At 53.5% G+C, this 67,564-nt stretch overlaps 5 protein-coding genes and 1 long non-coding RNA gene across 31 annotated transcripts in view; 2 read left to right on the top strand and 4 right to left on the bottom strand.

Annotated features, from left to right (window-relative positions):
- Positions 1-3,456: 3,456 nt before the first annotated feature.
- ZNF205 (zinc finger protein 205) lies at positions 3,457-14,631 on the bottom strand. Of its 12 annotated transcripts, none has more exons than XM_027117615.1 (8): positions 14,504-14,631; positions 13,955-14,046; positions 10,252-10,390; positions 7,485-7,698; positions 7,130-7,221; positions 6,654-6,774; positions 4,989-5,093; positions 3,457-4,728 (listed from the first exon to the last, which is right to left on the bottom strand). In XM_027117615.1, exons 3-8 carry the CDS (start codon positions 10,306-10,308, stop codon positions 3,662-3,664), a joined length of 1,656 nt encoding a protein of 551 aa, XP_026973416.1. In that variant the 5' UTR covers positions 10,309-10,390; positions 13,955-14,046; positions 14,504-14,631; the 3' UTR covers positions 3,457-3,661. The 12 variants fall into 12 exon arrangements, with proteins under 12 accessions (XP_026973416.1, XP_026973411.1, XP_026973409.1 ...); XM_027117610.1 differs by lacking the exons at positions 13,955-14,046; positions 14,504-14,631 and adding exons at positions 10,524-10,684; positions 10,901-11,162; XM_027117608.1 differs by lacking the exons at positions 13,955-14,046; positions 14,504-14,631 and adding exons at positions 10,524-10,684; positions 10,786-11,162.
- An 11,127-nt stretch (positions 14,632-25,758) lies between these two features.
- Positions 25,759-30,087, top strand: ZSCAN10 (zinc finger and SCAN domain containing 10). Its single transcript, XM_027117595.1, has 5 exons — positions 25,759-26,154; positions 26,516-26,783; positions 27,010-27,074; positions 27,228-27,285; positions 28,309-30,087. The coding sequence occupies exons 1-5, from the start codon at positions 25,759-25,761 to the stop codon at positions 29,874-29,876; spliced, it is 2,355 nt and encodes a 784-aa protein (XP_026973396.1). The 3' UTR covers positions 29,877-30,087.
- Positions 30,088-31,653: 1,566 nt separating this feature from the next.
- On the bottom strand, positions 31,654-34,979 carry IL32 (interleukin 32). Its single transcript, XM_027118361.1, is given in 4 exon segments — positions 31,654-32,234; positions 32,718-32,915; positions 33,332-33,403; positions 34,885-34,979. Coding segments are annotated over 4 exon segments (618 nt in total). The 5' UTR covers positions 34,900-34,979; the 3' UTR covers positions 31,654-31,901.
- Positions 34,980-38,769: 3,790 nt separating this feature from the next.
- On the bottom strand, positions 38,770-50,758 carry MMP25 (matrix metallopeptidase 25). 4 transcript variants are annotated; one of them, XM_027117636.1, is made up of 10 exons: positions 49,774-50,703; positions 49,228-49,360; positions 47,388-47,523; positions 46,989-47,281; positions 42,310-42,486; positions 42,142-42,226; positions 41,893-41,975; positions 41,434-41,586; positions 41,100-41,357; positions 38,770-40,449 (listed from the first exon to the last, which is right to left on the bottom strand). In XM_027117636.1, the coding sequence occupies exons 1-10, from the start codon at positions 49,861-49,863 to the stop codon at positions 40,298-40,300; spliced, it is 1,560 nt and encodes a 519-aa protein (XP_026973437.1). In that variant the 5' UTR covers positions 49,864-50,703; the 3' UTR covers positions 38,770-40,297. The 4 variants fall into 4 exon arrangements, with proteins under 4 accessions (XP_026973437.1, XP_026973438.1, XP_026973436.1 ...); XM_027117637.1 differs by having other exon boundaries at positions 40,293-40,522; positions 49,774-50,720; XM_027117635.1 differs by lacking the exon at positions 38,770-40,449 and adding an exon at positions 40,561-40,954 and having other exon boundaries at positions 49,774-50,706.
- A 6,053-nt stretch (positions 50,759-56,811) lies between these two features.
- LOC113626285 (uncharacterized) lies at positions 56,812-61,325 on the bottom strand. The gene is made up of 3 exons (XR_003435111.1): positions 61,188-61,325; positions 60,903-61,073; positions 56,812-56,862 (listed from the first exon to the last, which is right to left on the bottom strand). It is a non-coding gene; the product is annotated as an uncharacterized LOC113626285 (long non-coding RNA).
- A 4,014-nt stretch (positions 61,326-65,339) lies between these two features.
- Positions 65,340-67,564, top strand: part of BICDL2 (BICD family like cargo adaptor 2) — a 7,648-nt gene continuing 5,423 nt past the window's right edge. The window contains exons 1-3 of one of the 12 annotated variants that reach the window (XM_027117642.1): positions 65,340-65,428; positions 66,572-66,711; positions 66,807-67,120. In XM_027117642.1, coding sequence (XP_026973443.1) covers positions 66,839-67,120 — 282 coding nt within the window. In that variant the 5' untranslated portion in view covers positions 65,340-65,428; positions 66,572-66,711; positions 66,807-66,838. Of the gene's footprint in view, positions 65,429-65,532; positions 66,712-66,806; positions 67,121-67,219 lie in introns of those variants that run through there. The other 11 variants (XM_027117643.1, XM_027117647.1, XM_027117640.1 and 8 more) reach the window with 11 other exon arrangements.

Consider the following 67,564-nt stretch of genomic DNA (forward strand, 5'->3'; position numbering starts at 1 on the left):
TGCTGGGCAGAGATGTCTCTGGGCCCAGCTACGAGTGGATCGCCTGTTCCGCCGCAAGGGATGCTCGGGCGTGGACTCTTCCTTCCGTCCCCTGCTCTTTCCGCTACACAGTGGGTCGAGAGGTGAGGGGGCCGTGGTCCAGGAGCCGGAACTCAGCCTTAGGAGACTCGTTTATAGCTTTTAGGGTCCCGCACCCACCCAAATAGTCTTTAGCTGCTTCTAGCAGGGCGCGGAGCTTGCTGGGAAATGCAGTCCAGTGAGGGGCCGGGAACCTCCTGCGCCGATCCTCTGTTCCCGAGGGTCGGCTAGGGTCTCTCAGCAGGATGCGGCCGTCAGGGACGCTGACCCCGACCAGCAGATTTGACTGAAGGACAGCGGGGCTCTCCAGGCTGGGGAGAATCTAAAGCAGGCGGGCCGCGTCGGGGAAGCTCTATGCATTTGGACCTGCTCCCACCCTCTTCTTACTCCCCTTGGAGATATGAGGCTCCAGATCTTTTTCTGAAATAGAAAATCCTTTCTTGTGGTGGTTGTTGTTTGATTATGCAAGTATTGCATCCTTAGTGTAGGAAAGAAAATAAAGTACGGAAAATTTTAAAGGCATCCATATCCACAAAGCTAACTTCCTCACTCAGCTCACATGGCACTCCCTCAAAGTGGTTTTTCCCTAACCCTATGTAAACAGCACCCGGCCCCCGCTGCCATGCCTCTGCCCTGCCTTATTTTTCTTCCTAACTTTTATCACTACCTGACATATTTGTATATTTGCCCCCCACTACTCGACTATAATTTTCATGATATCAGACTGTTTTCACTGCCCTACTTCCAGAACTTAAATACTGTGCCTGGCACAATATTTGTTGAAAAACTGATGGTTAAAATAACTGAAAGTTAAAAATATCCCTAATAAGGCCATTCAGAAATAAGCACTATTAATATTTCAGTCTTAAGTTCTACATCTATGATTATTTCTAAGGTAAATCTGGAATAATTCTATTTAATGAATTTTTGTTGGCTCAAGTCTATCAAAGAGGACTTCCCTGGTGGTGCAGTGGTTAAGAATCCGCCTGCCAATGCAGGGGACACGGGTTCGAGCCCTGGCCCGGGAAGATCCCACATGCTGTGAAGCAACTAAGCCGTTGCCCCACAACTACTGAGCCTGCGCTCTAGAGCCCGCAAGCCACAACTACTGACCCCGCGGGCCACAACTACTGAAGCCCGCGCACCTACAGTCCATGCTCCGCAACGAGAAGCCACCTCAGTGAGAAGCCTCGGCACCGCAATGAAGAGCAGCCTTTGCTCGACACAGCTAGAGGAAGCCCGCGCACAGCAACGAAGATCCAACGCAGCCAAAAATAAATAAATAAAAAAAAATTCATCTCAGATAACAGTAATGCCTTGTGGAGACAAAATATTAAAAAAAAAAAAGTCTATCAAAATCCATCTGTTGTGCAAGGTGCATAGTATTCCAAAACATGGAAGTTCCATATTCCATTTAAAGTCCCCTACTCTTGGATATTTAGATTGTTTCAATTTTTCCATTTGTAGATGTTTACTACGTACACCTTCCTGCATTTGCTTGAACTACTTGCTGGAAGGGATGAGCCCAGGCTGTTCTAAGAAGACCGCTGAAGTGGATGCTACTGGGCTCCCTCTCCTCCCCTTACTGGCCCCAGTGGAAAACTACACAAGGAAGAAGGAACTTGAAAGTCCCTTTTTCCAGTGTGCCCTTACATTGTTCTTCACCCTGTACTGACAAAGATTAACAACAAGTTGGCTTGCAAAGGAGAAACGTCCGTGGGATCTGGCTCCATTACCACAAAGCAGGACAAAAGGGTGTATTGGGGGTTTGAGGGACAATAAATTAATAACTAGCACACCTACCATATATTCTATTGGGCATTGCTGATGGATGATAATTTGTTTATAGTTATATTGAAATTGACCACCTTATTGTACTTTCCTTCTGATAGTTTTAGTTTATTTTTCTATGATGTAAAAAGGGAAAATTGTCTTTCCAGAAAATTTATATTCATTTCCAGAATTTATACTCATTATTTTCTTAGTCTTATAGCATTGTCTAGAACTCCCTAAATATCTTGGGACTTCCCTGGTGGCATAGTGGATAGGACTCCGTGCTCCCAATGCAGGGGCCCCAGGATCGATCCCTGGTCAGGGAACTAGATCCCACATGCATGCTGCAACTGGGAGTTCACATGCCACAACTAAGGAGCCAGTGAGCCACAACTGAGAAGCCCTGCAGCCACAACTAAGGAAACCATGTGCTGCAACTAAGGAGCCAGTGAGCCACAACTAAGACCCGGTGCAACCAAGTAAATAAATAAACAAACAAATAAAAACCCTGGACCTGAGCCCCAGCTTCCAGCTCTCTGGTTCAATGACTTTGGACAAGTTATTGGACTTCTTGGCCTGTTTCCTCCTCTATAAAACTGAGATGAAACCCACTGCTCAGACTTGTAGAGCGTTGAGGAAACGTATTTATGGTGCTTGGTCCCACGCCTGACAGGGCAGCTGCCACTGGCAGCTATTATTACCATTCTCAGTCTGCTGTCCTGTTCAAGACATTTCATCCCTTATTGGCTGGGAGCTAACCGGGGCTGCGACTGCCCTGCTAGCCCTGTGATCTGCAGAGACAGGTGGGGTCCCAACAGCCTCCCTGATGCAGACGTCCTCAAGGTCATTTGGTGTCAGACTGAATGTAATTGTGAGAGCTGAGCTGCAAACCTAGGACAATAAGCAAGCTGAGCCCACCCCTCCCCAGCGGGGGAAAAAAAAACGTAGAGAATGGGAAGCTTCAGAGCTAAAAAACCAGAAGGCCAGGAGTAAAACAGCCAGGCAGGGGCGGTTAGGGCAAATTATAAAGGACATGTGCAAAGAGACCAAGGAGGTGAGAAATAGGAGAGGAAGCTGGCAGCAGCCTCAGAAAGGACCAGGAGGGGCAGGGTCCCTGGTAAGTGAGAAATCCTCACTGGATTACAGCTGGGTCCTCAGGGACGCAGGTGAAAACGTCCAGTCACAAAATGCAGGCCCCAGTGCCTGAGACAGGAGACAGGGAAGGCAGGAGACACTGAGCATGAATTCCCATGCTGGCTTGGCCCTCCTCCCGGCTCCCAAAGAGAAGAGCCCAGGGAGGGTCCAGAGCTCAGTGGGCAATGCCTGGGACAAGTGACCACAGCAGCAGACCACCCCACCGGGTCCACAATTTCAGAAGTGGCCAGCTGACTTCAGGTTTGGAAACCTCTGTGCTCAGAAGCCTTTGCTATAGGCTCTGGAATGGGTCCAAGCCAGGTGAAGGCTGGGGAGGAAGGTGCCCAAGCCCCCAGAGGGATGACATAGGGATGGCTGAGTGAGGAGACACTGGGTTGACTCCGGAGCCCCCACTTCCCCCCGCCAAGTCCAGGGTCAGCCTCCAGGGCCCCACGAGACAGAGCTATAGGCTGTCGCTCGAATTCCAAGGCCTTTAATTTGCAGTGAGCATGCCTCCTCCTCACCCGAGCTCCTCCCATGTTGCCGCGCCCCATCCCCATGCCAGCACCTCCCCAACTCCCTTCCTGGGCCTCCCAGGTCACACCCCCGCAGCAGCTGCCCCTGCTCCAATCCCCCTCCTTCCCTGTCTCCAGGCCAGCCCCTGCCTCTCAGCCTCCTAGGTGGGGGCCGGAGGGGGTGCCGCCAGAGCCCCGGCTGCCCCCAGCATCAGCATGGCCAGGGCCTTGGGCCCCGCCGTGTGGATCTTCTCGTGCCGGTGCAGGTTGGAGCGCCGGCTGAAGCTCTTGCCGCACAGGGGGCAGGGGTAGGGCCGGACACCACGGTGGGTGCGCTGGTGGGCAGTGAGGTGCGAGCTGTGGCTGAAGCTCTTGCCGCAGTCGAGGCAGTGGTAGGGCTTCTCGCCGGTGTGTGTGCGGTTGTGGGCGATGAGGTTGGAGCGCTGGCTGAAGCACTTGCCGCACTCGGGGCACGGGTAGGGTTTGACCCCGGTGTGGGTGCGCTGGTGGGTGACCAGGGCTGAGCTCTGCGTGAAGCACTTGCCGCAGATGGGGCATTTGTGCGGCTTGGCGCCCGTGTGGGTGCCCTGGTGGGTGACCAAGTCCGAGCGGCGGGTGAAGCGCTTGGCGCAGCGGTCGCACACGTAGGGCTTCTCACCCGTGTGGATGCGCTGGTGCTGGATCAGCGTCGAGTGGTGGCTAAAGCTTTTCCAGCAGGACGGGCAGGTGTAGGGCTTCTCGCCGGTGTGGATGATCTGGTGCTGGATGAGGTGTGAGCTGCGGCCGAAGCGCTTGCCGCAGTCCGTGCACGCGTAGGGCTTCTCACCCGTGTGCGTGCGCCGGTGCGTCACCAAGTGCGAGTGCCAGCTGAAGGCCTTGCCGCACTGCTCGCACTTGTAGGTCTTCTTGCCGGCGTCGCCGTCAGAGGCCAGGCCCTCCTCGCTGCTCTCAGGGGCGGTCGTCCCCCCCTCTCTGGGTTGCTCTGGGAAGCGGCCCTCCTGGGCTTTCGGGATGCCGATGTCAGGCGGGGCTGGTTCCGACTGTGCCTCCACCACGGGACCCGGCTGCACATCGTCCTTGGCTGGCCCTGAGCTCTGGCTGCCGGCTGCTCGCTGCCCACACCATGGGGCGTCCCCCTGGGCTCTCCCCACCCTGCTTTTGAAGGACTTCATATCCCCAAGGGCTCCCAGGGATGGGGCTAGCTCCTCCTTGCCCACCTCCATGGCTCCTGGATAAAGAGGGATTCCAGCAAGGCAGAGGCTTTCATGAGGGCCCCGGGGGAATTGTGGAGCTAGAAATTAGGGCAAGGACCTGCTGGGAACCCTGGAAGCAAGAGCCACCCTCCACACAGGAGGGAGGGCTGGCGGCCCTGCCCCAGGAGGGGCTGTGTGTCTGCACCCCACAGAAAACCACCCGCACTGACATGGGGCACCTGGGAGTGACAGCCACGACCCTACTGCCTCGCCCACCTGTCACCTCTGCACGCACCTCTCTTCTCCTCCTCCTCATCTCCCATCTGCTGGCAGGATCCCGAGGCCTCGCCCTTGCCCTGCACTTGAGAGGCCCAGAAAGGCCTGCTGAAGGGAAACCCTGCTTGGGAAGAGATGCTGTGCTCAGTCAGGGCCTTTCGGGCTGCACAGCAAGGAGAAACCACCCCCCACCTCCCCGGAGAGATGATGGAGCAAAAGAAGAGGGGATGCAGCTCTGCAAACATGGGGCAAAACCAAGTGAGCTCAACAGTCACTGGGGGCAGATGGCCATGCCCTCTCAGGATGCACACTCCGGGGCAACCTCCAGGCACACTCTTCTCAGGGCTGGGCCAGGTCAGCTGCTGGCCACCTCTATGTCACACTGTCCCCAGCAGTGAGTCCAGCAATGTCAGAAACCAGATGCAGTCTTTCTATCCTGCACCTGCACCTTCCCAGGATCACAGGCAAAAAGGGCTCCTGGGGGAGGGGCAGTGGGCAAAGAGAGGCCAAGTGGGAGGGCCTGCGATAAGAGGGCCAGGGACACTGACCACCCAGAAGTCAAGGACCAAAGGCCCATTTGCCAAGTACCCCAGGGTGAGGGCCTGGGAATTCTGGTCAAGTCAGGAAGAGAGCAGAAGGGCCCTGGCCTCCATGCCCTGATCCAAGCCCCATGGGGGGGAAGGAATGTTTGGACCAACTGGGTGGTTTAGGGCATTTGTGAGGTCTGCCATGGGGCTGTGGAGTGGATGCTGGTTCCCTCTGATCTCCCAAGACTTGCCTGGACCTGCTGGCCTGGGCCCCGGAGAGTGCTAACAATGGGTGGTGAGCAAACCAGAGATAATTAAAGGTGTGAGCACAGCAGCTGCTGTGATCCCGGGGTCCACCAGGGACAACAGGGGTCTTGGCCCGCCATCAAAGTCAGAGGGTGGAATTACCAAGACCCTGGCTCCACCTGGACTAGCAGGTGTGCAACAGATGTGCACTGACAAACAGACTGAATGACCGAATGAATGACAATGAATGAATGAATGCTGATTTTTCCATAAGCCCTCATAAAAGTCTGCCATGAAAACTAGAGCCTGAAACTGAGGAATCAAAGCCCTGGGACTTTACTGCTTACCATGAGAAAAACCAAGGGAGCCAAGGCCCCTCTGAGAAGAGGACACGGCCCTGGGGTGGATGTGACAGCTCAGAGTCAAAGGCCTGGAGGGATTAGCTGGCACTGTTCCCCATCCCCTGGGCTAGCAGCCCGGCCCAGAGCCAGGCTTTCTGGTCAGATACCTCTGAAGCTGGGCTTGGAAGTGGGGGAACTACTGGAATAAGCTAGGGAAGAACTGGAGAGAAGCACAGTCTCTAGGTCGGCACTGTCCAGCACAGCAGCCGCTAGCCACATGTGGTTATTTCAATTCAAATCTGAGCTGATTAAAATGAGATAAAACAAAAAACTCAGTTGCCCTAGCTGCATTTCTAGGGGTCAATAGCCACATATGGCTCATGGCTACCATATCAGCACCGACCAGAACACATCCATCACTAGGAAGCTTCTATAGTACAGTGAGGTCTGGATGAGCCACAAGAGGGGGTTCAAGCCCTGGAAAGGGAGGAGGAGGTGATGGCAGATAGGCCCCACCGCTGACTTCCCAGGGCCTCAGGAAGCAGCACTCCAGCACGAGTGAGCCCTTACCCAAGGACAGCCCGTTTCTCTTCTGCAGGATATCCCTGTAGAAGCTCTGCTGTGTGTGGTCCAGCCGCCCCCACTCCTCCCGGGAGAGGTACACAGCCACATCCTCAAAGGTCACTGGCATCTGAAACAACATGAGATGCCCACTCTCCAGGACACGCCAGGACGTGGTGGAGGGGCATGGTGGTGCCAGGACAAGGGCAAGACCCCGACTCCCATCCTGCTGACTCAAGTGAGGCTGGCCCTCGGGTGTGATGAAGCAGGACAGTTGCCCAAGGAAGGCTTTTGTGGGCAAGAACAAAGAGCTTGTGTACAGCAGAAGACAAGAGACAAAAACAAGGATCCTTCTTTTCGGCACCACTGCCAAAGCTCAGGATCTCCAGTCCCCACCCTCAGGTCCAGCGCTCAGATCCAGAGGATGATTCAGAGACGCTGTCCCTCCACATCCTTCGGCTCCAGCTGTGGATGGGGACACTCACCTGGGACCAGGCAGTGAGGAGCGCCGCGGCCATCCGCCGGTCTCTGGTCCTCCCCTCGTGAGAAAGCACAGAGATCTGGGGGGAGGGGAGGGCTGAGAGAGGAGAGAGGTCCTCAGCGCGGCCACCTCATCCCGCTTGGCCCTCCCACTCCCCGCAGTGAGCTCATGCCAGGCCCACCAGGGAAACCCACAGTGCCTCCAACTCCACCCCCGACCTGATCCAAGAAGAGGGTCAGTGGGCTCTGAGGGTGAGCGGGGGCAGCCTCCAAGGGGCAGGTGGGGCAGACATCAGGGTCTCCCCACCCGGGCTGAGCGTCCACCTGGGAAAGTGCCTCTCTCCACATCCCCCTCCTCACCTCCGCCAGGCAGGAAATGTGATTTCTCCTTAGAGCCCTGGCTTAGGGGCACCCAGCCCCGTACTCCTTGAGCTCTGGCCTCCTGTGATGCCCCCTCAGGGTGCGGCTCTTCCGGCTCCATCTTGATGTGGGGTGACTCCTGAGTGGCTCCCAACGGCACTGTCCCCTCCGACTCGGAAAGCATTTCTTGACAAGAATGCCCATGACCTGGAGTCTAGAAATAACAGCCCCATCAGCACTGGGACGGAGAATGGGAAACACAGCAGAACTCCACACTCGGGGACCTGCAGAGGCAGACACCGAGGCTGGCAGAACGCACACCCAGATGCAAGGCTGGCCCTGCTTCCGTCTCCGTCCCTGAGACCTGCATATCCGTGGTTCACCCTGTGAGGCAGGACAGTGAGGGAAGGAGGGGAGGCTCATCGAGGCCCTGCTGGGTGCCCACAGGGCAGATGCCTCTTCCCAATTTGAGCCTCCCACCTCCCACAGGAGTGTGGATTGTTATTCTTTTAATATATGAGGAAACCGAATGTAGTTGGCTGGGTTGAATAGTGTACCCTCAAAATTCATGTCTACTCGGAACCTCAGAATGTGACTTATTTGGAAAAAAGGTCTTTGCAGATGTAGTTATGGATCTTGAGATGAAATAATCCTGGATTCAGGTTGGGCCCTGAATCCAATGACTGGTGTCCATAGAAGAGGAGAGGACACAGGGGCTTCCCTGGCAGTCCAGTGGTTAGGACTCCCGCTTTCACTGCCGAGGGCCCAGGTTCTATCCCTGGTCAGGGAACTAGGATCCCACAAGCCATGCGGCAGCCAAAAAAAAAGAGGAGAAGACACAGAAACAGAGGAGAAGCCATGTGAAGATGGAAGCAGAGGCTGGAGTGATGCTGTCACAAACCAAGGGACACCTGGAGCCACCAAAAGCTGAGAGGCAGGAAGGATCCTCCCCTAGAGCCTTGGGAGGGGGCCCTGCTGACCCCTTGATTTTGGGGTTCTGGCCTCCAAAGTGTGAGAGAATAAAAGCCGGTTGTTTTAAGCCACCCAGTTTGTGGTCCTTTGTTACAGCAGACACAGAAAACTCACACCCCCAGGCTCTGAGAACAGACAATGGCCCAAGGTCACAGAGCTTGGAGTGACTCGGCCAGGACTTGAACTCAGTGTATCGGACTCACAAGTCACCCCCAGGGCCATAACTTCTTGAAAGTGACAGGAAGACATGTGGCCTTGGGCCATTTCAGTCCTAACTCAATTGGTCAGAGCTGTTGGCAGTTTCTGATTTGGAAAAAATAAGTCCAAGCATACCTCTAACTGTGCTGAGGCCTTGTACCCACCTAAGTCTGATGGAAGGGAAACTCCTCTCAGGCTCACCCCCTTTAGCACTGTCCCCCACAATGGGACTGCCAGGATCCTCCCTCCCCTCTTCATAGCAGCCTCTGCCCCAGCCCTCTGGGAGGTGAGGAGCAAGCTTTTGAGTCAGGCTACCGGGGCTGGAATCCAGAACCACCACTTACCAGCCTTTCAGTCCTGAGCAGAGCAGAGCACTGGGAAAGTCACTTCCCTTGCACTGGGAGGCCCTGGTGAGGCCTCATCATCACCACCCATAGCACTGGGCACCGGCCAGCCTTCTGCTGGGAACTCAAGCCTATCCCTCCACCTCCCCACCCACCTCAGTATATAAGACTCTCAGGCCAGGAGTCAAAGTTCCTGGGAGCCACACAGGCCAGGCGGCCTCCGAGACTCAGCTGCTCTGCCTCCACACAGATAACACGTGAGAAAGAGCTCTCCTCTCCACAAAGTTCTGGATAAACAAAGAGCAGTGCTGGTAATTATTATTATTACTCTACTGTGTGAGCTGACAGAATCCAACATCAGCACAGAACGTTGTGGACATATGAGGCCCACTGGGAGTTACAAAGGCATTATGGAAGGGAAACTGAACTGCAGTAAAAATTCTTTGTGCTTCTATGGTATGAAAACAGAACTGACACTTGATTTGTACTTGAACTTACAGCTACTGGAAACCGTAGCTGAGGATTTCCAGGTTTCTCTGACCTAGGTTCTAGTTGCTGTGGGTGGTGTTTTATATGTTACAATAATGAGCACCTACGGGCTGATGAGCTGCTTACAGAGGCCTCTCATGCCTATTATCTTCTCTGAGCCTCCCAACCACCTGGCAAGACAGGTGGGAATGGCAGGCACATGATCCGCATTTTATAGATGACACACCTGGTTCCCAGAGGCCAAGGGACCTGCCCAAGGTCGCACATCCCGCTGCAGCTGACTCATGTTCCCCCAGTCCCAAGCTTGGTGACCATGGTCTCCCCGCAAGTCGTAACTACGCACACACAGGCAACAGGTACAGGAAGGGCTATGTGCTCAGACCCAGAGAGAGAGGAGGTGCGGGCCCAGGCAGAGGGGAGTAGAGGGTAGACTGAGGCTTGCCCATATGCTCTGAGCACTGTTCAGAGAGCAAACCCCACCCACGGGACCCCTGTGCAGCCCCCTTACTATCTCGTGTAGCCTTTGGTCTGCTGACTACCGAATTCACGAGGCAAAGCAAAGCAGTCCCATAGAAGTCGATTCCCAGGTGGAAGGTATTTCCCATCATACCACCTTCTCTTCAACATCCCCCCACCGCATCTACCAGCCCTGCTCCCACGGTGAGTCTAACTCATCCATTGGTCCAAATGCCCTGCCTTGAAAATCCCCTTCCACTCCAGTTCCTTCCAGTGCATGCCTCCCTCACCCAGCACCCCATCCATACCTCTTGGGCTCCCTCCTTGTCCTGGGTAGCACGGATGCCTCCACCATCCGCAGACATTTTCTGTCTCAGAGCTACAAAGCTCAGCCGAGTTGTTTCTTGGTCTTGTTGGCCAAGTCCCCTCCAGCTTCTGGCCAGGAGCCTAGAGGAGCAGAAGGAAATCAGCCAGTGTCTCCTGGACATCCCTGAAGCCCCCCAAATTCCCACGCCGGACCAGATCCATCCCTGGTCCCAATCAGAAATAAAACCTCCGAGACGCCCTCCAACGGTCTCACCCTCTATGTTGTTTTTTGGTCCCTCTCTTTGACAGAATGCTATTTTGTATTATCCCGTTTATCGTTGAAGCAAGACTCTCACAGCAACTGGGTTAAGGAAAACCGGGGTGACTTGAAATCTGAATCTCCTGTCATCAGGAGCCGAAAGGTCTGCAGAGATCCTGCGAAACAGGTGCTGAGTGGGGCCCCGCCCACCACAGCCAGCTCCGCGGAGGAATACAGGCCCCGCCGTCTCCCGGGTCCAGGACACACACACACACACCCTGCGCTCGACCTGACTCGGTCCCGCCTGGGATCCAGAAATTGAGCTGCCCGCTCTCAGCAGCCCTCCCTGCGGCTGCAACCACCCGCCCGGGCCGGGTGTCCATCCTGCTCACGGTCCCGCACAGATGATGTCCTTCCTCTTTCCGAACCCGGGTCCAGGCCTCCTCTCCCTGCCAGCCCGTAGCCTTCCACCTTTGACCCCGTCCCCTCCTGCCAGCTGGCCACCCGCGCGGGTCTCGGGATCCAGGCGCCCTCCCAGCCCCCCTCTCACCGAGGTGGAGGCGGAGGGGTCACCTCGGGCGGCGGAGCCCCCTCCCCCGGGGAAGGGAGTCTCCGCAGCCTACACCGGGCGCGGGGAGCCGGGTGGAGACTGGGATTAGGGACAACAGGAAGTCCCTCCCAGATCCCGTTCCCCACACAGCTGCAGCCCTACAGCGTTCCCAGCTTGGAGGGTTCCGGGTCTGGGGTCCCGAGGCCGGCTGCACCTGCTCTCGGCCGGGAGGTGACTCCCAGATCCGCGTTGCCGGCTCACGATCGCTTTACCTGGCACGTGCTCGTGACACCAGCCAAGCAGGAGCGCCAAAGTGGGAAAATATATTTTGTGTAAGGATTTTGATATTTGACGTTTCAAATTGCAGCTGTCGTTACAGGACGAAGGACACTTTGCCGAGTGGACGGATATGGTGGTCCTTTTCAGTACACAGAGCTCCTGAAAGTCTTATGGGTGTCTCCGTGGAGACGTCCCTGGATTTCATTTAAGGCTCCCAGACCAGTCAGCAGCTCCTCTGGGTTCCCGCCAAGACTGGCATGGAGTTCTCTCTCCCTAAGAGCAAACTTAGGAAACGAAGAGACCTGGGAACTCCTCAGTACCCACCCCTACACCTATGTCTCACACTTTGGAAAGATGTGGCATCAATCTGATTTTTCCAGACGCTGCCCTCCCCCCGCCCCCGACCAGCTCCCTCTCAAGGCTAGGGATAGAGGTGACAAAGGGGTCTGACCCAGCCATGCATGGGGTCCCAAACCCTCAGACATCCCTGGTGGCTTCATAGTCCACCTCTCAGCTTCTGTCTTCCCTTCAGACTCTGAGAGCTAAGGCTCCCAAAACGGGAGAACAGAGACTGCGCTTCACTCCCTGGGGCAAGGCACTCATTTCTCCTTAACAGGGCACAGGGGATGAGTGTCAGGAAAGGGGTGAGGGCCAGCCCTGTAGTCAGATTCCAGGAAGATTCCTGCTGGAAACGTTCCCAGGCCCCCTGCCTTCGGCCTATCAGAGTCCTCTGAGATACATCCACTTCACCCAGGAAGACAGGCACCACTGGCCCTTGTACCACCCCATCGGTGTGCTGTGTGCACTCACAAGGGTTCAATTTTTTTAAAACTTAGTTCCCAACGCTTAAAAAATTAGGAGGGTTCCAGGACTTCCCTGGTGGCGCAGTGGTTAAGAATTCGCCTGCCAATGCAGGGGACATGGGTTCAGAGCCCTGGCCCGGGCAGATCCCACATGCCGCGGAGCAACTAAGCCCGTGCGCCACAACTACTGAGTCTGCGCTTTAGAGCCCATGAGCCACAACGACTGAGCCAGCGTACCACAACTACTGAAGCCCGCCCACCTACAGTCTGTGCTCCACAACAAAGAGAAGCCACTGCAGTGAGAAGTCAGAGCACCACAATGAAGGGTAGCCCCCACTCACCACAACTAGGGAAAGTCTGCACGCAGCAACGAAGCCCCAACGCAGCCATAAATAAATAAATTTATAAAAAAATAAAAGTGAGGGGAATTCCCATAAAATTGATTTTCTTGAGAAACCAGAACAACCAGAGCAAACTTGGACCCATATTCCTCCCATTCCGGGCCTGATCTCAGGGTGCTACCTTTGGTTCTCCACTTGGCCCTTGCAGCATTTTGAGTTTGCAACTCTGCTTTTGGAGTTCAACTTGTTTTAGGAGTCCTAGAATTCTTATTGATTCTACTATCACTTTGATGAAAGAAAAATTACCCCCAGGGTTTGGCTCTGGTCAGTATCTCCAGGTGTTTTAATCCTCAAAGTAAAGAGAGATGAACAAAATTGTATCAAAAGTCAATACTGGTTTTAAAACAGAATTATAAAATGAGAAAAAGCCACAGGGGGCCCTGGAAAAGATGAAATGCGCAGTCTGGGAGCCAGACTGTGTTAAGCCAGTGTCCAGAGTAAAGGAACTCAACCTGAGGTGGACCATCTCACACATGGCAGTCCCAGGAGTGCACCAAGTCCAGAAAGAACGGGTGTGTCCTGATTCCTGGGCAAACGTTTCTCTACCAGACAAAAGGGGCTACAGTTCAGGGATACTGAGGAAGCCCAGAGGTTTGGATCCCACCATGGGATCACCTAAGTTAGACCAAAAGAAGTCTCAACATTTATTTAACTGTTCAGAAAAAAAAATTATATATATATATATATATATATATATATATTTTTTTTTTTTTTTTGTATGCGGGCCTCTCACTGTTGTGGCCTCTCCTGTTGCGGAGCACAGGCTCCGGATGCGCAGGCCCAGCGGCCATGGCTCACGGGCCCAGCCGCTCCGCAGCATGTGGGATCTTCCCAGACCAGGTCACGAACCCATGTCCCCTGCATTGGCAGGCAGACTCTCAATCACTGCACCACCAGGGAAGCCCCAGAAAATATTTACTGAGCATCTGCTATGTGATAGATATTAGCTCCTTCTTGGAAATGAGAGGAAACCCTTCTAGGGCTGGCTCTAGGCCTGAGCAGGTCTAGGAGGAAGGATTATTGATATTTGCTTTGTGGGAATTGCAGTCTCCAAAAGACTTCAGACCAGGGCAGGGTGAATCAATAAGTAGAGATCAAAAACTTAAATGCCTTCAGCAACCACGCAGTACCATAAACCACCAGTGCCTTGGGTGTAAGACCGGAGTGGGAGAGACTTCAGGGGCCTCAAGAAACCATATTTTGTTTAAAGGGGGCGGTTGGGGGCTCAGTATTGCCCAAGCATGAGGTTTTTTCAAGAGAAGCCAAAAAGAATTCAATTTCTATGTGAAATATCCTGACTTTTGAATGTTGATGACTAAAAACAAAAACAAAACAAAATTAAGAACTCCATACAATTCCAGCAGAAAACATCTGTTGTCCCACTCACAGGCCACCAGGTTAGAGAGTACTTACCTCAGGAGCCTGTTTACAAGGCGCTTATCAGAGCTTCAGGCACGGGAAACACTCAACAAATGCCAACTCCACTATCCTGCGGCTTCAGTGAGCTTGAGTAAGAGAGAATACGCCACCTTTAGTAAATCGTGATCTACCCTCAGACTGGCCTGCGAGCTGATTCAGGTCTTAAAGAGGACCTTACAAAAAAGCAGCCAGACTAATAAAAACTAGAAAAAAGAATCATCTGATGTAAGAAAAATAAAAACAAACGTGTGTTAATGAACACCGTTAAGCCAGGCTGGAGACAGGGAAATGCAGAGATTTAGCCTTAGGAAGGAGAGACGATAGGGGCAAATAAAGGAATGTAAGAGAAGCCAAGAAAAATAGGAATAATCGAGTAAACAGCAGAGAAAATGTTAACCATTGAAAAAGAAGAAAAGGAAGCCAGTACAAGTGTTAGGTAGGTGGAACCCCGGAAATAAAACAAATTTTGAAGAAAAATAACAGAACTCCCAGGGCCGCTGGAGACCAGGTAGTGAGAGTTCAGGTGCCGGGCGGCCCGCTCACCGCTGGTGGCGTGGAGGCAACCCTGAGGCCCCGTCCCCTGATGCGAGACGGACGCAGGGGGAGGCGTTCGGAGCCACAGGAGGCCCAAGAGCCCCGCGCGCACAAGTCGTCGTTCCCCAGCTCTGCAGCCCGCAGGGCAACTATGCAGGGAGCGCGTCTCCCAAGCAACAACTGCCCCATCCCGCCCCCACGGGAGACGCGGTGATTGGCTGTCGCCTCCCTGGCCCCGCCCCCCACAGCACCGCCCTGCTGCCCTTACCTGCGCGCTGCTGTCCGCGCTCGCGAGGGGCAGTCCCGCCGAGGGCGAAGGGTCATCCTGGTGCTGCCGGACCCTGGCCGGTGTGCCCGCGTTTTCCGTCCGGCTGCCCCGTTCCAACTTCCGGTTTCCCCGGGTCTCTCGTGGAGCCCGCCTGTGGGCCAGGGGCACGGGGGCAACGGGGGCGGTGAGGACCGCGGGGCGGACACCCGGGAGCCCTCGAGTTTCCGGTGGGAAAACTGAGGCTGGCTGAGCGAGGGCCCTCAGCTTGAGAGCGCCGGCGCCGGGGTACCCGGGAGCACGAATTCCGGCCCAGCGCCCCATCCAGCCTCCCAGGTCAAGGGTTTCCGCCCCTCACACGTTTTGAGTTTTGTTTTGTTTTGTTTCAAAAATGGGAGTATATGCTGCTGACGTGCCCCCTCTGTGTGCGTGACACATATTTAGTATAAAAAACATATAGAGAAAACAAAACATGTAGCATGTCAAAGACATACACAGCCATACATTATGAAGTGGTGAAAGCAGATTTTATTCGGTAACTACGGACAGCAGGGCAAAGAGCTGCGCTCCATCCGATGTGCTGCAGAGGTGACTGGGTGTTTCAAAGGGAGAATGGGGGCTGCGGGGGGCGGGAGGTAGTGAAAAGTCACAATGAGCCAGTCAGTGAAGCTGCAATTAGGCCAGGTGTGTCTGCTATCTGGCAGGTGTGGGAGGCAGGAGGAGTCTATCCTCCCACAGAGAAGGGAGAAAGAGGCCCTGTCCCTCCTGATGAGTACATTTCAAGGGAATGGCTCTCAGGTCAGTGAAAGATTGTAAGAGTTATAATCTTCTTCTGGGTTATAAGAGACACATATTCACAATTATAAGCCCTTTTTAGTAAGTGCTCTAAGAAAGGGAGGCTAGGGGCCCATCATCAGGCATTAGCTAGAATGAACAGTAAATTTTCCTGGCAGCTTTGAGCTTTCTCAGGCAGGCATTTTAATGGGGGGCTGGGGTCATCATGGCCTTATGCTGCTAGAAGCTATGCTAGAGTTTGGTCAAGTCTTAGGGCAGGTTTGGACGGATGGTTATGTGTCAAGAGTTCTACTGTTCTCAAGCGGTGCCTTGCTGTTTTTCAACTGCGGCATATTCTGTTGTATGGCTACATCACAATGTCTAACCAGGAGCCTACTCATCACCCAATTCTTGATGCCCTTGCCTTGCAGCAACTGGAACTACCCAGCAGCTCTTATTGTGGAGGCTTTGCTCCTTTCCAGTGGGTGAACAAGACTATCATCTGATCTTGCAACAGGGCAGGCAGAGAGGCTGCCAACCCCAAACCTGGCTCCTGGATCTCAGCTGTGATGCTGGCCCAGAAGCCTGCCCATCACAGTCAGCAGAAATGGCTTTCTCCTGCCCTGGGCAAGCTCCAGGAGGAAAGGAGGCTCCTCCCTAGGCAGCAATTCCAAGTGCTTCTTACCATGATTGTCAAGGCTGGCAGCTTCAGCCTCAGCCACACAAGCTGTGAACACCAAGGCCAGAAAAGCCCCCAAACTTAGTAGGGTTGACTGGATATATTCCCCCAAACACCCACATACCACCTTCCAGAACATTTTCTCTACCTGGGAGCTAAAGACAGCTTACAGTACAGGCAGGGAGGGGATTCTCTGTTGAGACCAAGCTCAAGAGTCACTCCACTTGGCTCTTTGGAGGTAGACATTAGAGTAAATTAAGTTACTTTCCCTATAGAGGTTGCTGCATTTTTAGGAAACCAGGACACTATCATCATCCTAAAATACCCTTCACTGTTGCTGCAGTCACCTCCTGCTATCTGATACCTAAAGGGTGCCCCAGTCTTGGGTAGAGTTTAAGGTACATTCACTCACGAAAGCTAAAGACACTGAAGCAGGTGGGGATGGGAGTACTTAGGAGGCATTCTGATTGGCTCAGCTCTGAGGACCCCTCCTGGAAGCAGATGACAATGGCACTCAGGCACCCACCCTTGATGTCCTTTTCAGCCCTTCCTCCTGCTGCACTCTCTGGCACCTACCCTCAGCTCTCAGACTCCTTCCTCTACATGGCGTGTGGTCTTTCACTAGTGTCTCTTCTATTTTTTTTTTTTTTTACTCAGTTGGGTGTGAAAAAAAATGTAGAACTTCCATTAGTTTTACTTTCTCTCCTTTTAAAAATCCTATTTTTGTGAATGCTTTATAATGTGAAAAAAAATCAGGGTTCCATGGAGAAACAGCTGATCCTAGGACTGGGGCAAGAAATGCACAAGATGAGTCTGCAGACAGTGGGAGGGGAAATGGTACAAGCTCTCTGGACAAGTGTGGCAGAATCTTCTGAACCTGACCATCCACATACCCTATGACACAGCGATTCACTCCTGGGCACAAGTCCCGCAGTACGCACTTATATGGTTACCCGAGACCTACAAGAACTACTAAGCGTGGCCTCAAACTGAAAACCACCCCCGTGTAGACACAGTAGAATGAACAAATAACACAATGGGGGAATACTATTCAGGGAATAAGCAACGCGTGGATGACTCCCTCACTGTGGAGTAAGGTCAGATGAGAGTTCCTATTGTGTGACTTCACTTACACGGAGTTCAAAGACAGACCAAACAAATCTGCTGTGGTTGGAAGTCAGGATAGAGATTATGGGGGAAGGGAAGTGACCAGAAGGGGGCACCAGAGTAGGCCCGAGAGGGCTAGTAAATTCTAATTTGATTGGGATGCTGGCTAAAGGGCTGTTTTCGCTTGGTGGAGACTCATGACGCTCTTCGTTTTTGGTTTGCGCACAATTTCTGTACATTACACCTAAAAGTTTACTTTAAAAAAAAAAGGGAAATGAATGAAGAGAAACCATAAGACCATTGCTATGATCCAGGCAATAAATGATGGTGACCTGGACTTGGTAGCAGCAGTGGAGGTAGAGAAACACATATATGAAAAATATTTAGGCTATCAGACCTACAGAACTTGGGGACTGATGAGATGTGGGAATGAGTTAAAGCAAGGGGGTCAAGGATAAATCCCAGTACCTGGCTTGAGCAACTGAATGGATTGTTCTACACTTACCGAAATAGAGAATACCAGGAAAGACAAGGTCTGATGTGGAATATTCCTTCAATCCACATTTAGTGAGTGTTTACTATGTGCCGGGCACTGGAGATACAGCAATGAACAGCAGCAAAGCCAGTCTTGTGGAGCTTGCGTTTAAGTGGCTGGGTGAGGGACTTCCCTTAACCACTGGTGGTCCAGTGGTTAAGACTCCGTGCTCCCAATGCAGGCGATCCAGGTTTGAATCTGGGTTTGATCCCTGGTCAGGGAACTAGAACCCGTATATATGCTGTAACGAAGATCCCGCGTGCTGCAACTAAGACCTGGCACGGCCAAATAAATAAATAAATAATTTTTTTAAAGTCATACAGTGGTTCACCCTCTCTTCAGTGCTTCTCAGTCATTTCTACCTTAGCAGTGAGATTAGAGTAAACCTAGCCCAGAATCCTGCCAAAGTGTGTTCTTAAGTCTTTGTTCTGTCCTGAATTCTGTACCACCTGGAATTAAACCAACTCATTAAAAAAAAAAAAAGAATGAAGAGGAACTGGCAAAGTGGGGATGTGAGTGAAAGCATCCATTCCAGGCCAGGGCAGGATCAGACTGGCATGTTCAGGAATTGAAAGGCAAAGGAAAAGAAGCCAGAAGATGAGATCCATGGTGGGAAGGGGCTGTGGGATGAGCCCCAGGCTGAGCTGTCTGGATTTAGTTCTAAGTGCCATAGGAAGCCACAGAAGAGCTTTGAGCAGCAGAGTGAAGGGATGCAATTAAACCATCTGCCCAAGTCGCACAGCAGCAAATGGCAAAACTGAGACTGCAGCTCGGGCTTGCAGAGCCAATGGCTGGCTCCTACCAAAGAGACAGGATGAAACACCTGGGAGATAGCTAGTTTACAGACACTGAAGAAAGACCAGGACAGGTGCAATGCTCACTCCTGTTCTTATCAAAATCCCCAGTGCTTCTGTACCAGGGCTGGTCCTTAGTGAGGGATCTGGCTGTACCATAAACACTGCAGTTACTCCATCAAGATTGCAACCACCCAGAGGAAAATGCTGGGGTTACGGCTGCAGGAAAAGATGTTACTAATGCAGTTAAGAGACAGGCATTTAAGCCTCTGGATGAACCAAAGGCTATTCAAGGGATCACAGTGTTTTTAATAGTAATTCTTCCCAGAGCTGGAGAAGGATTTCTCCCCTTGCCCTGAATAATTCTAAATGGAGGAATCCTAAGGAAACTGAAAATACAAGGAAATTTGTTTTTCTTTTGCAATCTCTGAAGAGATAAGAGGAAAGAAGAAGACCCCATCACCCCATCACTATTTTCAGGTGCTTTTGCTGACCTGGATAATACTAAACTTAATTTTTTTTCATATTTAATAAATAAATGGTAAGTTGGGGTTTGTTTTTGTTTGTTTTTTAGACACCAGTTACTTCCCCCCAAAATCTAAGGTAACAACTAGAATAGTTTAAGTGTGCATTTTCAAGATAATTTTAGAAGATATTGATATATATCCTAAACAGGTAGATTTATATTAAAAGTCCTTTGAAGATGCGTTTATCATTTTTAGTAAATGGAGTAAAGTAACAATCCAGCAACTTCACAAGAATTTTCGTCTCTCAGTGGCTAACACTCTGGGAGAGGGGAGTGTATTGATATTTTCAAAGATAAGGACGAATGTGAAGGGACTTAAATGTTCAGCTCTTTTTTTTTTTTTTTCCCTCGCCACGCGGTTTGCAGCATCTTAGTTCCCGGACCAGGGATTTAACCCGGGCCAGACATCGAAAGCGCTGAGTCCTAACCACCGGACCTCTAGGGAATTCACTTAAGCCCTTTATTTCTGCAAAGTAATTTGAGTTAATAAACCTTGCCCCCGTGATCTGGTCCTGCCCGGTCTGTAAGCCTCAAGGGGGCAGCACTTGTCCCTTCTATTCAGCACTGGGTACCCGGGGTCAGGGACAATGCCCGGACATACTCGGGGAAGCAAATATTTCCCGAATGAATGGTGCGCGCGCGTGGTGGGCCAGGAGCGCGGGTATTAGCCAAAGCCCATACCTGGGCCGAGAGTTAGGATTGAAGGAGGCCAAAAGGTAGTGTTGGTCTTGTCTCACTCCAGGCACTTGCCTTTCTGCCTGGATGCTATTTCTGGGAGTTAGGTCAACTTGGTCTCTGCTTTTCTGACAGATTTCCAGGAAAGGTGTGCACCTGAGTCGAAGGTCTGGAAGACAGCGTCAACAGCAAACACCGAGCCTTCCCTCTGTGCTCCCAGCCAGCTCCCCCAGGCTCTCACCTGGACGCTCCAGGCCCGAGGCACCGAGACCACCTTACCCGAGGAGGCCACGCTCCTTCCTGCAGTTCTCCCCCATCATGTCTAGACAAGGCCCACAGCTCCCGGTCGAGTTGCCCCCACTCCCAGGGGTCAGACACGGCCTCGTCCTCGAAGGCGGCAGCCATAGGTGCGCGTGTCAGTCCTGGAGGCGGGGCAGGAGCGGTGGTGCCCGGGGGAGGGGGCGTGATGGTCCAGCCTAGGTATAGGGGTACAGGAGACGCCTCCGCCCCGCCTCCCAGGCCAGGCCCAGCGGCGGGGTTTCCTTTCCACATCCGGGGTGGGGTTTCATAGTCCCGCCCCGGGTGGGTTTCCTGGCCCGCCCCAGAGAAGGAGGGCTCAGTAGCCCCCGACTGCCCCCGAGGTAGCGGGAGTACGCGCTGTGGAGTGCCCGGTGCGGGGTGCCAGCAAACCTCGGAGGGCGGTGGACTCTCTGCTCGGCGGTTCCTCATCCATTTTGTCCGTCCTCACGTGTGCCAGGCGCTAGGCTAGGCGCGGAGGATGCAGAGCTGACAAGGGAAACGGACCACTGTCCGCAGGGAGCTTTGGTCCAATGAGATCCACGCTAGACAATTAAAATAAAGGAACAGGAGAAGCCCAGGTGCTGTTAAGTGCAGGAGACAAGACCCGGCCGAGGAGCCAGAGCAAGCGCAGGATCTGGCCGCCCGTCGGGGCAGCCTCTGAGCAGGTTGGAGCCCTGAACGCTCAGCGGGGCACCGTGGACTCCCCAGAGGAAGTGCCCATCTGGCTGGAGCCAAGGGCATGACGCAAAGAGGCCCTTTAGAGCAAAGGGAAAGGCTTGACTGGAGTTAGAGTTGGACTCAAGGCTGTTGGTGAGGTCACTTCGCCTCCTGGGAGCCCCTGCTTGGTCATTCGTAAAGCTGGGACAAAAGCCACCTCTAAAGATTCTTGGGAGGATTTTAGGTGCCAGTGTCGACCAGTGCCCTCTCTTCCCCATCACATGGTCCTGTTCCATTTTCTAATTAGCACCTGTGGTTTGCTCCTGTACCCTGGCGTGCAAGCTCAGGACTGTCCCTCACGTTTACCTCAGTATCCTCTTTGCCCGGCACATAGCAAGCTTTTTTTTTTTTGGCCACACCTAGCACCATGTGGAACTTCCTGGACCAGGGATGAACCCGCGCCTCCTGCAGTGGAAGCGCAGAGTCTTAACCACTGCACCACCAGGGAAGTCCCAGCAAGCATTTGTAAATGGCAACTCTTGTCCCCCAAAAAAGTACAGGGTGACAGACGGCCAAGGGGCACAGGGCCAGTCCTGCTTAGGAGGGGGGCAGCTGTTACTTGGAGGGGTAGTTAGACTCTCAAATACAGGCCTGGGTTGGAATCTGGATCCACTGCTTTGTCTTTATTTCTTTGGCCCCGCCCTCTCCCCACCCCACTCCCAAACTGGGAGGTTAAGGGTTAACTCTAGGAAGCCCCCCTCACCACCTGGATGGGATTGGGGAAGGGAACTTCCTGTTCCATTTTCCCGGAGTCCTTTCCCAGGTTGGCCGAGGCTGACTCTGGCCCTGGGGGCCCTCAGAGAACCCCTCAGCACCTACACCTCTGTAGTGGGAACCCCGAGTGGTGAGTTGCAGGGAGGCCTGGGGTACAGGCTTCCAGGACAGACTTAAAGGGTTCGTTGTAGCTTGGAGAGAGAAAGGGGGCTCCAGGCCTCTGTGGTGGGATGGGGGATTAGGGTGCTGGAAGAAAGCCTTGGGTGGATGTGGTTGGTCCATGCTGGGGAGTACTGGCGGGCCTGTGGCAATGGGGACATTCGGGAGGGTCGCTGGACTTCCTGTATCGTGGGCTTGCTGTACCCGCTGGGGAGTGGAAGGCAGGCTCCACGGTCCCCCAGGTGGACCGGACTCATCGACTCGGCCCAGCACTGGAGGGGAGCCCGGCCAACAAAGACAAGTGATCCAGGGAGAAAGGGAGAGCCCCTGGCCGAGGACCCCGGCTCTGGGTGCTCCCATTGTCTGGGTGGGTCCGGTGGCAGCACCTCCACCCCAGGCTGGTCTAGCCTAAGCCTCTCCGCCTCTCGAGGTTCCAAATTAAGCTGGTCAAATATCGGAGGATGGCTGAAAAGCTCCCCCAGCAACCCAGCCCACCCCCCACAGATGCGCATATTAACAAAGCTTTTGTCCTGGAGACTTGGGGGGAGGGAGAGACTCTCCAGGGCCTTCGTCCCTTGAATTCCACCTCTTTCAAACCTTTTGGAGAGACCTCCCCTGAAGGTTCCGGCGCCCCACTTGCCTAAGCCTGAGGGCTGGAAATCGGAATGGCCTTGTTTTTTCTGATTCATGCTGTAATATTCTGGTTAAGACTAGGCAAATCGCACAGGGTGGGAGGGGAATTGGGTCCTTTTCTGTTTCTGAGCTTTTGCACCATAAAATCAGCGTTCTCCCCTTAAAGCAAATCTTGGCTCTCCCTGGTGTGACCTTGAGCAAGTCACCCATCCTCTCAGAGCTTGGTCTTTGCACCTGTCAAATGGAGAAATTATAACTTACTGCGTGGACTGGAGTGGGATGAAGTGACCCTAAGCAGAGCCCATACAGATAAGCACTCAGTACATGCCAGCTGTTAATACAGGGTTCCTGATCACACGTGATTGGTTCTCTAATTATTTTGCTCACGCTACCAAAACACAATAAAACAAAAACCCATTTTCCTGAACATTTAGTAAAGACCTTTTCTGCACCAGACATTTTTTCATGCATTCCTCAATAATTAAAACTGCAAGGTAGCCAGGTGGGTGGTGTGTGTGCAGTCCCAGAAGAGAGGTGCCAGTGGGTGGAAGGAGCCCCATGTGCCAAAGTGCAGGAAGGAACGGACGTTGGACAAGGCTGTGGGGGAGAGAATGGAGGTAGGGGAAAGCTGGGGAGATTCTGGAGTGGTGGGGGGAGACTGCAGACTGGCCGGAGGGAGTGGGTAGGTGGGGGAGAGGGAGGGAAGCTGGGAAGATGCTGGAGGGAGGTGGAGGGAGGCTGGTCAGGTGGCCACACGTAGGCCTGGGTCTGTGTTTTAGCATCACAAACCTCTCCCCTGTGTGGGAAGCGCTAGGCCCAGACTTAAAACACACGGGTTTCATTCGTTCTTTTACCACATCATACCCCACTCACCCCACCTCTAAAGGAGGTTCAGAGATCCCTCAGCCCTGAATGAAGGGGACTTAAACTATCCAAAGCTCTTGACCAGGCTGACTTCTCCCTGGCTCCATTGTCAAGGCTGGGCTGTCTTGGGGAAATATCTGTACCTCTGAGCCTGGGTGTCCTGGGCTGTAAAATGGGTCAGTGATAGGACTAGCTGTTGGCTGTGGTTGTTTGTATTTTTACTCAGTAATGAGAACAGTAAGGTGTTCTCATTAGGCACACCCGACGTGTACTCTCTAGCAGGTCGGGCACCGCTCCACTCCCTTTATGTGGTGGGAAGTGATGCAAGAGGGTTTCTTCCCATTCCTATGCCTGGGATGTTCCTGGTGGGGGTGGGGGACAGGTTTGGGAGAAGCTCATTTGCAGTCCTGAAGCTGGAGAGCAGGGAGGGCAGAGACACGTTGGAAATTGGGTTTCCATATCCAAAGAATAAGCCTTCTGGGTTGTGCTGAATGACTGAACTGAGTCCCCTGTGGGTGCGGAACTTGGGTCAGCTCCCCCTAGGTAGGTCTTGGCTACCCCAAAAGGAAGGAATAGTCCTATGGAACCAGTGCCCCCTGTTGGTCAGTTAGAAACACTTTTTTTTTAATGCTAGCCAGACTCATAGGGTTGGGATGGATACCTCCCAGAGGGGTAGACCAAGGAAGAATCCAGAACTAAAAAAAAAAAAAAAAAAAATTAGGAAAGAAAGGGAAATGACTGCCTCTCCTGCCATCACCCAGCTCCCAAGGGTGCACCCACTAGAGGCCTCTGAAGTGAGTGAGACTGCTTTGGCCTGCCTTGGGAACACATCTGTCACAGACTTCTGCAAGCAGTAAGCTTAAGTCCCATGTGGAGACCCACCCACCCATCCCAGCTCCCCGGCTCATCCCAGCCTGTCTCTAGGGATGGAACCCAGGGAGGGAAGAAGATTGGAACACCAGGTGGGAGCTCAGCCCTGCACTGGTCAGCTGGGTGGCCTTGGCCTTGACTGCTGAGAACCACCTCCAGAGCCAGAAAGTGAGGGTCCGGAAGTCAGGTCAAAGAGCAATCACATGCATGAACTACTCCCCCCTCCTGCCAACATTTTATCTTTAAAATTCTCAAACTTCCAAAGAAGTTGAAAGAGCAATGCAATGAATGGGTGAATCCATACACCCATCTCCCAGATTCAACAATTGCTATAATTTTGCCACATTTGCCTTGTTGATCCATAAATGTGGCTGAATCCTCATGCTCCATCACTTCCAAACCCTTCAACATTTTCTAAGAATAAAGAAATTTCCTACATACCACAACACTGGAATCTCATCTCAGAAGTTGGTAGTCATCTCCATTATCACCCAGTGCTGCACCCATATTCAGATTTCCCCAACTGACCCCAGAATAGCTTTTAGAGCCTTTTGTTTTTTGTTTTAAATTAGGATCCAATCAATGTTCGTGCATTTGGTTATATCAGCTGTTAGTCTCCTCTAGAGCAATGTGTGCCCTACAGGCACTTTTTAAAATTTAATTTAATTTATTTATTTATTTATTTTGCGGTACGCAGGCCTCTCACTGTTGTGGCCTCTCCCGTTGCGGAGCACAGGCTCCAGACGCGCAGGCTCAGCGGCCATGGCTCATGGGCCCAGCCGCTCCGCGGCATGTGGGATCTTCCTGGACCAGGGAACGAACCCGTGTCCCCTGCATCGGCAGGCGGACTCTCAACCACTGCACCACCAGGGAAGCCCCAGGCACTTGTTTTTCATAACAGACTCAGAAGAACCTGGGCCACTTGTTTCCCATAATGTCCTGTCTTTGGGATTTGTTTGGTCGTTTCCTCAAGAGACATTTGACTTATTTGTTTGTTGTTGTTGTTTTTTATAAATTTGACATATAACCTTAAGCAAGTTTAAGATATACAGCATTTATATGTTATAATATGATTGTAATGTAATGATATGTATCATATTACATAATTATATTATAGTACAATATTATTGTCTGCATTTGTTATACTGTGCATTAGATCTCTATGGCTTATTTACTACTTGTTACAAGTTTGTACCTTTAAACACCATCACTCTTAGCCTCTCTGCCAACTTGTTTTTATTCCCTGCAATGCCCTTTAACCTGGAAGTTGGGTCTAAAGGCTGGATTGGATCACGATGAAACATTTTTGGCAAGGATCCATCTTCGGTGGTGCCAGGTACTCCCCGTGGCACCATATCGAGAGGCAGGGAAAGCCAGACTGTCCTCTCTCAGGAATGCCAACTTTGATCACTGGGGTAAAGTGAGGTGAACTTCTAAATGCTGCAGGAGGGAATGAGAATACTAAACAATCCATTTTCTCTGCCTTTTGGTGTGTTGGTCAGGCTGAGCCACTACTCGTGACCAGTTCGAGAAACGATTCCTCTGGAGGCCACATCTGTAGGCATCCCTTAACACCCCAGGTGTGGGAGCTGAGAGAGAGAGAGAGACCCAAGAGTTGAAGCAACCACTGTGAGTCATCGCCAAGGTGAAGGATGCTTGCAGAACCAGGCCCGGCTGCACGGGAGCCAGAGCAGCTCGGAGCAGTCAAACTGGAGGAGGAAGAGGCTGCCGGCCAGGAGGACCCCAGGCGGCCAGAGGCCAGGCCCCGGCCCGAGGTGGCTCACCAGCTCTTCAGGTGCTTCCAGTATCAGGAGGACATGGGGCCGAGGGCATCCCTGAGCCGCCTCCGGGAGCTCTGTAGCCACTGGCTGCGGCCGGCTCTGCACACCAAGAAGCAGATCCTGGAGCTGCTGGTGCTGGAGCAGTTCCTGAGCGTGCTGCCCCCCCACCTCCTGGCCCGGCTCCAGGGCCAGCAGCTCAGGGATGGTGAAGAGGTGGTGTTGCTGCTGGAGGGTGTCCAGAGGGAGTCCAGCAATGTGGGGCCGCTGGTAAGAAGGGGCAGCCAGGCGGGCTGGACAGCAGGTGGAAAGACAGTGACTTTATCACCCCATTAAGAAATCACTGAGCTGGGACTTCCCTGGCGGCCCAGTGATTAAGACTCCCCACTTCCACTGCAGGGGGTGTGGGTTCGATCCCTGGTCGGGGAACTAAGGTCCTGCATGCCGCGCAGTGAGGCCAAAAAAAAAGAAGTCACTAAACCCCACTTTCCTTCCTCTGCCGGCTCCTTCTTGACTTCCTAACTCCCTCCCTGTCTGACCCTCACCTTTCCTCAGTCCCATGGCCCTAGGGAGTTAGTAGGACTTGGATTACCGTCCTGTCCGTCACCTAACATGGATGTGTTCTGAACAGGATTTTAGTTTTAATGCTGGCAAGAATTGTCCCCGTGCAGAGGTCACCTTGGAGGAACAGGGGGGCTCTTTCCAAGTCTCCAGCCACAGCCCCAAGAAGGAAGTGCCCTCAGAAGGGCCTCCAGCCCTGGAGCCATCGCAGGAACTCTCGCTGTCCCAGCCAGTGCCCTCCAAGCCTGCTGAGATGGGGGCCTGGAGATGTCCCCCAAGTTCAAAGCAGCCACTGAGTCCAGGTCCCAAGAGAACATTGCAGGCCCCGCAAGAGAGCGGTGAGGAGCTGGGGCCTAAGGAAGGTGGAGGCCTGGTGTGCGGTGGGAGCTGAGGGGCCAGGTCGGTGAGGGTGGGGAAGGAAGGGGGCAGCCTCCCTAGTTGACAGGAATGGGGGAGAGCCAAGATGCCTGTCACGAGGCCCTGATGATGGGTGCACGTCCTCGGAGCCACATGGTGGTAGGACTGGCTTCTAACAGCTCTTTCTTTCTCCCCCAGTGCTGTCAGCCCCGCTGGGCCCTGAGCTGTGGCCAGAGGAGAACTCTGGAGATCAGGAGCTAGCAGCTGTGCTGGTGAGCCGGACTGGTCCCCTCAGTTCTCTGCCTCTGAAGTTTTAGCAAATCCATGTTTTTCTTAATTTAAACCTTGAAAGTTCTTCATCCCCCTCAGGTCCTAGAGCCCCATTCCTCACTTAGTAACAATCTCTGCCCCTCCTTTGGTCACAGGAGTCCCTAACCTTTGAAGATGTCCCAGCAAAGAAGGCTTGGCCTGTGCATCCTCTGGGTAAGAGGCCTTTTTCCCGGGTTTATGACCACTGAAGGGTTTTTCTTTGCCTGTCAGGGGTGGTCCCTACCTGACTTTTTGACCTCTTTGGCAAAAAATGGACTATTTTGATGAGGTAATATATACTGATATATATATATCTACATAGATATATATTGATATGTCTGTATCTATACAGGGCTATTTTAAGGCTCATTGCGTCTAATCATCAACCCCCAAAACTTTGAGCTTTTAAAATAGGTGGTCGGGAACTCCCTGGCCATCCAGCGGTTAGGACTCTGGGCTTTCATTGCCGTGGGCCCAGGTTCAATTCCTGGTCAGGGAACTAAGATCCCGCAAGCTGTGCAGCATGGCCAATAAATAAATAAGGTGGTCATGGCAAATACCATATGATATCATTTATATGTGGAATCTAAAATATGACACAAATCAACTGATCTATGAAACAGACTCACAGCCATAGAGAACAGACTTGTGGTTGCCAAGGGGAAGGGAGTGGGAGGGAGGGATGGATTGGGAGTTTGGGATTAGCACATGCAAACTATTATATATAGACTGGATAAACAGCAAGGTTCTACTGTACAGCACAGGGAACTATATTCAATATCCTCTAATAAAACATAATGGAAAAGAATATATCTGTAACTGAATCCATTTGCTGTACAGCAGAAATTAACACAATATTATAAATCAACTGTACTTCAGTAAAATTAATTACAACAGCTAAAATAAAATAAAATAGGTGGTCACGGGAGGGCTTGCTAATGGGTATGGGTCTCCATTTGGGAGAATGACATAGATAGTGGTGATGGTTGCACAACATTTTGAATGGACCTAATGGACCAGAATTATACACCTTAAAACGGTAAACTGTATGTTATTTGGTTTTTACCCACCCTCTGCCCACCTACCAGCTTTGCAGGATTCTGGGATTCTTTCTGCTTCCAGGCACTGAGGTTCTGGCAATTCCCAGAAGCGCCTCCGAAAAGGCCTGACCTGTCCTGTTTTCTGCTTCTTTCCCAGGATTTGGAGGCAGAACCCCAGACGAGGTGTTTAAAGAAGAGGAACCGAAAGAGGTGTCCTGGCCTGCTGCCATCTCAGCAAAGTCTCAGGCAGAGAGTCCCAGGGTGGCAGAAGAGCCCCACACTCAGTCGCTCGGCCCGGGCCCTGAGGTGGGCGGCCCCGGTGGAGAAATGTCCCCTCCCGACAGGAGTGAATTTCTCGAGGTCAAAGTGGCTGGGGGCGCCCCCAAGTCGGAGCCGGAGATAAAGTTCATCTGCACAGACTGCGGGGTGAGCTTCCCACAGCTGGCCCGCCTGGAGACGCACCAGCTGCGGTCTCACCCGGGCGCGCGGTCCTTCCTGTGCTTGTGCTGCGGGAAGAGCTTCGGCCGCAGCTCCATCCTCAAGCTGCACATGCGCACGCACACGGATGAGCGGCCGCACACCTGCCACCTCTGCGGCCACCGCTTCCGCCAGAGCTCGCACCTGAGCAAACACATGCAGACGCACTCCTCCGAGCCCGCCTTCCTGTGCGCCGAGTGCGGTCAGGGCTTCCAGCGCCGGGCCCGCCTCATGCAGCACCTTCTGGCGCACGCCCAGGACCAAAAGCCCCCAGGCGCCCCAGAGACCAAGACCCCAGCGCCCCCCGAGCTGGCCATCGTCCTGTGCTCCCACTGCGGCCAAACCTTCCAGCGCCGCTCCAGCCTCAAGCGCCATCTGCGGATCCACGCCAAGGACCAGGGCCACCAGTGCTCCGAGTGCTCGGGCAGCCTGCGTCCCGGGCCCGAGCTCAGGCCCTACGTGTGTGGCGACTGCGGCAAGGCTTTCCGGCGCAGCGAGCACCTGGGGGCACACCGGCGTGTGCACACAGGCGAGCGGCCCTTCTCCTGCCAGGTCTGCGGCCGCAGCTTCAGTCAGAGCTCCCAGCTGGTCTGCCACCAGCGGGTGCACACGGGCGAGAAGCCCTACAGCTGCCCACACTGCGGGAAGCGCTTCATGCGAAGGGCCGGCCTCGCCCGCCACCTCCTGACCCACGGCGGCCCGAGGCCCCACCACTGCACCCAGTGCGGCAAGAGCTTCAGCCAGACGCAGGACCTCGCCCGCCACCGGCGCAGCCACACCGGGGAGAAGCCCTGCCGCTGCAGCGAGTGTGGCGAGGGCTTTAGCCAGAGCGCCCACTTAGCGCGCCACCAGCGCATCCACACCGGGGAGAAGCCTCACGTCTGTGACACGTGCGGCCACCGCTTCCGCAACAGCTCCAACCTGGCCCGCCACCGCCGCAGCCACACGGGTGAGCGGCCCTACAGCTGCCAGAAGTGCGGCCGGAGCTTCCGGCGCAACGCCCACCTGCAGCGCCACCTGGCCACGCACGCCGGGGCAGGGGACGAGGGCGTGTCTGGGCAGGCTGAGCCCCCCCAGGAGTGCCTGGAGTGCGGCAAGATCTTCAGCCGCAGCTGCAACCTACTGCGGCACATGCTGGTGCACACGGGGGCCAGGCCCTACTCCTGCGCGCAGTGTGGCCGCAGCTTCAGCCGCAACTCCCACCTGCTACGCCACCTGAGAACCCACGCCCGGGAGACCCTGTACTAGCTTCGCCTGGTTCCGCCAGGTCTGTCCCGCGTGCATCTCCCCAGCGTGCCTGGCCTCCAAGGCTGCAGTGGATGGCGCTGCCCCCACACCCCAGCCACCTCTCTCTGGCTCCACCGACCCTGCACTGTAGTTCTTCCCGTCCCCACAGGGAACTCTTCCAGGCCTCAGGAATGTATTTTAAAATACCCAAAGTAAAACAGCCTTCTTGAAAGTGGTCCCTCTTTATGTTTTTTTAAGTGCACCAAAATGCCACCTTTTACCCTCCCCACTGTATCACGGTGATGCATTTCTCCTTCCCCCACCCCTTCAAAGCAGGCTGGATGGGAGCAGGCCCAGGGGGAGTTCCTCCCACCTGAAAAGGCTCAGACTGGGGTGTGTGTGTGTGTGTGTGTGTGTGTGTGTGTGTGTGTGTGTGTGTTGGGAGTTGGGGGGAGGGTTTCTGTCACAGGCAGCTCTTGGTAAGGCCAACCAATCTCACCCAGGAATTTTTTCTCCTCTGGAGTCTACCACTAACCCTCCGTGTCCAATACAGTATCCTCCAGCCATATGTGGCTGTTTAAATTAATTAAAATGAATAAAACTTAAAATCCCAGATTCTGGATTAATACAGGAAACCTCTTCTTCTGTAACACTGGTAACTAATTCTAACTGAAAATGCTAACAGGAGAAACTAACCTGCCCACAGCCAAGTCAGGTTGACAGTTGGGGACCCCTAACCATCATACTCTTCTAAACCCAAAGCTGCCTTGTAGGTTTGCCCCACCTTCTTCCTGCCCATCAGGCTGACTTGGTTTGCCTCTCCCTCTGGTGGACAGATTTTAAATCACGTGACTTCTGCTAAAAATACAGGAGAGAAAAGCTGCCCACCCCAGCTCCAGAGCACACATACACCTGCTTTTGTCTGTCACTTTTCACTCAAAAAATATTATATTTTAATTACTGCCCCTCCACCAACCTGACACAAGACTGCTCCTTAGCAAATGCTTGTGGAAAGGAAGTGAACTCATCAACCAAAGCTCAAGGAACTGAAGAACCAGCCCCAAATCTGGGGAAAGTAGAGGTGGTTCTCAGGCACAGTTGGGAGGGAAAGCTCTGAGCCTAGGGAAGGTCCAGCCCTTCAGGGGTTGGGAGGAAGAGTGGGTTGCAGAGAATCCCCAAAGGAAAAGCTACTCTGTGAGCACCCTGAGGCAGGAAGTCAGGGCTGCGTGGGGTGAGGTTGGAGAGATTGGGGGTAGGGGAATTTGGCCTCAGAGATGGTGAGCATGGCTGGCCCTCAGGCCTTGCTCCTGGATCGCCCAGTCTGCATTTGCAGGCCCAGGTGAGGGAGGCCACAGGCCCAGAGACCCAGCTCCCACCTCTCCTACTCTGCCTTCCCTCCTGGCCCAGGATTGGGTGCACCCTCCCTGGCTCCTGGGGCTCTGATCAAGGAGCTGCGAGGCCCCAGCTGGAGTGGTGAAGGCCCAAAGAGGGAGATCAGGAGAAGAAAAGAGGGGTCAAAGCCGCTCCCCGGAGCTCCCTGTGCCCCAGGAGTGTGCATTTATTGAGCACCTACTATGCCTCAGGCACCGCGATAAGCAATGCAGTGGCCTGAGATGGTCCGGTCCTCACCATGAGTCAGTCCTTGACCAGTGTCCCTAGCTACAGATTAGAGAGGCGGGTGGCTTGTCCTTGTTCACCCAGAACCAGGACCCCCACCTGGGTCCATCTGACCCACGAACTCTGCCTGTCACCACTGGGCCCCCAGCCTCCATCCCCACAGGCACTCCATTTGGTTCAATCAACTTGTATTAGGATTTCAGCACTACAGCGACAGGCAGGTCAGACCTGGAGAAAGAAACCCAGGTGGGGAGAGCTTGATGGTGGTGTCCTCCCTGAAGGACAGGAGGTGAGGGAGGTTGCAAGGATGGGTCAAGGGTGAGCAGGAGGGCAAAGGTCGCTTCAGAAGATTCTTACTGAGAAGGGGAAAATCAAATTGGCTTCTACATGAGGCCAATCTCCTCCCGGACCCTGTGGGGCTCCCTAGACCTAGATGAGGCTCTTGAAGACCTGCCCCACAGAGGAGAAGAAACGCTTCAACTCTCCCCAGATGGCCTCAACCGCACTGCGCAAGGCCTGTAGGCCGGCAGCCCCCTTCTGCCGCAGGCAGGCAAGCGCAACAAAAAACTTCCGCTTCAGCTTCTGCAGTCATTCTCAGAACTGCCTCAGCGCTATGTCCGGAAAGCTCTTTCCCGGCTTCTGGTCCCCTGAATTGTCAGAGCCAGAGGGCCTCTCCGGGTCTCCTGGATTGTCAGTACCAGAGGGCTTCCGGATTCTACAACGGAATTCCTGCTGCACTTCACCAAGCACGGGGGTGAACTCCTGCAGGGATGGGAGGCTGTTCAGGGACCCCCCCTAGCGGGGATGCAGCCCCAGGTCCTGACCCTGGCTGAGGCCTCCAAGCCTTTGTGAGAGTCTGGGACACAGAAGCCCGCAAATGGAAACTGCCTGCTTTCCTGCCAACAGCTCCATGGACACCAGGACTTTTCCCAGAGGCGGGGCCTGGCCCCTCAATTCCCCTCAAGGCGTAAACCACCATGGTGAGGTGTACCTGCCTGTTGGCATACTGGCCTCTGAGCCCAGCACCAGGCCCACGGGGCTCATCATTGTGAATTCAGGGCGGGGCTCTGGCCACTGTGTGCTGGGCGGGGAGGCCAGTGCCAGCAAGGCTGCACCTCCCGAGCTCTCAGGGGCCATCCCTCCAACCCCCACTCAGGGGAGCTATGTGCACACATGGCAGTGCCAACGGCGAGAGAGAGTAAGGTGGAGGGGAAGCAAGGGGCTGTGACAGTGGTTCATACTCACCGGTACATTGTTGTGAACTTCGGCATCCACAGCTTCAAGCAGGTTCTCACTGAGTTGGTCCTGGGGAGAGGAAGTGTGGAGGCTGCACACCTGCCCCTGCCGCTGAGGTCTGTGGTCCTCACTGTGGCCTCCCATGCATCCAGATGGGTCCAAAGGGAGACAGCAACCCAGATAACCTGGCTGATCCAACCCTGGGGGCTACTCTTTGGGAGACGGGCAAGGCCCAAACTCACGTCCAGCTTTGCTAGGACTGACTCGACCTGCTGGGAAAACAACGCTCCGTTTAAAATCCCCCCACCCACTCTCACTTTCAGTCTCAAACCCCAAGCCCCAGCTTGTTCTCATCTGTGGCCCCTCACCGCAAGGTGAAGGTTCAGCCCATGTGCCTGGGGACCAGGCATCTGGCATCCCTGCCCTGCCATCAATTGCCCTCTGACTTGGACACCTCCTTCAGCATCCCTGGGCCTCTGTATCTCCCACTTGTGCACTCACCTGCCACACAGGTAGGAATTTTGTCCAGTGTAAAGACTGGGTGCTGAGCTTTCACCTTCATCATCACCATCATCAGAAACCACCCACCACACTTAAACTGGGGAGGCAAGGGGAGTAGGGGCGCACTGACCCACCTGTGTTTCTGCTTGGGGTTGACTTTGGAGGTCATCACAGAAGTCGTCCACACACTCATGCTGTGAAGAGAGACAGAGTTGGGACAAAGAGGCCTGGTCCTTCTCCCTCCTGCGTCTCAGGTGGGCCAGGACATTCTCAGCTTCACCCAGCAGAACCCAGGCCTCCTGCATCCCCCAACCATACATGGGGAAGAGGTTCTTGCCATTTTGGCCCTCAGAGAAGCAATGTTATCTGGGACTCCCTGTGGAGGTAACAGTGACACTCAGGCTTATGTGACCTTGCCAACTCCCCCAGACCTGCTACACACACACACACACACACACACACACACACACACACACACACACACACACAAGTAGAACCATTGCCACTGAGTGTGCAGGGTCAACCTGGTTCCCAGATCCCTAGCCCTCCGTGGTCCTGGTGAGAGCTGAACAGGGAGGAATTGGCACTGTCCTCTCCTGTCTGAGGCTCTACCTGACCGCTGACCCTGCAGGCCCCCGGGCCCCAGCACCTCCCCGCCAGACACTTGGCTCCACCATGGAGGTGGGAGGTGCCCCACAGACCCTCACAAGACTCCACATTGTGGTCCCAATCTGGCGCTGTCCACACTGCCTTCCGGCCCCTGGGTGGTCAGTGCCACTCACAACGTGTGCAAGGCACCTGTCTGCACCCTTTGTGTCACCAGGGGCACCACCCTGTCAGCCCAGTGTTACACACAACGGGGCAAAAAAACACCTTGGGGGCCAGTGGGAACAATCTCCTGTCCCTCTAACTGAGCCTGACCACTCAGCCCTGGGTCATCCCACAAAGACCACTCCCCGATCCCTGTGTTGCGTGGCCCAGAGCTCCCTGGTCTGGTCACCCTCAGAATTGAGGTGGGGGGAGTGGTGTGGTGGGGGAAGGGGGGGAAGGCACCCCAAAGGGAAAGAATAGACAGTGAGGCCAGGCACCTGAGAAGAATATTTTTAAGTTTCTCGGAAAGCACTGCCCAGCCTCAACCCCTGGGTTTCCGGGGTGTAGACGGGGTCCAAGGGGATGGCTGATTCCTCTTACACTGCAGACCCTCCATTTCCAGCTCCCCCACGAGCATGTCCAGTCTAATTCCTAAAGTGACACCCTTGTCCCATAACTCCTCTGTGCTCCTGCACACACAGACACGCACACAGAGCTGCCCCCCATAACTGACCTCCCAGACAGGAATACTGGCCCACAACAGGACTTGCTCCATAAAGGAAAGGGCTCAGAGCAAAAGAAAACTGTAGGGTCCTTTGTCCACAATTATGCAGGATTTCAGGACGGTGACAGCAGGGCATTCAAACAGGGTCATTGTGAGACTGGGCCCTGTTGATGGCACAGGTCACATGCCTTTGACCCTCTGCTTCCCCGGTGGCTCCCCCAGGGCCCAGGGAGGGTGGGACAGAGGCAGGTGCATGTGGACCAATCAGCAGGGGTGGGGGCTGAGCTGGTGGCGGTGGGGGACACGGGGGAAATGAGACTCCAGGGCCCAATCTCCCCCCCATCACTCGCTCTCACTCACTTTGGAGAAGCACATGGTGGCTCCGGGTTCTGCTGCTGTGACCTAGTGGGAGGAACAGGTGTGAGGAAAAGGATTTCAGAGAAGCAGCCTGTCCCGCCACCCTGGAAAGTCCTCTGGCTACAGATCAGCCCCCTCCCCCAACTTTTGCTTCTCCTGAGCCAGTGACCTTGAGCTCCTCCAGCCAGAGCCCCAGCTGAGCTGTCTGCTGACCCTGAGATCCACTGATTTAAGAGCAGAAGACAGAGGGGCGGGGGAGGGTGGAGCCACCCTGGGGCAGGATGCAGGGTCAGCTGTGTGTGTTTGCGTGTGTGTGACAGAAACAGAGACAGAGAGGGGAAGAGACAGAAGAAAGGAAAGACGAGGCGACAGAGGTCTGAGGGGCCTGGACTGAGGAGGGTATTTCCCTTACACTCAGGGTCCCTGGCTGTCGCCCCTCCACCCTGAGCTGGGATGGGACTCTCTGAGCCCAGCATGGGCCTCACCCCTGACCCATCAGCTCAAGAGAGGGGAGGGGCACAGGGAAAGTCCAGACTTGAGACAGCAGGCTGAAGAATCTTCTGGAGCTCTGGAGAAGGACGTCACCCAGCTGCGGGTTAAGATATGGGGGATGCCCCTGAGCCCTCTGGGAGCCCCTCAATCCAGAGCCACCACGGCAGGGCTCTCCCTGGCCCTATCTCTCACAGCCTGGCCTGCCTCCCAGCTGCAGCCACAGCTCCTCACAGCCCAGCACGGCCATGGCCTTGCTGACTGTATTAGTGACCCAGAGCTGCCCTAACAAACTGCCACAGACCGGTGTCTAAACAGCACAAATTTATTCTCTCCCGGTGGAGCCTAGAAGTTGAAATCAAGGTGTCTGCAGGCTTGGTTCCTCTGAGAGCCCTGAGGGAAGGATGTGTTCCAGACCTCTCTCCTAGGCGTGCAGACAGCCATCTCCATGTTTACATGGCATCGTCCCTAGACATGTATCTGTCTCCTAATTCCCCATTTCTATAAGGTCACCAGTCATACTGGATTAGGGCATACACTAAGGACTTTTTTTTTTTTTTTTTTTTTAAGGACTTCATTTTAACTTTATTCCCTCTGTAATGACCCATCTCCAGATAAGGTTGCATTCTGAGGTAGTGGCGGTTAGAACTTCACCATATGAATTTGGGGAAGCAAACTACAAACTGTAATATCCTTGAAGAAGAACAGGGTTCCTTAGGGGCCACTCGTGTGAGCCCAAGAGGGACAGACCTACAAGTCCCACTCCTTGGTGAAAGCGTCACTTGGGTTCACTGGACTCCAGCTAACATCCCCTGACCCTTAGGAGCCCATTCAATTGTCTGAAAACCCCTTTCCCCACCCAGGAAGTCCAGATCTTCCCTGAGCCATCTTTGAATTCCAGGGTGAGAGGGAGAGAAGGGAGCAGCTCCTGCTTCAGCTGCAAGTCGTATTTCTGGTTTCATCTCTGGAAACCTGGCTCCCTGAGACGTGACACTCTGCCCCCCATGTCTGTCTCATGAAGGCCACCATCTGAAGGCATTTTGTGTTTCATCATGGACTGAGCCATTTTCTTTAGAGCCTTAGTGAGATATAATTCACATACCATACAATTCACCCAGGAAAGTGCCCAATTCAATGCACAGAACTGCTCAACCATCACTACCACAATCAATTTCAGAGCATTTTCATCACCTCAAAAAGCCATTCTGGGGGTCTATCCTGGCGGTCCAGTGGTTAGGACACCTTGCTTCCACTGCAGGGGCATGGGTTCCATCCCTGGTCGGATCCCCTCATGCCACGCTGCTCAGCCAGCAGCCAGAAACAAAAAAAAAAGCCATTCTGCACCCCTAAGCCATCATCCTCCAGTGCCCGTTACCAGGCAACCACTAATCTACTTTCTGTCTCTGTAGATTTGCCTATTCTCGACATTTCATATAAACGGACTCATACAGTATGTGACCATTTGTATCTGGCTTCTTTCACTCGGTATAGTGTTTTCAGTTCCTCCATGTGGCAGCGTGTACCAGGACTTCATTCTTTTTTATGGCTGCACAACATTCCACAGTAAGGATAGACCACATTTTGTTTCTCCATTCATCCACTGATGGACTTTTGGGTTGTTTCCACCTTCTGGCTATTATGAATAATGTTGCTATGAACATTCATGTACAAGTTTCTGTGTGGACATGCTTTTTCTCATGAATTCCACCTAGGAGTAGAATGGCTGGGTCATACAGTAACTATGTTTTTAACTTTTTGAGGTACCACCAGACTATTTTCCAAAATGACAAATCATTCAACATTCCCAGCAGTAATGTATGAAACTTCCACACATCCTTATCAACACTTACTATTATGTCTTTTTTTTTTTTTTGCGGTACGCGGGCCTCTCACTGTTGCGGCCTCTCCCGTTGCGGAGCACAGGCTCTGGACGCTCAGGCTCAGCGGCCATGGCTCACGGGCCCAGCCGCCATGGCTCACGGGCCCAGCCGCTCCGCGGCATGTGGGATCTTCCCAGACCGGGGCACGGACCCGTGTCCCCTGCATCGGCAGGCGGACTCTCAACCACTGCGCCACCAGGGAGCCCCCTGTGTCTTTTTGATTCTAGGCATCCTAGTGGGTGTGAAGTGGTATCTCACTCTGATTTTTATTTTCATTTCCCTGATGATTAAGGATGTTGAGCATCTTTTCATGTGCTTATGGGCCATTTGTACGTCTTCCTTGGAGAAATGTATACACTGATCCTTTGCCCATTTTTATTTTTTATTTTATTTAATGATTTTTTAAATAGTAGGTTTTATGTTTTTAAATTAAATATTTATTTGGCTGCTCCGGGTCTTGCGGCATGAGGGATCTTTGTTGCAACATGCGGAATCTCTAGTTGAGGCATGCTTGTGGGATCTAGTTCCCTGACTAGGGATTGAACCAGGGCCCCTTGCATTGGGAGCGTGGAGTCTTAGCCACTGGACCACCAGGGAAGTCCCTTTGCCCATTTTTAAATTTATTTATTTATTTTTTATTTTTGGCTGTGTTGGGTCGTTTCTGTGCAAGGGCTTTCTCCAGTTGCGGCGAGCAGGGGCCACTCTTCATTGTGGTGCGCGGGCTTCTCACTGTCGCGGCCTCTCCCGTTGCGGAGCACAGGCTCCAGACGCGCAGGCTCAGTAGTTGTGGCTCATGGGCTTAGTTGCTCTACGGCATGTGGGATCTTCCCAGACCAGGTCTCGAACCTGTGTCCCCTGGATTGGCAGGTGGATTCTCAACCACTGCACCACCAGGGAAGCCCCATTTGCCCATTTTTAAATTGAGTTATTTGTCTTTTTATTGTTGTCAGGGTAGTGTATATATATTGGATAAAAGTCCCTTATCAGATATATCATTTGCAAAAAATTTTCCCCCGGGCTTCCCTGGTGGCGCAGTGGTTGAGAGTCTGCCTGCCAATGCAGGGGACACAGGTTCATGCCCTGGTCCGGGAAGATCCCACATGCCGCGGAGCGGCTGGGCCCATGAGCCATGGCCGCTGAGCCTGCGCGTACGGAGCCTGTGCTCCGCAACGGGAGAGGCCACAACAATGAGAGGCCCGCGTATCACAAAAAAAAAAAAAAAAAAAAAAAAAAAAATTCCCCATTCTTTTCACTTTTTTTTTTTTAAGAATTTATTGTACGTGAAATAAAACACATGTCGCATACCCTTTACCATCACCATTTTAAGTGCACGTTTCTGAGGCATCAGATATATTCACCTTCTCGTGGAGCCATCACCACCATCCCTAGAACTTCTCATCTTGTAAAACCAAAATTCCGCAACCATGAAATTCTCACTCCCCATCCCCTCCCACTGCCCCTGGCAACAACATCCACTTCGGTCCCTGAGTTGTTGACTCCAGAGACCCCATTGGGTGGAATCCTGCAGTGTTTGCTGCAGGGTCATTTTGGAAGAGCTGACTTGCAGTCTGAAGCTCTGCCTGTTTGGACCTAAAGAATCTGCATTTAGGGAGAGAGTGTATGAAGAAGGGGGTATACAAGGGACAAGGGTGTCTGGGGTGACTTTTCACTTTTCTGATGGTCTCCTTTGAAACACAAAAGTTTTACATTTTTATTATGGGACTGTACTGTTCTTTAAATAATATAATTCAATTTAATGTGGCATTTTTGTGTAGCAGACTTAATGAAGTCTTAAAGGCTGCAGAAGTTTCCATTGTAGCAGTGAAAGCAGCCTCAAATTTCACATGGGACATCCCTCCTCTGGGCTCCCTTCAACCAACTTTTGGGTTCCTCCTCCCATTCATTCTCATCCACCCTGTCTCCCATCAATGCTGGATTCCAACCTCTTCTGCAAATCAGAGTGATTTGGGTCTGTCAAGTTTCTGCCACCGAACTTCACCCCAGCTCCATCAGTGCTCAGAAGAAACGAAGGGCTTTCTCTCCCGTCATTTTTATTGTCCTCCTGGTGGGGCTGACAGGCTCTTCAAATACAAGTTTCCTCCTCCTCATACTTCACAAGGATCCTAACAGAGGCCCAGATGGCTTTCTGGTGGCCTTGAATTTTCAGGTTCCAGGCTGGTTGAAGACACCTGGCTGTCGCCCTCCTACTGGTCTCCTGCTCGTGACCGAGGTGGGCAACATCCCCACTGGCCTCAGCTCTGGGCAGCACTGTGGGGCCGCTGAAGCTGGGTACCAACCAAAGAAGTGGCTGCTAAGTGACTCCACACATGGGGGGTGGACCTCTCTCAACCAAGGCCATCAGCTGGGCTTTGTAGACAACAGGAAGGGGTTGGCCCCTGGGAGAGAGAACATGGCAGAGACACAGAAAAGCCACAAGGCAGAGACACAGAGATGACAGCTGCTGGCCCAGCTCCCTTGCCCAGCAGGGCCACCCCCACCCCCACCCCAGCTTGTTCAAATGCAGATTCATGGCCCCAGCCCCAGAGTGAGCATTCAGAGCGAGGGCATGGAATCTGCATTTTTAAGTTTAGTGGGTCATTCTGTTGTGTAATATTCCAAAAGCATAGTTGCAGAGGCACTGATTTAGATCCTGAATTCTGTGGATAGTGGGCAGGGGGGAGGTTGCAGTGGGGTCAATGAGATGGCCCAGGTTCCACTCACTCATCACGCAGGAAAGCTGAGGAGCCAGTGACCCTGGACTAAGAAGGGACCAGTCCACTGTCTTTCCACCAGCATTGAGCTGATGGAGCCAAGCAGTTCAGAAGGAGGTGGTAGAGGCTCAGGTGTGGAGGTGGGGAGAGGCGTTTTAGGGACAGGATGGTGTCCTATTGAACGTAGGCATTTCTGGTACCAGCGTGGTGACTAGAAAGAAGGTCCACCCAGAACTTGGGACACTGGTGCTCAGGGGTGGTCTCAGGGCTGGGTTTGGGGTCCCCACCAATATGGCTTGACTGGGACTTCATGGACGCAGGGCAGGGTGAGAAACGTCAGAGCAGCAGGTGGAGAGCCAGCCTGGGGTTCAGCGTCCGGGGCAGGCCTGTCCTGTAAAGACCCGAACAGCTTGGGACAGCTGCTGTTGTCAGGCGGGTCCAAGGCTGCAGGGAGTCAGCCGGCTGAGCTCCGGGAAAGGCTAGGTATTCCGGGAAAATAAGAGTCCTGCGGGGTCGAAGCCAGGCCGGAGTCCGGGTTGCCAGGGGAGGGGAAGGAGAGAACTAGGAGGCCAAACACGTGGGGCATTCAGTGCCAGGGCTAGTCCTGTCACCACTTCTTGGCCTTCCCAGGGCTTAACTCCACCCGCATCCGCCCAGGTGCATCCTCGCTGAGCTCCGCCTCCGGGGACAGAGGGCCCGCGGTGGGAGATCTGGTCCCTTCCATGTGGCGGGCTGTCCCCCCTCAGCGGGAGGCGAAGCCCGCCACCAGCAGAGGCAGAAGGGGCAGCAGGGGGGCCACGGAGGGCCGCCCTGCCGCCTGACTGATCTCGCACTGACAGTCGCAGGCTCCTGGCTTAAGGGTCGCTTTGGGGGGTCTGGGGGCGGAGCAGTCCAGAAACTTAGGGCCCATTGGTTGGGGGGAGTCCTGCTCGGCTTTGACGCTGCCCTTGGGGAAGCGCCAGTAGTGGGCGCCCTTGAAGAAGTAGGTGTCACCTGAGGGGAGGGAGCAGATGCTTCAGGGGCTGGTCCAGGCCTGCCCCTCCCCCCGTGTAGCTTCTCTCCCCAGGGCTCTCCAAAACCCCGGGACGTCCTCTAGCTCCCCATCCCTCGGCCTCTCCCCGCGGGCGCTCTCTCCCACCTGTGTTGCTGACGGTGACGTCGTCGGGGGCGTGCGGTGCCCCCTCCCAGAGGCTCAGGTCGCGCGGGTAGCCGGGGTCCGGGCGCGCTGCGGCCTCGTCGTACCGCCAGTACCGCCTGCCCCGGATCAGGTAGGTCTTCCCGTTCAGCGGCCAAGAAAACACGGCGTCCACCTCCTCTCCCGCGGGCAGCCCCAGCTCCGTGAGCGGCCGCGCGGCGCCCTCCAGCTGCCGGTCCTGGAACACCCAGAACTGCGGACCTGAGTGGGTGGGGGGAGGGGCAGGTGAGCGGCGCTGCGCACGCCCGGAGCCAGCCACGCCTCGAGCCCCACTCACCGCTGAAGAGAAGGATCCGGCCGTCCGGATGCCGGGCGTAGGCGGCCTGGATGACCTTCACCTGGGCCGGCAGCCCCTCCCAGAAGCGATGGAGCCGGGCGGGCCGGGGGGACACCAGCTGTCCCGAGGGCTGGAGGCGCCAGAACCACGGGCCTACGGGGGAAGAAGGGGTGGGCATGTGGGCGTGAGATGAGACGGCAGGAGGTCTCCTCCCCACCCCCCACCCCGCAGTGTGTGGCTCGAACACAGCGCTAGGTTTCCCCTCCCACCGCAGGTTGGGCAGGTCCATCTGAAAATCAAGGCTGCAGTGGCTCTTGGGTGACCGGCTGATCCAGGGCTTTCCCCTTTTTAGCACTGAAAGTCCCGCATCCCTGCGAACCTCATAGCCCCGGCGGGCGGGTCACTCTAAGTGGGTAGGAAGCCAACTATATGGGGTCGGGGAGGTCCGAAGTCACTTACCTTTGAAGAAGAAAGTTTCGCCTCGGATGTTGGCGATGGCGTCAAAATGGCCATCACATCGATCAGGAACGGGTTGGGAGGGGCTGGGAAGGAAAAGAGAGGTGAACAGAGAGGGTTGGGGGGCCCCTCTCCCTTTACTTAACCTGGACGGCATCCTACAAGGCAGGGACTCTTACCTGCCCATCTCGTGTAGGAGGACCCTGAGGTTAGGGAGCTCACCCAAGGCCTCACAGCAGGAGAGATACTCACCGGTCCGGGGGCAGGGCAGGGGGCGGGGGAGGAGGAGCCAGGGGTTTCCTTGTGGGCTTGTCAAGTGGGGTTTGGGGTGCTTTCCCTGTGGAGAAACCGTTAGAGAGCGGTGAGTCCCCTGACCCTGCTGCAGAGGCTACCCGGCGAGCGCCCCATCGCTCCTTGTACCGTAGAGCTGTTGCAGGCCTTCGAGGTCGTCCTGGGACAGGCGGTACTCGGTGGGGTTGCCCACCGGGCCCTGGTAAAAGGGCCTCATGATGGAGTTGGCCGCTGAGGAGTGGCCCAGGCCCAAGGCGTGGCCAAACTCATGAACAGCCACGGCAAACAGGTCCGTCCCTTCGCCATCTGGGGAGGGAGGGAGAATGGGCTGGAGCTGTGCCCCACCCCCACCCCTAGCACCCCCAGGCCCCGGGGAATGGGGCCTTCTGCTGGGCAGAAACAACCAGGAGACCCTCACAGGTGGCCATGGCCTCCTCTACCCGGACACCCGCCCCCACCCCCCCAGCCATTTTATCCTTCCTCTCTGCATTCACTTATTTGGTAAATGTTCTTGAGTAGCCTTGTTTGGCCGTGCTAGATACTGGAGTGCCAGTCTGAAAAGAGCCACAGAGCAGGTTGGGGGAAGAGCAGGAGGAAACAGTGTGAATAGAGGAAGGAGCAGCTTTACACTGACGAAGCCCCTTCCCCCAAGAAGGCAACATACAGAAACATTCTGGGGGAATCAGGAACCTTAGGGTGTGTGCAGTTCTCTTAAGGGAGCTCCAGCCCTTGGAGTACCCTTCTCACAGCTCCAGTCTGTTGGCAGAGGCCCGCCACCCCTCCAAACCCTTCCCACTCCCACCTATGGGGAATGTTGGTCAGACTCCATGGCCCCACTCCCACCCCATGGTCTGCCGTCCCGGGTTCACCTCCCGCCCCAGTGCCCACAACCCCTCAGTCCTCTATTTTCCCTCCCCCATCTCCCTCTCCCACAGCCTCCACCCCCACCCCCACCTCCCTGGGGTCCTTGCCTTCCCTCCCCACCACTGCAGACTTCATCCCTCTCAGAACACAAAGCTCTAGCACGGACTCTCCAACCACAGCCTGCTAGCCCTGGCGCCCAGCCTCTCTGACCACAGAAGCCTCTTCCTTGGGGGGACAGCCCAGGTGCCAGGACCGAGCCTCTCCACACTCCCAGCTGCTGGCCAAACCCCAGCGCCTCATCGATTCCTGAGCCAGTGAGAGGCCAAGGAGGGACAGAGACAGCAAGAGAGGCAAGCAGCCCCGCCTAGAGGTACGTATTTCCCCAGATGTTGATCTACTTCATGGAAATTTCTAACTAGAGTGAGCAGTGCTGCATGTGGGTTTATTGGAAGTAACCTGGTGAACTGAAAAGCAAATTTCTCTCCACCCCTCAAGGCCACTAGGCGAGAATCTAAGGATGAAATGAGTGAGTCATAAGCAGAGTAGCAAACACTTGTCCCCATTTACTTTTCACAAACCTCTACCTCCTATCCCCATTTTACAAGTGAGGAAACTGAGGCACAGAGAGATCAAGTTAAATGACAGAGCTGGTACCCTGGCTGTGCTGTCCTGCAGCTCAGCAATGATTTCAGATGTCTTGGTCAAACTCGTAAGTACTGATGAATTCCCATGTTGACTGTGGATTTTCTCACTGCACTGAGTGCTTTTTCTAAGAAATTGGAGGACAGGACGTTTGGTGTCTTAATTGGGTAGATCTTTTTCATATCTCACCACTCCCCCCCACCCCGCCTTGCCTCTCCTTTGGCCGCACCCCTTTCTTGCAACCTTCTCACGCTATTCAGCTGGGGAAATTACACAACCATGCAGATCCAGCCACATGAGACTCCCGGTGCCCATCTCTGGGGGTCCTCAGCACCTCCTCGCATCCTTGCCCACAGCCTCAGTGGGCAGCTCCTTTGCTCTCTCCACTCAGCTTCAATTCCAGACTCATAGCCCCTTCAGCCCGCTACCCAGCCCCAGCCCCAGCTCCCAACTCTTAGATGACAAATGCTGACAAATGCATTTCCTATTTCATCAAGACAGGCCGCTGGTGTAATCTGTAACTTCCTGTGCATCGGGCACAGCGCTTCATCTCCCCCAGCTCACCTCCTGCCTCTTGCAGTGCCCTGGGCAGAGGTCCTTGCCTCGCTCACCTCCTCCAGGACAAGAACAATGCCCCACCCATCCGTTCATCACTGCATTCATACGTGCATGCATCCAGCTGTCCATCCATCCATCCGTGTGTCCGTTCATCCATCCATTTATCCATCCATTAATCCATGATCCATGCACCCATCCCCCACCCCTTTCTTTCTATTGGCTCATCCACTGTCCCTGAGTGCTCAAGACTCCCTCATCCTAAGACACCCCCTGGACCTGTCTGCCCCCCATCCATATCCCTTCTCCCTCCCCAACAAGTTCTCTGGTCAGTGGTCTGAACTCAGCCTTCAATTCCTCAGCTCCTCTCACGCCTCTGTGGTCTAGATTCTCCCGCCACCCACCAAGCCTGTGGGCACTAAGGTCACTTTGTCCCCAGAGGGCCAGATCCAGGCATAAATAACTTACTGGATGATTTGCTGCCCTGCTCACTCCTGTCCACTTCCTCCTTTGCTTTTGTTCTTGGTCACCTTTCAGCCTGTTTTTTTGTGTGTGTGTGTGGTACGCGGGCCTCTCAGTGTTGTGGCCTCTCCCATTATGGAGCACAGGCTCCGGACGCACAGGCTCAGCGGCCATGGCTCACAGGCCCAGCCGCTCCGCGGCATGTGGGATCTTCCCGGACCGGGGCACGAATTCGTGTCCCCTGCGTCGGCAGGCAGACTCTCAACCACTGCGCCACCAGGGAAGCCCTCAGCCTGGTTTTTCTCCATTTCCTTTCATTCCTCCTTCCCTGCCACCCTCCTCTTAATTGTGGGACGCCCCACAGCTCTGAACTTGATCGTCACATTCTACATTCTCCTGGAACCTTACCCCCAAGTACTGCCAACTCTCAAATCTGCCACCAGACCCAGCTCATAGCAGCTGGCAGTGAACAGCCTGTTCTGTGCTGAGAGCTGTAGGTGAATTATTCGTCTAATCTGCAAGCCCATGGGACCAGCACATACTATTATTATCCCCACTTCTCAGATGAAGAAACTGAGCACATTGAGGTCAAGTAACTGATACACGCAGCAGGCAGAAGAACCCTGGCTCGAGTTCCACTTCAACCCGGAGAGCTTAAATGCTGCATTACACAGCCTCCCTATGGTGGATTTGTCTATCTATGTGATCTGCACCTCACCCAAATCCTCTACAGAGCCTGTGTGCCCATCCTCCGGCCACCCCCTCCCCCAGGAAATGGCTCTCCCTCCTGGCCCAGCCTCCCCTTCCCTGAGCAGTCTGCAGCCAGTGGCTGATCAATGTGGGGAGCGGGGGGCTGGAAGAGCTGGGCCCCCTTCCTCCAGGCAGAACCAGCCCTGTGGCATTATTTATGCTCCAGTGTTCCCTGTGGGGTCAGGCTCCTGTCCAGCTGAGACCACATCCTTGCTTAGCTTCTTTCCCCAGTCCTCTCCTGCTTCCCTTTCCCCTGAGAACATGCCCCCGAAAACTGCTTGCACAAGAATTTTCCTCTCAAGCTCCAGTTCTGGGGAACCTGACCTAAGTTGGAGGAATCCAAATTCTAGTGCAAGATACCCAACCACTAATGCACCACCTGCACTGACCAGCCAACCAGCACTGCAGGCACACGTCCCAACCTGAACTCACCCCTGCCTTCCCGAGTCTGCTCCTCCTCCTCCCCCACTTCCCACCTGCATTAACAGGACACCATCCTCCAGGGGCCTTGAGCCAGAAACCTGGCTGGTACCCAACCATCCTCACCCCCCTTCACCCCTAGAACCCAGTCAGATCCCAATCTTTGCCCATCCTGACTAGACTCCCCTCAGAGCTGCCCACTGCCCTCTGCCCCCACTCCCATCCCCTCCACCATCTCTCACCTGGACCCCAAGATAGCTTCCTGCCTCCCTGTCCCTATCTTGCCCCCAACGGCAGCCAGTGGTATTTCTAGAATGCAAAACCTTCCACAGTTCCCACTGCCTTCAGAATCCTATCATCCAGACCCCACCATGTGCTGTCCAAGACCCCTCGTGATGTGAGACCTGCCCTCCAGCCTCTGTAGTCCCCTCCCAACACCATATTTTTGCCTTCCAGCCCCAAATGTCCCAGGCCATTTCTCCCCCCAGTGCTCCCACCCGTGACTCCCCTGGCCTCAGAGAGCTCACTGGCTTGTGCTTTCTTATGTGTCCCCTCTCCCCCACCCCCACCCCACCCCTGCCCTGCATACGCCGGGAGAGTGGAACCTTGGGCACTAGTTGGTACTCAGTATATATGTGTGGAACAAACAAAGTCACCACTTCCAGGAAGTCCCCGGCACTCAAGAGCGTGGGTGGGCCTCGTCTAATCAGTTGAAGGCATTAAGAACAAAATCTGAGCTTTCCTGGAGAAGAAGGAATTCTGCCTCAAAGACTGCAACGTAGAAATCCTGCCTGGGTTTCCAGCCGGCTTGTTCTGCAAATACCGGACTCAGAAGTGCACCACCAAGTCACCTGAATTTCCAGCTTGCAGGCCTGCCCTACAGATTTTGGGCTTACCAGCCTCTGCAATCCTATGAGCCAATTCCTTAAAATAAATCACTTTCTACACATACATACACACACACACACACACACACACACACACACATCCAACTGGTTCTATTTCTCTGGAGAAGCCCAACTGATACAGCCTCCATAAATAAAGGTAATTTAAACTTAATTCTTAAGGACAGACAGATCTGGGGAGAGGATCTCTCAGAAGAGGGGAGAGTGTACCTTTTGACCCAAAAGTCCAGATCTCCTCATCATCGAAGTGAGTGTCCCCAGAGATGGAGTGCTCCCCAGGGAAGAAGGCATGGGCGAGGGTGCCCCCCTGCCCGTCGAAGGGGTAACTGTCCTGGTGATAGGCCCGGGCAAAGTCGATGAGGATATCAGGCTCCATCGGGTCCTGAGAACCCACTTCCTGGAATTCAAGGCCTGACTCAACACCCCAGGTGGTCAAGGCATGGTGCATGAGGGTCCGCACTGTCTCCTGGCTCAGCACTGAGCCCTGGGGGAAGGAGTTTACCCTGGAAAGAGGAGGGGCAAGTGAGGGGGGCCGAGGAGAGAGAAGGCAGCCACTCACTCAAAGCTGGGTCAGGCAGGCCCAGGGTGGGTGAGGGCGCCAGGACCTACCTCCACGTCAGGGTTCGCTTCTTCCACACGCTGCCACTCAGAGCATACCGGCGGCGCCGCCTGACCAGCCCCGCCGCCCCCAGCACATCAGGCAGGGAGCAGCGGGGCTTATGCATGGTGGCCACTGTCACAGGGTCTGGGGGAGAGGTTGTGGCAGAGGGGGGTCACCAGTAGGCACAAGCTCACTTTCTCCATGGGGAAACTGAGTCTCATAGTGCTTCAAACACTTGCCCAATAAGGCCCCACATCTTCGATTGGAACCCAGGCCATCTAATTCTGGAAGCCAGCTCATACCAGACTATGACACGGCCCTTCTGGGTAGTATCACTCTCTGCAGGGCCCTGGATGGACTCAAGAGTCTCAGGCCAGGATCTGGGCATCCTGCTTCCCTGAGCCCTGGCCGCTGGCCTCTAGAGAAAGGAACCCTGGGGGTGCAGTGAGAACTACTCTCTTGGAGGCTGGAACCCCTGGGAGGTTGCCCATACCTCACACGCTAGCTCCCAAGTCCCCATCACATCCAGATAAAGTTGAAAGTCCTCAGGCCAGCTGGGTCTCTGGTCTGTGGCAAGCCCCTCCTAGGTCAGATCTCCTGGAATCCCCTTTACCAGCTTGGCTCCATCCCCAGCCGTCCCCTCACTCCAAGTGAAGGTTGAGGTGAAAAAGAGCAATTGAGGGCTTCCCTGGTGGCGCAGTGATTGAGAGTCCCCTGCCGATGCAGGCGACACGGGTTCATGCCCCGGTCTGGGAAGATCCCACATGCCGCAGAGCGGCTAGGCCCGTGAGCCATGGCCGCTGAGCCTGTGCATCCGGAGCCTGTGCTCCGCAACGGGAGAGGCCACAACAGTGAGAGGCCCGCGTACCGCAAAAAAAAAAAAAAAAAAAAGAGCAATTGAGCACATCCTGTTGCCCAAAGGGTCCTACCTCCCCTCGTAGCTGGACAGGACCCCTCTACCTCTCTCTTCCTTTCATTTAACCCAACAGATGAGCCTCTCAGCTCTACCTCCAAAATATACACCCTGGATTCAGCTGCGTCTCATCACATCGTTGCCCGAACACTACGTGCCTCCTTCCTGGTCTGGGTGCTCCCCACCCTCCATTCTCCAGCAGTAAGCAGAGGAAGCTTAAAATTGCAAATCACACACACACACAAAAATTGCAAATCCCATCAAGTTGCCTCTCTCCCTCAAACCCGCTCAGGGTTTCTTATCACACTTGAAATCAAACCGAAACACCTTTCACGGCCCCTGATCAGGTTCTTGTTTAGCTCATCAGTCCTCCTTTCATTACAGGCATGCAAGCCAGTGTCTGCCACAGGGCCTTTGCACTTGCCTGTGACACTCTTTTCCCACATCTTCCCATGGCTGTTTCCTCCTCTTTGTGTCCTATGAATTCTTCGAGTCATATGAGCTCCTCCCAACTCATATGACATCTTTCAGAGAGGCCTGCCCTGCCCAGACCAGCTCCCTGAATACCATTAGCATTTTATTTTCATCAGAATGCTCACCACTATCTGAAATTAGTTTGCATATTTCTGTTCTTGATCTGTGTGTGTCTCCCTCTAGAATGTTAGCTCCGAGAGAGCAGGGACCTCATTTACCTTGTTCACTATACCAGCGGAGCCTGAAATGACCTCACATGTCATTTATCAAGAAGAGATTCCTGATAATTACTGAAAGAGGAATATCTTAGAACCTCCGAGTTGGGACCTGAGGTCAGCATTTCATAACGCCCATGATTCAGATACACGGGAGGTTTAGAAACTGCGGTTGGTTGGGTGGGCAACAACGGTCAGGCTGGGTGCGGAGGCTGGGCTGGGGGAGGGAGGATGGGGGCCACATACCCAGGACGCCTGTCTCTGGCAGACCCGCAAACCTCTGCATGACCTTGATCGCATCCCGCAGCTTTGCAGGGCTCTGCAGCTGGGCCTGGGCAGGGTGAGGTGGCGGCAGGTAGCCATAGCGGGTCAGCCAGTCCTAGACCAGAGGAGGGAACAGGGGAAGCAGGAAAGGTCGAAGAGATGGGACTTTCCCTTCCCACCACCATCCTGGAAGCCCCACCTCTCACCAGACATGGATAGTCCAGAGTCCTCAGCCTCGGGTACTGGCCTGCTCCCCATCTCAAGGTACAGGCCCTCCAGCCCTGGGCTTGCCCTTGTTCATCTGTTCCCAAGAGTCCCCACCTCCCGACCATAGCCTCTTTCCAGATTTCCAAATTCGGGCCCCGAACCTCCTGACGGATCCAATAATTCGGGTCCCCTGTCTCCATCCCCGGTCACTCTTTGGACATTTGAACCGCCCCCAGCTTCCTCTGAACCCGAGAGTTCAGGCCCCGGCTTCCCTCTCCCAGACCCCTGCAGGTTCAGGAGCCCGCGAACCCCGGCACTCACCACGCCCAGGCTCACGTCCTGCGCGGAGGGCTCCCGGGCGCGCGCGGGCTGCGGCAGCAGCGGGAGCAACAGAACCAGGAGCCGGAGCATGGCGCGGTCCTGCCCTGGCAGCCGGCGGAGCTCGAGGGGACCTGACCCACGCCGCCCTGGGGATCCGGGGGCGGAGATCAGGGGCCCAGATTGGCTCAGGGGACCCGGCGCGGGATACGAGGAGTGGGCGAGGGGATGGGGGGCCGCTCGGGGATCCGGGACCCTGGGAGCACGATGCGGGGGGCACAGGGGCGTCCAGCGGAGGGCCGGCAGAGTTGAGAGGGTGCGGGAAGGGGGTGGAAGCTCGGGCTCCGGGTCCGCGACGGCCGCCTCTCGGGGATGCGGGCCGGTCCTGTCCGCGCCGACGGCCCCTCCTCCGGACTGGAGCGGCGGGCCCGGCGGGGAGGGGTGGGTCAGGCGCAACCCACTAGGCGAAGACGGCGCAGCAGGGGAAAGGGCCGGATCTTCGGTCTTCCAGCGAGACGAGGCGGGCCGGGTGGTAACGCAGGACTTCTCCCGGACCCAGGACCTCTCCTCCGAGCGCTACACAGATCGCGGGGCGCGGCCCCAGCCCCGGCCGCAAGTTTCTCTTCCCAGATCCCGGCTCCGGTGGGACTCTCCGGAGCGCCGCTCGCTTCTGCTTTTTCAGATCCTCGAAGCCGGGCCCGGGGGAGGGGCGGCTCGAGGTCCTCCCCTTCCCCCAGGCGCCCTTCCCGGAGACCCCAGGACGCTCGGCCGGCCAAGCGCAGGGGGGATTTCCGGGCGGCGGGAGGCTGGGCCGCTTCCCCCTCCGCGGGGCCCTGGCACGCCCCCCGCCCATCTCCGCCCGCGGTCCCCGTGTGCGTGCGTGCGGCTGCCTGTGGCCACCGAATTCATTCCCCCAATCACATGGGCTGCGCGGGTCTCTGCTTCCTACGCGGTGGTCCTAGCAACTCTAGATCCCAGACCCGGGGGCTACTTCGGGGCAGGTACTAGGCATTTAAAAATCCAGTAACATGCTCGCAGGAGCTGGAGCGCCGGCCCCGGGCCGGGAGCGCAGGGCGGAGGAGGGGTGAATAGGAGGAGATCCCGGAGGCACAGCCGCCCCTCGCGCCCCCCGGGGAGCCGGGTGCTGGGAGGCCGAGCAGCTGGAGAAGGATGAGGATGAAGGTGGGGGTGGACTTCCTGGCGAGGGCGGCTGAGTGAAAGAGCTCAGTCTGTGGCGCAAGCTGGGCAGCCACAGGACCCCATGTGTGTTTTAAACAAAATAAATAGAGAGCAGGATTAGCAAGCTAGAGATGCAAACTAAAACACTGAGATCCTGTGCTGATCCGCTGGGGCTGCCATAACAAACTACCACAGACCAGGTGGCCTGAACAACGAGAGAAATTTATTTCCTGACAGTTCTGGAGGCCGGAAGTCCAAGATCAAGGTGCAGGCAACGTCGATTTTTCCAGGCTTCTCTTCTCACCTTGCAGGTGGTTGTTTTGTCCCTGTGTCCTCACGTGGTCTTTCCTCTGTGCCCACGCAGCCTTGGTGTCTCTTTGCGGTCCATATCCCCTCTTCTCATAAAGACACCAGTCACATTGGATGAGGGCCCACCCTAATGGCCTCATTTTACCTTAATCACTTCTTTAAAGGCCTATCTCCAAATCCCCACATTTTGACTGGGGATTAGGACTTCAACATACAAATTTAGGGACACTGGTTCAGTCCATAATGGATCCCGTATGCAATAAAAACGTCCACTCCTTCTCCTGGTGTTTCTCCTTTGCTCTCACACACTCCCGCACTCACAATGTTTAACATCTGACACCAGATGTGTGGGGTTTTTCCCCACATCGGGCAATTCTCTGTGACACCAGCTGGGTGTCCTACGATTCTTCAATTTTGATAGTAACCAGAGTTATTGAAGACCCCGCAGGTTAAGGGTTCAGTCCCACGAGACTGCCCCCTATTTCAGATGCCAATCACAAGTAGGAGGTCTCCAGGTCACCCCAGGTTCTGCCAAGTTGGCTACAAATCAGAGGTTCCCATGACTTCCCCCTCCTTGGACTTGATAATCTTTGCTAGAACAACTCACAGAACTGGGGGAAACACTTACTTACATTTACCAGCTTTTTATGTAATAAAAAAATAGGATAAGGAATATAGATGAACAGCCAGATGAAGAGATACATCGGGCAAGGTCTGGAAGGGTCCCCAGCCCAGGAGCTTTTGTCCCTGTGGAGTTGGAGTGCACCACCCTCCTGGGATGTAGATGTGTTCACCAACCCAGAAGCTCTCTGAACCTCATACTTTGGGGATTTTTATGGAGGCTTATCACGTAGGCATGATTAATTATTAACAATATCCAGCCCCTCTTCCCTCCCTGGAGCATGAGAGGTGGGACTGAAAGTTCCAAGCTTCAGGTGACCAGCCCCCATCCAGGAGCTATCAAGAAGCCCACCCAGAGTCACCTCATTAGAACAAAAGACACCCCTATCACCCAGGAAATTCTGATGGATTTAGGAGCCCTGGGTCGGAAACTGGGGACAGAGACCAAATATTAGAACAAAAGATGCTCCTAGTACTCTTATCACTTAGGAAATCACAAGGGTTTTAGTAATTCTGTTCCAGGAACCAAGGGCAGAGACCAAAAGACATATTTTCTATTATTTCGCAGCCCACCCCCTTGTCTAGCCATGGAACATTTACAGCAAAACAATATGCAACTTGAAAGATACTGGCATGTTACAGAATCCCATGCTGTCAGCAATCACTCCAGTCCATCATCGTATCATATGAAAGTGTCTGCCAGGGTGAAGCTGCTTAGGGTCTCAAGTTTCCGTCTGATCTTGTCAGGTTCCAAAAGCAGGAGTGGTCTTGGCACATATGGCTTCACCCTTCCAGGCATCTGGTATAATCGAGCTAACAGAGAATATCATCTCTTGCTCTGAGCCTCTTTCAAGGTGTTAATGTAATACTGGATTTCCCTCATGACATAATTCATTTATCCATTACTTTACCCTTAGCTACTGTTCCTCCTTCTCTACATTGACACCCAAATGCTTCCACCTTTGGAAGGGACGTTAGGTTCAGCCACCGTGCTGGTCCAGATTGCAGGCAGCTATACTAGTCTAGCCGGTGACTCCCCCTCGGTCCACAGAGGTTGAGGTCACACAGGTGCAGAACTGGTGGGCTATCTTTACCAGCATCACTATAGCTGCATTCACTGTCAATGCCAATTTTGTCAGAGGAGGTGAAGGCACATCTTGCCCCATCAGTCCCGTAGGAATTCTGACATAAGTTTTGACGTATAGTTGCTATCTCTTATTTAGGAATCATCACTGTTTGGGGCACTTGTATTTGCAGCCCTGGTCATGGAACCAGGTAGGAAGAAAAAAAGTTGTGATGATGTGGGGAAGAAAGAAAGAGAAAAAAATGAGTTGTTATATGAGCATCCTCCTCCCTTGGGAAAAACTACATAGTCTTACCAGCATTTCTCCCCACCCTGTCTTCCCCAGATCCACCAGAAAAACAGAGACATCTACCCAGTGGGGACACTCCTTTGGCCGCACTCATACCTGTGTTACACAGGGAGGAGTATAAGCCAGCTCTTTAATTGTCCCATTTTAAACAACTAATGCTTTAACTGCTTGCTCCAATTCTCTACCAAACTAGTACTCTGGACATTATGGGCTATAAAGTGGGGTCCTTGGTCTGAAGAAATGATGATCGGCCACCCAAATTGTCACAATATCTTCTGTTCCAGTTCTTTTATATTATTCTGAGCATTTGCATCTACCACCAGCTAAGCAAAGCCCAGTCCAGAATCGGTGTCTATTCCGGGCAGGACCCATCTGTACCCCTCAGGGATACCAGCATTAGTCTCACTTGCCAGTTACGATCCAGGCCTTCCCCCCAGGGAATCTGCCACATAACTATCTCCATTCTCTGTCTCTTGCTTGTTGACAAAACAGCTCTTATTGGCATTTCGTGCCTCAGGGGGTACAAGAGGACCATGTCCAGATTCAGCCCAACTCTGCATTGCTGTAGGGACCCCATGTCCATTTATCTCATGGGCCCAGGTGGCAGCCACCTTAAGGGAACATATAGGAATCTCTGCTTATTAAGTTGGAAGGGGGTTCCAAGGATGGACATTGATGTGCCATGTCCTACTTTCAAGCACCCCTCAAATTTCCATAGTTATTTCCACGGGGCTGTGTCCCATATCGGCATCATTTTATTTATTTATTTTTAATTATTATAATTATTTTTTGGCCACGCTGTGCTGCATGTGGGATCTTTATTCCCCGACCAGGGATCAAACCAGTGCCCCCTGCAGTGGAAGCGCAGAGTCCTAACCATTAGACCATCAGGGAATTCCCTAGGCATCCCTTTAACAGGCCAGGTTTCCATTGCCCTCCTGCCTAACCGTGAGTCTGTAGAAACCAAAACATAGGGAATTTCCCCACTGCCAATTCTCCCATCATGGCTAGGAAAACAGCTTGCATTTCAGCCCACCAGACTGATCTGTTTTCACATTCTTTGATCACAGTGGTGGCCTTCCAAAGAGGAGGTCGTCTGTTCACCTTGGAACTGCTGTCCACAAACCAAGCATCTTCCTGTTGGTCAGTCGAGAGCTGTTAATAGGGCACTCACTGTCCAAGTGGTGGAATCCAGAGCTGCTCACACAGATCCGGATTCAGTCCTCAGAGAAGAGAGGCTCCCTCCTCGTGACGGTCTCCCCAGGCAGCGCCATCTTGTGAAAACCATTTCCATCTTATGATGGAACTCTTCTGGGTTCTGCCATCCCCATTAGAGCATTTCTCTGATATCACCCTAGACGTAATGGGTATTTCAGGTTTTAAGATCATTTTATGTCCTTCAGTCATGGGGTAGCTTCAATTAATGTCTGAAAACAAGATAGTAAATAACCCTGGAAACTCTCCAGTTGAAAGTCCCAGTAGTCATCGCTGGGGGGTGCTCACAGGCTTTTGCCTTAAGCCCCAGTCTACAATCCACATAGGTCTACCGCACAGAGACTCTGTCCCTGCCAGCACCCCACCTTCTATTCAACGCTGTGTAGAGTCGGGCAATCTTACTGGTTCCTGTTTAGCACGTCCAAGTAACCTTGCTTGAAGGGAGGATTTGCACACCTTCTGTTTCACAGTACTAGTTAGGGAAACATTCCCCAGTCAGATACAGTGTCAATCCCTGTAATTGCACTCAGGTAAAAAAGGCACTTCACAGAAAGTCTGATGGAGTATTCCAATTAGTAGAATTCCAGTTAGTAGAACTTTTACCTTAATTCAATCGACCCTTACATTCCTAGATGTGGCCTCCGCTGGGACTCCATCTACAGGTTTGGAGTTTACAATACCAGGTAGGGGAAATATTCCCAGCAGGACATAATATCCATTCCCATAAAACAATAGGTAAAGGAGACACAGCTTCTTTACATAAAGGCTGTTTAAACATTCCAACTTCCATAGTCTCATGAACTCTTGCACTTCTAGTTCTGTTTTCTCAATCTAATTGCCGCCAAGTCAGGGCTTCACCAACAGGTTTTGGTACCACAATGAGTGGTGAGTGGGGCTCCTGTGTCAAGGAGTCCTGGGAAGTTCCCTTCTTCACTCCCCGACTGTTTCACCCACTGTTGTGCAAAAGGCTTTGGATCGGAGAAGATTCTGGGAAGATGGTGGAGTAGGAAGCACCAGGAATCTGTCTCCCCACCTGGACAACAATTGCACTGGCAGAATCTGTCTGATGGAACTATTCTGGAAGCCTGAAGGCTTACAACTTCCAGGGGAAGGCTTGGACAGTAAATGGCCATCAATTTCAGCTCTCAGTTCAGTAGTAGCTGCCCATCCCCCACCTGGAGAACTTGTAGGAAGGAAGGTGAGCAAAAAAGGACCCTGTCCTCCGAAGATGGGGGATCTGGGCTCTGACGGCTGAGACTGATCAGTGCTTCTGATCAGGGAGCTGTAGACCGAGGGGCGGCAGCCATTCTTGTGGCAGCTCGCCCGCTGCTGCAGCCCCCGCCCATCTGGCTGAAGTAAATGCCAGGGGATTTAAAGGCCCCGGACCCCTTTATAACCCCTTTCTTTTTTTTTTTTTAATTAATTTTTATTGGAGTATAGTTGCTTTACAATGTTGTGTTAGTTTCTACTGTACAACAAAGTGAATCTATACATATACATATATCCCCTCTTTTTTGGATTTCCTTTTCCTTCCCATTTAGGTCACCACAGAGCATTGAGTATTAATCCCCATCTTTTAACGATTTTCCCCTTTCAGGAGTCAGACATTAAAGACTAGAACATTAAAACAAAACAAAACAAAACAAAAAACCTGCATCTATGGGGAAAATTAGCAAGTGACTGCGTGTGCCCAAGGAAAGGCTCAGAAAAGACCTAAGAACACATTAAGTTCACACCTCAGTCACAGAGACAGCCTACAACATTCCAAAAAAAAAAAAGCCCCCAAACAACAACAAAAAACAGCAAACCCTGGGGAGGGGGAGAATCTGACTTCCAGAGTTACCACATTATTAGATTTAAATGTCCCAGTGCTCAACAAAAAAATACAAGGCACACAAAGAAACAGGAAATATGGCCAGTTCAAAGGAAAAAAAAATCAACAGAAACTGTCCTTGAAAAGACTTAATGGCAGGCAACTACTACAGGATTCCACTCATATGAGGTACTTAGAGTACTGAAACTCACAGAGACAGAAAGTACAGTGGTGACTGCCAGGGGCCAAGGGTGGGGAGAAGGGGTAGTTTGTGTTTAATGGGGACAGAGTTTCAGTTTTACAAGCTGAAAGGAGTTATGGGGATGATGGTGGTGATTTCTGCCCAGCATTGTGACTGCATGTAATGCCGCCAACCTGTACACTTAAAAACGGTTAAGGTAGCGCTTCCCTGGTGGTGCAGTGGTTGAGAGTCCGCCTGCCGATTCAGGGGACACGGGTTCGTGCCCTGGACCGGGAAGATCCCACGTGCCGCGGAGCGGCTGGGCCCGTGAGCCATGGCCGCTGAGCCTGCGCGTCGGGAGCCTGTGCTCCGCAATGGGAGAAGCCACAACAGTGAGAGGCCTGCGTACTGCAAAAAAAGAAAAAAAGGTTAAGATAGTAAATTTTATATATGTGTATTTTACCACAATAAGAAAAAAAAGTTAATGTGGAAAACAAAAAAAGAAGGCAGACAAAAAAATAGATCATGCTATATGATTCCAGTTATATTTAGCAAATGCAAACCAAACTAGAGGGATAGAAAGCAGATCAGTGGTTGCTTGGGTGGGGTTAGGGGGAGGCAGAAGGGAGGAATTTAAACCGAGCAGAACACTGCGGTACCCCCGCCTCCCCCCAAGTACAAAGGCCCTTCCAATGTCCCCTGCCTCTTGTTTGTAGAAAAGCTGAAGTCTCCCAAGCCTCCCTGAGTCACAAAAGGGCAGGCTCAAGTAGTTAATGATCAGGACAATAGAGTCATAGAATCTTTCAGTGTCTGATGCACATTCTTGAGTTGCTTTACAGATACTGTAACTGTCCCCCAGAGGGAAAAAGCATGATGACCAGACTGCAGCCATGACATAAGCTGCTCCATTTTGAGAAGTACTGACTCTTTGGCTAGCACAATTCCAAGTACTGGCCTCAAGAGAATGCGGTTAACACTATTGCTCATAATAATCTGTATCTTTGTGGGCGTCAAAATAATTGTAGCGGGCTTCCCTGGTGGCGCAGTGGTTGGGAGTCCGCCTGCCAATGCAGGGGACACGGATTCGTGCCCCGGTCCGGGAAGATCCCACATGCCGCGGAGCGGCTGCGCCCGTGAGCCATGGCCGCTGAGTCTGCGCTCCGCGACGGGAGGGGCCACAGCAGTGAGAGGCCCGCGTACCGCAAAAAAAAAAAAAATTGTAGCTCGCTAGGCCCGTATATGTAAGTGGGCAACTAAAATTGTCAGCAAAGAGATGTTATAGAAGCATGTCAGCATCTTCCACTCTAAGACTACGACACCCTATATCAGCAGGAAGAAGTTACAGAAGATGGACCTTCGCCCCTAATCCCTTAGAAATGCAGTGATGTCTGACAATGGGATCTGTAAGCAGCTTTTTGCAGGAAAGAGCTCTTTGCAGGAAAGAGCTCTTTGCAGGAAAGAGCTCTCTGCAGGAGGTCCCTTTTGTCTTGTCACTTTAGCAAAGCCATATTGTAACTAACTTCCGGCCCAAGCACACCTTTCAAATCTTTTGATCACACAACACTTAGCCTAACCTGATTCTTTCCTTAGATCAAAGAAATAGAAATGAAGAATAAGGAATTAGCAGATGACTAGATCTTTTTCCTAGCTTCCCCTTCAGTAATCTCGTGAAGAAACTGTGTGAACAAGGTGGCATCTAAAGAAAGATCACAAGGAGTCGACAAGGCTGCACCCAACGGGAGATGGTGATGATTCTGACCCCCTATCTCAGTGATTAACTGAGGGGACTTCCTCGGTGGCACAGTGGTTAAGACTCCACTCTTCCAATGAACTCAGATCCTACTTGCCAGCGAGGTGCGGTCAAAGAAAAAGAAACTGACAGTCAGTGATTAACTGAGATTACCTCCCCTTTTTCCCCTTTAAAAACTTTCATGGCCAAGCAGAATCTCCAGAGCTGGTTCTGGGACTTGAGTCCGACTTCTCCCCAGGTTGCTAGCCCCCTAATTTTTTTTGTTTTTTGGCCATGCCACGCATCATGCGGGATGTGGGATCCCGGATCCCAACCAGTGATTGAACCCGTGCTCCCTGCAATGGAAGCATGGAGTCTTAACCACTGGACCACCAAGGAAGTCCTTCTTTCCTCACGTTTTCCTCTTTGTTTCATTCCTATTAATATTCGTTTTATTCACCTTATTTCTTAATAACCCTTTAAAAATGTTCACCCTGCCAAGACCTGTCTCTTGTCTCTTGTCTCTTGATTCTCTCTGCCTTTCCCCATTTTTTTTTTAATAACTAAATTTATTTATTTATTTTTGGCTGCGTTGGGTCTTTGTTGCTGGGCTTTCTCTAGTTGCAGCGAGGGAGGGCTACTCTTCATGGCGGTGGATTCTCTTGTGGAACACAGGCTCTAGGCACGTGCGGGCTCAGTAGTTGTGGCTCGCAGGCTCTAGAGCACAGGCTCAGTAGTTGTGGCGCACGGATTTAGTTGCTCCGCGGCATGTGGGATCTTCCTGGACCAGGGCTCACACACATGTCCCCTGAATTGGCAGGTGAATTCTTAACCACTGCGCCACCAGGGAAGTCCCCCCATTTTCTTGTTAATTAACCTAATTTTTTTTCTTTAGTAAGACCCATGAGGGGGAGCTGGGACCGCAGATTTATAAGGCTTCCTGAACTGTCTTTCAGTTTTGCAGCAGTCGGGTTATGTGGGGTACCCATGCAAAAGGGCCACCCCCCAACCAGAGGGTGGTTGGGGTAAGGGGCGTATTTTGTGGGCGAATATTCAAGTCATTTTAAAGCCAGCCCCAGGTGGCTAGCATACAGAGTTGTCAGCCACTTCATCTGCAGTGTTCCACTTGGCATTTATGGGGCGAGATGGATAGTTCTCCTTCTCAGGGTAATCAGACCTTACTGTGGCTTTTATTCAGTCTACCAGGCTGGCTGTTCCCTTGGGAATAACCTCCTGTGGGTCTGGATCACTTATAACCATCTGTGATTCTTTCATACTGAGCTGTGGGTCCTGAACAACCCAGACATGCCCTTCCACTCTGCAGACTCAAAACCAAAGAACAGCCCCTAAGCTAGTTACTCTCACAATCCATTTCAAGAAAGGGTCTTCAAGAAAGTGATGATACTGATCCACGAAATGAAAAAAAGCCCTCCACACTGTCCCCCTGTTTTCAGCAGTTTCTTGGTTTTGCCCTTCCCTCTCCTTGACTACCTTCCTGGTGACCTGAGGTCTCAGAGGTTCTTATGGTTGTCCCTGCATGACTTTTCCCTCAGCGGGTGGCATTAGGCTAGTGGCCAAAGCTCAGACTCACCAAAATCTGATCAGTATCAATGTTCCACCCAGCACTCTCTTTTAATTTCATTTTAGCTGTTACCAATAACAATAAACAATTGAATCATTTGCTGTTTTCTTAGTAGTTTTCATTTCCTTCTGCCTCAATTGAACCAACTCCCTGGGAGTTGGGTCCATCCCTAAATTCCATTGCCAGCTTTTACCTTTAGTACCTGAATACAGCACAGCTGCTTCTCCAGGCCATGGGTGACCACATGGCCACCAGGAATCAAAATCTCCGCATCCCCTGCCCTTTTATCCTTTCTCTTCCCAAGCCACATGCTTCCATGAGTTCTAGCAAATCCCACTTCACTGACACCAACTTAATGAAAACCTCACTTCTCCTGGCATCCCCATTTACAAGGATTTCAGGAGCTTTGTACCAGGAACTGAGGGCAGAGACCGATATATATTTTTTCTATTATCTCACACCATGTTTGTCATCGGATTGGCAAAAATTAAAAAGTCTGATGATGCCAAGTATTAGCTAGGTACAGGCTAGATGAAACTCACACTCTGCCGATAGGAGTGTGCTTCCTGGTTGCTCCATGATGGGATCAAACCCTCCACACAAAATTTGGTTCAGAGGTGAAGACTGATGAGGTCACACATAGCCAGAGAGTAGGATAAGATTGATGACTCACATAATGAGGCTTCCTGGGAGGAGCAGGGCAGATTCCCAAGCAGGTCAGAAATGGCTTGAGAGAGTGAGGAGGGGCTTTCACTGTGGTTAGGGGGTGAGGCTGGATTGAGGGCCCCTCCACACTGGCCAGGGCTTTCCTGAATTCAATTTCCTGCCTGTGCAAGGGAGCAAGCATCAGGGCCTTCTTATCAGCTTGCCCAGATGTGGGACACAAGAGGGAAGAGGGAAGCCTGAGGCTTTCAGGCTATCAGCAAACATCAGAAATGGAGTTGGACTTCTGATTACAGAGTGTAAATTCATACCTACCCTTTGGAAACCGGTTGGGCGATATTTAATAAAACTGAAGAGTATAACCTCTGTGGTAGGTAAAAGATGGCTGCAAATTCTTCTCTACACCTCCTGTGGGGAGGTGGAATCCACTCCTTTCCCCTGGAACCTGGGCTGACTCAGTGCCTTACCTGACCAGTAGCATGCTGTAGAAGTGATGGTTCTGGGAACTTCTGAGTCTTAAGAAGCCTGGCAGCTTCTGCCCAGGCTTCTTGGAACCTCGTTTTTGGGGAAGTCGGCTGCCACGTGAGGAGTCTGGGATAGCCTCGCTGGGAGGAAATCCAGGCAGACGCATGCAGAGGCTGCGTGAAGAAAGAAACGCTATCTCGTCCCAGCTGACCCAGCCAGCCAGCCCAGGCGCCAGACGTGGGAGCGGAGAAACCATCTGACGACTCCAGCCCCGGCCACCATCTTACCTGCAACTGCATGAGATCCCGGCAGAGCCCAGCCAACCCTCAAAACTGTGAGAGAGAAAACCAAATTGCTGGGCTTCCCTGGTGGCACAGTGGTTAAGAATCCGCCTGTCAATGCAGGGGACACGGCTTCAAGCCCTGGTCTGGGAAGATCCCACATGAAGCCTGTGCGACACAACTACTGAGCCTGTGTGCCTAGAGCCTGTGCTTTGCAACAAGAGAAGCCACCACGATGAGAAGCCCGCGCACCGCAATGAAGAGGAGCCCCCGCTAGCCAAAACTAGAGAAAGCCCACGTGCAGCAATGAAGACCCAACGCAGCCAAAAATAAATTTTAAAAAAAGTTCTAAAGAATAATTAAAAAAAAAAAAACTTGCTGTTCCAAGCCTCTAAATGGTGGGATAGTTATTACCCAGCAAGAGATCACTGGAACACCTCCCCCCACTGATTCTACTTCTAGAATGATGACAGCATAAAATTTCCATCCAAGTGTCCATGGAGATCTACGTACAAGGATGTGCATTAGAACATTGTTTATAATGTTGAAGAAGTGCCAGAAGACTAAGTGTTCATTGATAGGAGAGTGGAGAAACAAATCGGGGCATAAACATTGGATGAAATACCTTACAGCTGTTAAGAACAAACTAAATCTAAATACATTATCCTGGATAAGTCTGAGAAACATTTTGGAAAACAGCTGCTTGTATTCTTCCCCCCAAAGTCAATATCCCGAAAGACACATAAGAAGGCAAGGGGAGTGGGACTTCCCTGGTGGTCCAGTGAGTAAGACTCCATGCTCCCAATGCAGGGGGCCTGGGCTCAATCTCTGGTCAGAGAACTAGATCCCGCATGCATGCCGCAACAGAAGATCCTGTGGGCCACAACTAAGACCCGGCACAGCCAAAATAAATAAATAAATATTTAAAAAAAGAAAGAAAAAGAAGGCAAGGGGAGTATTTCAGATGAAAGGGGTCTAAAGAGAAATGTTCAGTCGATCACATGTGATAATGGTACATGATTATGTAGAGGGATATCTGCGTCCTCAGAGATGCAAGGTGAAGTAGCCAATGGTTTAGTAAAATGTGTGCGAGTGTGTGTCCTGTAAGAGAGCAAGAAAGCAAATGTGGCAAAATGTCCACCATTGGGAGCTTAAGTGGAGGGTATTCATTGTGTTATTTCAGCAACTTTCCTTTAGATTTGAAACTTCTCAACCCTATTGATTCCACTGATATGTATGACATGGATGAATCGCATTATGCTGGGACAAAGCAGCCAGGAGCAGGGACTTCCCTAGCGGTCCTGTGGTTAGGAGTTGGTGCTTTCACTGCCACAGACTCCATTCAGAGAGCAATCTGGAAGAGGCAAAGTAAAGCAGATCAGTGGTTTCCAGGGGATAAGACCTGCGGAAGGAGCACGGGGAGCTCTGGGTGATGGACCATGGAGCTGGGAGAGCAGTGTGGGAGAGATGCCCGTCAGGGGCTCAAGGAGGAGCCAACACTGCCCACACCTTGATTTCAGGCTTCTGGCCCCCAGAACTATGAAACAATACATTTCTGTTTTTTGAGCCATAAATTTGTTATGGCAGCCCTAGGGAATGAATACCTACCAATAAAGTCAATTTTTTTTTTAAGTTGGGAAAAAACTTGGAAATATCAGGCTAAATGAAAAAAAGCAAGTTACAGAACAACGTATTCAGTGCAAAACATTTTATAGGAAAGTTTTAAATGCCCCAAACAATACTACTTATTGTTCATAGACTCTGTATCTGTCGTAAAAGCCCAGAGGCACCTTGGTCTGGAAGTGCGCCATTCCCTGGGTTGCCTCACTGGAGGGGGTGGGGCATTCTGCTGGCTTCCGCTGCCCAGCAAAGGCTGCCCAAGTCCTTGTGAAGTCTGTGGAGGTTTCCCCAGGGAGGAGACACCAGGACTCACCAGGTGGTTAGGAAGGCTGGGGAGAGCATTCAGGGCCGAGCCAGAGCTTGGAGGCTCCAGGAAGCTGGCTTGCTTGGGGGGTGGCTGGAGACCAGAGGGCTGGGTTATTATCATCCCTGCTCTTATCTGGACATGTCCCAGCATCCCTAGGGCTTCCCTGGGGCCACTCTGTCACTCTTATCCATCTTCACCTGTGATCAGCAGGGAGGCTGGGGAGAGGGGAGCTGGGGGACAGGGGAGGGGCTGGAGACCAGGACTCAGGTCCAGCAGGGAGGCTGGAGGCCAGATTCAAATGTCCAAAGAATGACTGGGGCTGGGAACCAGGCAAGCTGGGATGAGAGGTCGGCTATGCAGCCACAGACAAATCACTTTGCCTCCCTGAGCTGGTAACCTGTCTGTGAATGGCAATGACTTAATAGGGTTGCTGTGAGGATGAAATGCATTGTAATACGTGTGGTGAGTCATTTCTTAGGGCCCTGCTGAGGATCATGAGCACAGCCTAAGCGCTGGTACTTCACCCTCATTGAATTCTCAGAACTCCATAAGCTAGGAACTGTGATCGCCTCTGTTTTACAGATGGGGAAACTGAGGGCTGCAGAGGCCAGTCAGCTGAATGACACAGGTACACACAGCTGACATGTGACCAAACTGGAATTTGGATTGAAGCCATGTGATGCCAGCACCCGAGAGCCAAGCTCTTTTGCTGTTTGTTTTATTGGTGCCTTTCTGGTTTATAGGTCTACACCTCCTCCAACTTCCTGGGTGGACTGTGAACCTCCTTTGGGAGTAGGGCCTTGAGCACTTCATCTCCAGGTGAGCCCACCCCCTGCCTGGCAGGAGGGGGGCTCAGGGAGTGGAGTGTGGGTGCATTACACCTGGGGCCCCGGGTGGTCCTGGTATTTGGAGGGAGTTAGGTGGCAGCACCGAGGCAAGGCTGGGGTGTCTCCAGCCCTCTGAAGTCTGCCAGGCTGTCCCACAGGTGCTATGGGAGAATGTAGTAGCCTTGCCAGGCAAGGCAGCCCACAGACCCCTTTGCAATGTAATTGGTACCCCTGCTCTGTGCTGGCAGGAAACCTTGTCCCAGCCCCGGACGCAGTAGTCCCAGCCCCCGAACCATCCCTCCAAGGAATCCTTGCATCCATTTCCCCACAAGTCAGGAGTCCCAGCTCCCATCTTCCTCCTGTTTTTCTAAAACTCAGCCAGATAGGACTCCAGTCCTCCAAGACTCAGAAGCCCTGACCCCCCCAGCCAGAGGGGCAGGGAACCCAGCTGATACTGGCTGGCAAAAGCTGATTATGGACATTTCTGCCCATCTCCACATTCAAGGATGTCACATCAGTAGCTTGAAATCAGCTTTGGAGGGAGTACTTACAGCACAGAAATTGGCAAAAGCAACAACTCAGGGCATTCTTTTTCCCCAGAGAGTCTGTTGTTAAAGTGTTACCAGCATACCATTGCTCCCAGCCCTCCATCTGTCCCTACTCACCAGGACAGGAACCCCTTTTACAGGGACCCAGGGAGCCCTGGAAGTCTGAGGAGACTCCTGACAAGCCACCAGGCCACGGCAGGGGCATCCCCCGCATGCCCAGGCTGCACTGGGCTGGACCCCAGAACCCAGGCCTGGATCCTCCCACTCTCCATACCCAGACCTCTGCCTCTGCCTCTGTGCAGCCTGGGAACTGAGAGCCTCAAGTTGGGAGGCGCACAGGCTAAGGTGTGGTTACGGGCAAGTCACTTTAGCTGTCACCTACAGCACGGGAATCAGCATAAGAGCACACACCCTGAAGTCACACTTGTGCTGCTCACATTCAAGTTCTGTCCATGTGACCCCAAGCAAGTTAGATTCTCCCTGGCCCTCAGTTTCCTCATCTGTAAAATGGGGATAATAGTAGTTCCTGCTTCATTAGGATGTCATGAAAGTAAAGAAGTTATCCCCATATAAGAAGATATTATTACTTAGCATATTACTTAGCATTAATACATGTTAGATTTGTTGTTATTGTTAATAATTTCCTATCCCACAAGGGAAGTTGTGAGGGGAAAGGAGCTGACATATATACTCAGGGGTCTGCACACAGCAGGTGGTCAGTTAATGGGCCCTGTCGTTTTCCGATGGCGGCAAGATGGGTCACTGGCTCTGACCTGGGTCGAGGCGACTTTCTTTGGGCCCCACCTGGCCATTCCGGCCACCAGGGGGCGCCCCAGCCTTGCCCGTGGCACCGCCCCCTCACCTGTGCGGGCAGTTCACCTGGCGCCGTCTCCGGAAGAGGGGACCGGGGCCGCGGGTACCTCGGAGGGAGCCCGGCGTCGTCGGGTGAGAGCCTAAGGGGCGCCGAGGATGGGGGCCCTTCAAGTTTTGGGCGGACCGGGCCGGAGAGAGTGGGCGAGTGGGGCATGGGGCGGGGCAGGAGCGGCCGGGCCGGACTCCCGGGGCCGGGAAACGGGGGACGCGGGCAGGAAGGCAGGCAGGAAGGCGGTGGCTGGGCTAACGACGCCTAGGGTTGGGGGTCGAGGCGTGGGGACCCTGACGCCTGGGCTGAGGTGCTAATAACTGGTAGCTCGGTGCCGGGAGGGGTGAGGAGGAGGGATACCCCTGAGTCCCAGAGTGGTGTTGGGCCTGCAGAGACCACGTCAGGGAGACCCCCAGCCTGGCCGGGGGGCATTTGGGCTGGGACTGCCGCTGATGCCTGGGTCCTGAGAGTAGGCCTAGGGTCGGACACATGGCGAGGGGAGGAGGCGAAGGGACAGATGTGTGTGCGCGCATAGGGGGTGGAGAACCTCAGGAGTGCTGGAGAGGGGTAATATGCCAGGAAAGCCCCATGTGTCCCCTCCCTCCTGAGTCCTGGAGCCCCTGAACTGCGGGCCCTGGCGGCCCTAGGGGAGTGCCACCAGGCTCCCATCCCCAAAGCCGGGCGGGAAGTAAACAGAAACCTGGAGTGGACGGTCGGGTGGCAGTGCCGGCACAACCTGTTACCTCGCCGGCCCGCCCACCCACTCAGGGCCTGGAACCTGGGGGACTGGGGCCAGCAATCCAGAAGGGGTGGGCTGAGGGTCTGGGCACCTAAGTTCAGGATGGGGACCTGAGAAAATAGGAAAACAAGGGCCAGGAGGGCTGGGGGGCAGGGAACTTGGGCCTGGGCTTCTGGAAAGGGAGGGTGCTGGATTTCTGGGGGCTAAGGGCTCAGGACACGGAAGTTCACAAGGCCCTGTATTCTTGGGAGAAGAGGCTGGACTAATCGCAGAGTCCTGAGTCCCAAGAACCTGGGTTCTGGGAAGAGTTTCTCAGCTGGTAAGAGGCTGGGAGCCAGAACAGCTGGGTCATGGGAAGAGGGGGGTGGGGACTGTCACTGGGGTGGCGTGTGGTCCTGGAGCACTGGGAGAAGGTTTCCTGGGAGCAGAAAACATCTGCTAGAGGCAGAAGCCTGGACAGCTCTTTTCCTGCTTCTCCCTGCCTCAGTTTACCCTGGGGACATTAAAGGAGCTGGACAGCCAAGACACAGATCATTAACCCTTCATGGCCCAGGGAGGCCCTGGCTGCAGGACCGAGAGGGCCAGTAGGCAGGTGAAGAACTGCAGGAGAGCCACGTCTTGGCCAGTGTGTGTGTGTGGGGGGGGGGGTGGGGGTGCGGGGCAGGGCAGTGAACCCCTTTGGGCTGCGGTGTAGAGTGTCATGCAGCTACCTCTCCCCACAGACCTACCTGTCCCCACAGACACTGCAGGCACCATGAGCTCCCCAGAAGGGCCCAGCTTCCCATCCGGGCTGCTCTCCAGGGGCACCTCCCCCAGCAGCAATGAGGGCTTCTTCCCCTTCATGCTGGAGCGGCGGGACTCATTCCTGGGAGGGGGCCCAAGGCCTGAGGAGCCCGAGGACCTGGCCCTGCAGCTGCAGCAGAAGGAGAAAGACCTGTTGTTGGCCGCAGAGCTTGGCAAGATGCTTCTGGAGCGCAATGAGGAGCTGCAGCGGCGGCTGGAGATGCTGAGCGCCCAGCACTCCGAGCATGAGGAAGTGAGCTGACAGCAGAGGGCAGGGCTGGGGGTATGGAGGACAGGGGAGGGACCAGGCAGGGGGGCAGGGAGAGGAAAGCCAGGCAGGGGGATGCCTCTGGAACAGCAGTTCAGGTCTGGGACCAGCCTCCCTGGCAGTGTTGCCCAGTGGTTAAGAACATGGGCTCTGAGGGCAAGACAGGACCTGGGTTCAGATCCCTGCCTGGCTTTCTGACCTTGGGCAAGCTGCTGGACCTCTCTGAATCTTGGGTCTGTCTCCTCAGCAGTATTGCCAACAGATCCTGGGCTCTCTGCCTGCCTGGCTCTGGGCTAAGCACTTTCCATGCATCATCTCAGTCAATTCTCACCCGGCTCTGGGAGATATGAACAGTTCCCTCTGCCCAGGCTGTGGTCAGCCACACTCTCACCCTGGGGGTCACATCTGGTCCCCTAAACACCCTAGACA

Source organism: Aethalodelphis obliquidens, unplaced genomic scaffold, assembly GCF_003676395.1.
Source record: "Aethalodelphis obliquidens isolate GAN/ISIS:26980383/991018 unplaced genomic scaffold, ASM367639v1 scaffold18, whole genome shotgun sequence".
In the NCBI taxonomy this organism is placed as follows: domain Eukaryota; kingdom Metazoa; phylum Chordata; class Mammalia; order Artiodactyla; family Delphinidae; genus Aethalodelphis; species Aethalodelphis obliquidens.

Excerpts from the sequence above, each read along its gene's own strand:
- ZNF205 (XM_027117605.1), bottom strand. The coding sequence starts at position 10,431 with ATGTCCAGGAGACACTGGCTGATTTCCTTCTGCTCCTCTAGGCTCCTG. Across the intron at positions 7,699-10,251 it reads ACAAGGAGGGAGCCCAAGAG|ACTCCAGGTCATGGGCATTC; the intron begins GTATGGATGGGG and ends TGTTATTTCTAG. Across the intron at positions 6,775-7,129 it reads TCCTCACTGCCTGGTCCCAG|ATGCCAGTGACCTTTGAGGA; the intron begins GTGAGTGTCCCC and ends ATGTTGTTTCAG.
- ZSCAN10 (XM_027117595.1), top strand. The coding sequence starts at position 25,759 with ATGCTTGCAGAACCAGGCCCGGCTGCACGGGAGCCAGAGCAGCTCGGA. Across the intron at positions 26,784-27,009 it reads GCAGGCCCCGCAAGAGAGCG|CCCCGCTGGGCCCTGAGCTG; the intron begins GTGAGGAGCTGG and ends CAGTGCTGTCAG. Across the intron at positions 27,286-28,308 it reads TTGGCCTGTGCATCCTCTGG|GATTTGGAGGCAGAACCCCA; the intron begins GTAAGAGGCCTT and ends CTTCTTTCCCAG.
- MMP25 (XM_027117635.1), bottom strand. The coding sequence starts at position 49,863 with ATGCTCCGGCTCCTGGTTCTGTTGCTCCCGCTGCTGCCGCAGCCCGCG. Across the intron at positions 47,282-47,387 it reads AAGCGAACCCTGACGTGGAG|GGTAAACTCCTTCCCCCAGG; the intron begins GTAGGTCCTGGC and ends TCCTCTTTCCAG. Across the intron at positions 41,587-41,892 it reads CGAAACTTTCTTCTTCAAAG|GCCCGTGGTTCTGGCGCCTC; the intron begins GTAAGTGACTTC and ends CTTCCCCCGTAG.